Source organism: Pinus tabuliformis, chromosome Q (assembly GCF_031772625.1).
Source record: "Pinus tabuliformis cultivar Carrire ecotype Pingquan chromosome Q, CPIR1, whole genome shotgun sequence".
NCBI classification, from domain to species: Eukaryota; Viridiplantae; Streptophyta; class Pinopsida; order Pinales; family Pinaceae; genus Pinus; species Pinus tabuliformis.
Genome location: NC_142296.1, coordinates 1,376,617,892 through 1,376,689,980, shown reverse-complemented (window position 1 = coordinate 1,376,689,980; position 72,089 = coordinate 1,376,617,892). Strand labels below are relative to the sequence as shown.

The 72,089-nt window shown below is 37.7% G+C and overlaps 3 protein-coding genes, 1 long non-coding RNA gene and 1 pseudogene across 4 annotated transcripts; 3 read left to right on the top strand and 2 right to left on the bottom strand.

Moving 5' to 3' along the window:
- Nucleotides 1-22,357: 22,357 nt before the first annotated feature.
- Nucleotides 22,358-23,398, top strand: LOC149225056 (aldehyde oxidase GLOX-like). The gene has a single exon (XM_089388337.1). It carries the CDS (start codon nt 22,358-22,360, stop codon nt 23,396-23,398), a length of 1,041 nt encoding a protein of 346 aa, XP_089244463.1.
- A 5,996-nt stretch (nt 23,399-29,394) lies between these two features.
- LOC149225055 (aldehyde oxidase GLOX pseudogene) lies at nt 29,395-30,117 on the top strand (annotated as a pseudogene).
- Nucleotides 30,118-32,439: 2,322 nt separating this feature from the next.
- On the bottom strand, nt 32,440-33,082 carry LOC149225054 (uncharacterized). The gene is made up of 2 exons (XR_016249117.1): nt 32,925-33,082; nt 32,440-32,752 (listed from the first exon to the last, which is right to left on the bottom strand). It is a non-coding gene; the product is annotated as an uncharacterized LOC149225054 (long non-coding RNA).
- Nucleotides 33,083-33,925: 843 nt separating this feature from the next.
- LOC149225053 (malate dehydrogenase, mitochondrial-like) lies at nt 33,926-36,000 on the bottom strand. The gene is made up of 4 exons (XM_089383632.1): nt 35,642-36,000; nt 34,636-34,804; nt 34,213-34,274; nt 33,926-34,057 (listed from the first exon to the last, which is right to left on the bottom strand). Exons 1-4 carry the CDS (start codon nt 35,801-35,803, stop codon nt 33,926-33,928), a joined length of 525 nt encoding a protein of 174 aa, XP_089239758.1. The 5' UTR covers nt 35,804-36,000.
- A 1,228-nt stretch (nt 36,001-37,228) lies between these two features.
- LOC149225052 (uncharacterized) lies at nt 37,229-38,985 on the top strand. The gene is made up of 3 exons (XM_089388336.1): nt 37,229-38,183; nt 38,277-38,792; nt 38,974-38,985. Exons 1-3 carry the CDS (start codon nt 37,530-37,532, stop codon nt 38,983-38,985), a joined length of 1,182 nt encoding a protein of 393 aa, XP_089244462.1. The 5' UTR covers nt 37,229-37,529.
- The last annotated feature ends 33,104 nt before the right edge of the window (nt 38,986-72,089 follow it).

Below are 72,089 nucleotides of genomic sequence, written 5' to 3'. Positions count from 1 at the left end.
AGCATGGGGCGAGATTGGTAAGAATTTTTTTTTATTATTATTTTATGATATTTTGGATTTTTCAAATATAATGATGAATTTGAAAAATATTTTTTGATGAGATTCAAATGACTAATATGATGATCATGTTCCAGACATTGGGCCAGTATAACCAGATGGATTCCCGCGACATGGATGGCGTGGCCAAGGAGCCGAAGAGGCGGCTGCGGATACGGAACGGACCCTGAACAACGTCCAACGACACTTGGCGAGACTGGGCGGCCGAGTACCGATGGCCGAGATAGAGGACCTTCCTCCGGATATGCAGCGTCATGTGGTTGGCATGCCACGTGACTGGGTTCGCGTCTTTCGGCGCGTGGCCAACGCTATAGTGACATACTTAGATGCTCATCCTGAGCCGAGGCGTTAGATATGCCTGACATGATTATGGGCATTTGAGTCCCAATTTTGTATATTTTTGGACACACATATGTACACTCGAGGCGTTTTATGATATATATATATATATATATATATATATATATATATATATATATATATATATATATATACAGTTTGACTTTTTGATGTATGATTTTATGATGATGAATGATTGATATGCCAATCTAATGCTTGATTAGCGATAGAATCAGCTAACCAATTTTGGGATCTTGGAATGTGCAAATAATTAATGTAAATGAATGATCTTTGCAACAACCTCACCCTTAAAAATTGGCGATACAATAAAGGATCCCTAACCCGATAAATGTTATTTAATTGAGACACTATCAATTGAGAATCAAGATATACTACCAACGAGTCAATTCCATAAAAGATTGCCTCGGATAATAAATTGATAACAGCTGTATACTCGGCCATATTGTTTGAAGCAGGACCGATACACACGCCTCTCGATACCATCAATTGACCAGTTGGATAATAAAGTACCCAAGCTGCGGAAGCAAGATTCCGAGTGTGTCGACTAGCACCATCGACGAACCCAAAATAGACCAAATCATCCATCAGCACCTACCACAGCAAACCAAAAAGCACTGATATCAGAAAACGCTCGACAATATATGTATAAATATATACATAAAGTACAAAGAAGTCATTGCCCAGCCTGAACTAAGCAAAGTACTTCTTTAGGTAGAGCCCATTTCGGGGCTCCGCCAACTTACTCCTAGGGATGTTTATAGGTACGACGATCGAACCAATCAATATACTCTCTTCGGCAAATAAATGTGTTGGAGCCAAAGGAACCGTACAAACATCACTAGTCGAACTGGAGGACCGAGATTCTACTTCATGCACAGGGGAATGAAAGTGTAACCGACGATGTAAATCTTCCAAAGGTCGATCTACGGCTGTCATTGCTTCGAATACCGCTTCATCCAATGGAAAAAAAATATCCAAGCAATCCAATGCAGAGGAGGAATCAAGGGTCTGAAAATGAGCCACATCATCATCTATTTCTTTCCCAGAGGAAATAGTAGAATGGTTATCTACAGAGTTATCGATAGATTCACATCTAGGTTCTACTGTAGATATAAGAGATTCTATTCCACCCACCTTGTCGTCACCTGATGTGGTCGCAGATGAAGCTAAGGTTCCAGGATTCGAAGAATAAGGAGTTTGGACAAACTCTCTCCGTAAAGGATCCCTGGAGGATGAAATTGTATCTATACCAGCTGTAGGAGGGGGAAGATTAAATGTACCCATCAATGAAGAGTACATCCCAACTCCTAGACTCTCGGTAGGCGGACGGGAGTTACCCACTAAAGGAATAGTAGAGTCAGAGTTTGCTTGAGGATCAACTGGACAATAGTCCAATTGGTCAACCTTAACGATTTTCCCCTCATGAGGAAAGCAAATGACACGAAACAGAGTCGAAACCACGGCATCCATCTCGTATACCCAGTTCCTTCCTAATAGGAGATTATAGTCCAGGTTAGCGTATATGACCTCTACTTCAATATTAACGACCTTTCCTCCAACACATACAGGAAAAGCTGGGATAATCCCGTATGGCCTATGAGAATGACCATCAAATGCTGTCAATAGGGTGGGTGAAGGAACAACCGACGGTGATCCAATGGCCTTCCAGCATGACATAGACATGACACACGTGGAAGCTCCCTCATCTACAACCGTCCGAAAAATATTTGTTTTCTGGTAGGTAGACTTTATCTGGAAAGCCATGTGATGAGGAAGTCTCTTTTTGACATTACTCATATCAAAAGTGAGAGCTAAGGAGTTACTTGGATCCACTGCCCCCATTGCCGATAGCAAGGCACTTCGTTGAGCAGGACATGACTGGAGAACCTCTAACGTGGACATAGCACATGGACTCTGGGCCAGATCCTCAACAATGGAGTAATTCTAGGCTGCCCTAATATTAGGGTTGATAGTCACGCGTTTTGCGGAACCTTTCGGCACCCGAGGTATAGTCTCAACAGAAGGTCGCTCAATATGAAGTGGGTTGTTAGTTTCGGGAACTGATTTACCCTTAGAATTTTCACCTTCACCATAATCGCGTGACCGTGTGGCCACATTAGTGTGAGCACCCATCATGAAAACATTCGATGACTTGTCCCCTTCCTGGTTGCCCCCTGAGGAGGTCCCAGGGTTCGAACTCGCACCAGCAAGAAGTTGTTGCCCTTGGGGAAACGGGTTAGTTAACACAGCTTGCGAACTAGAAGTCCCTTGCTGTCCTAACAAGCGCTGAGCGTCTTCAATCCTAGGGCAGAGATGAGTTAGATGGTCTCCACTGCATAATTTGCAAGGAAACTTGACTTTCTTTCTCGACTCATTTCCACCACTACCAACGTTGTTACCGGATTTATTTGCATCGGGCTTCCCATCCGAGTTCTTCTTCTTACCACGTCCTTTCTTTTTCCCATTGGAATTTTGATTTCCTTTGGGGTTATCGGATTGGACGGCATTAATTGAAGAAGTTTGGGAAGCGGGAGGATTAGACAATGTGACTTGGTTGTTAGAAGCAGTTTGCAAAGACAACTGCTGCAATTGATTCAACAAGTTCACTGTAGATGTGTCTACTGACCCAACGATACCATCCGCGTGCGGACCTGGCTTCGGCTTAGCTAAATCAACCTTAGATCCAGGAGCATCTGGCAAGTACTTTTGTAGGATCCCAGACTGAGAGTAGATCAATTCTAATTGCTGGGCCCTAAAAATGGCTTGCTCCTCAGAATAGACCCCAGACATGGAGACATCCTTGGAGATCTCGGGTTGTAAAGACTTCAAAAACCACTCTAGACGGTACTTCGGAGGAATTTCGGCTTTAATGAGCCTCTTTCTCCGTCTCCATTCCTGAATGTGATCGGAAATGTGAGTAGCCTTATCCTGACGAAAGGTGGCCAGAAGTTCAGTTTCGGCATCATAGCGGACAGGCAACTGAAAGTGATTTAAGAAAATATTGGCTAAGTCGGTGAACGATGTAAAGCTGCCCCCTGGAAACTCTATATACCACTTGGCCGCATTACCAGTCAAGGTGCGCTGGAAAAGTCTCAACCTAATCGAATCCTCGATGAGGGAGTTGGATGAGCACCATAGATGGAATGTGGTTACGTGGTCGCCCGGGTCCTCACCACTCTTCCCTTCGAATTTTGGAATGTCCGAAGGGAGTTTGGTTGGGATCGGAGGCCAGGCCAGATTATACCTGATTGGGTCATTTGTTAACTTTGTGAGATCTGGCAAGTTTAACGTTGCCAGAAACGGAAGCCTAGGAGGACCTAGGGGATTCCACCCAGATTGGGCAGAACTCCCAAAGCTTTGAAAAGATTGTCCTGGAATTTGGGAGGCACCAGGCTGCTCGAAGTGACCAGTAGAACCGGCTGAACCAAAAGGCAAGCCTTGTGGTCTAGCAAAATTCGGAGTTTGACCAACTCCTGCCGTATAACCTCCATAACCCGCAAAGTTTCCTCCTAGAGAATGGTAAGGAGTTGATAACCCCTGATATGGATTCCAAGCCGAAGCAAGGGGAGGAATACTTTGAAACAAACTAACCGTGGTGTACGGCCTATTCCCTTGTTGGCCGATAAACGGATTCCCAGTTCCCACGCTACTAACCCCAGGGTTATTCCAACCTTGGAAAGGATTGCTGCTTTGTCCTATAGAAGAAAAAGGCATGGATCCTACCGTTGGGTTGGAATGTGGTATATGACCACTTCTGAAAGGAAAACCCTGGAATGAAGCCAATCCGCCCATCATGGACGTAGCGGCACTAAACGGAACCGATGGAATACCCTGTGATTGGGTGCCAAAAGAGAAGAGTCCAGTACCAAAAGCATTGGTTTGGGAATTTCCACTCGTGGACGGAATGGAGGTAGACCCAAGTAGAGATGTGCTCGCAAAAGATCCAAACAAGGAAGTCGAGGGGATGGAAATGGTTCCTCCCCCTTGCACCGATGTAGGGGTTTGCATAGTCGTAGCACTCGTAGAAGCCATGCTTCCAGTAGTGGTCATGAATGGTAAGCGCGTAGCGTAACCTGGACTTGATGGTCTATGTGACGGAGTCCCAACGTATTGCAATATGTCTGGATGACTAAATGGTAGGGGAGAATTTAGAGCCCTAACGACTCTGAGAATTCTTCTACCTCTACGTTATTCTCCGCTTGAAAAAGAACTCGAGAAAGGACTGGATTATCCCTCTCTTGTTAAGAAGTACTGGGCCTTGCTTGGGCAATAATGCCTCCGCTAGGAGGATCAATCTCCGATGCGTCAACCGGCGTAGGACGAACCCCACCGGTGGTACTCCCTCTGCGCCTTCTCGGAGAAGGCTCTAAACTTGGCGGCGAAAGACCACGAAGTCTTCGAGACCGTCTTGGAGATCGGTCAGCCACTTTGAATTTTTTGTTATGATCTAACTAAAGACTCAAAAAATTGAAAGCTAGGCCAACTAGGAGCATGAGCACACACTATAAAGTCCCTAAAGACATAGCCAATCAAACAACTTCCAAGTATTTCCGCTCCGGGTGATTAGGACCGAACACCAAAATACGAGAAAGTGAAATAAGGGGCCTTCCGAAGATAGTCTGGGATGATGAGGGCCCAGTCCTATCAGCAAAGGTATCAGAGGAAGTTACGCTAACTTCCTAACAACAGCCTGTGCCGGTGCAAGCCCCCAAGCTTCGCAAGGGTGCCCTCCAGTAGTACTGTCGAGAGTGATACAACGTCAACCTCAGGTGCCACGGGATTCCCCTCCGCAGCCACCTGTGTAGATCCCTAGGAGAGGCAACTATGGGTACCAACTCATCGCAGAAGCCAGGCAGAACAGTCGTGAGGTAAGTTCGGACAAGTAGGAGAGGGGGTATCTCTCTTCCCTGTCTTCACAGACCCTCGTGCTTAACTCCCAGATCCGGAGCTTTCCTGGTCTTCCTAACGCTATTGGATTTTCTCTCTTTATTCAGACTCTTATGTTTGACGTTTTATGTGGCCTTGGAGAGTTAACTCTCCACTCGCCTAATCCAAGGCCCTAAAATCCTAAACTTGTTGGTGTAACTGACTAAAACAAAAAGTTCTAGTGGATTTTAATTAGTGCTTGATTTTATTAGGTTGTTCTTTAAGTCACAAGGTAATGGAGATGAAACTTGTGGCGTTTTTATGGACGCAAAAGAAATTAATAAAACTTAGCTACATGCACATGCACTTTTTGTTTTCGATGAAGAGCAATTTCTATGAGGTTCAGAGGTACTTCTAATATAAACAAATTTTCCTTTTCTTTTCAGAATCCACACTCACAAAAACTAACAAAACTATATATGCCTAAAAAGAGATGCAATCTATCCTAATGCAAGAACTATATGTGGATGCAAGATTTAAAGACTACTCTAAAAACAAAGAAGGAAAGTTGCTGCCTTATCAAATTTGTCTTGCCACTAAAATGCTTAGATAGAAGATGATGTGTTACCAATCATTTCGTCCAAACAATAAAAACAAGTTCTAAGATAAACACAAAGCACTTTCACTTCGCAAAAAAGGAAATCAAATGAAAAGCAAGTTTAAGAAAGCGAAACTCAAAACTTTCAAAAGATTTTCTTTCAATGAAGCCAAGAAGTCTTTTTTCAAAGAATGCTCTCAAAAATACTGACACCAATGATTGATGAATGGGCAACCAAACACTTTTGTGAATTGACACCTTTCAAATGATGAAAACCCAACAAAAATAAATGCGTTTGAAGTCGCTCATGACAATCAAAAGCAGCAATGAAAGTCCAAAAGATCAAAAGACAAGTTTCAAGAAAATGGTAACAAACAACTTTCCCGAAACGAAGGAGCAAATGGTCACAAAAATGGTTTCGTTAAGCAAACAAAAGGTCACCAAAAAAAAATGAACACAAAGATTGAATCCAATCTTCCTACTCTGCCAAAACAGAGCAGTCAAGATTCTTAACCAGAAATCTTGTGTGTCAAAAAACAATGACGCTTGCAATCAACGAAAACAAGACTGATACTCCTTATAATTAGAAAGAGTTCAAAACAAGATGCCCCCTGTTAAACAGAGGACTATTACTGGAAAATGACTGCTTCCAACTGACCCAAACTACCAGACAGACATTCAGCAAAAAGAAAATTTATAAATCTTGAAAATTAGATAATATACGCGCCTGCAGTGATGTGCAGAGTGCATGTACACGCGACTGTAACTGAGGAAACCTGCGTATACGTGGGTTCACTTAGTACAACTTGCGTATATACGCTTCTGTAATCCAGAAAAACAGCGTATCTGAAGATTTTCAAGAAAAATAAAAAACACAGACTGAAAAACTGGAAAAGCTTAGAGTTCAAGAACAGATTAGACAGTCAGAACCAGCAAACAGAGGGGCTGAGCCTTGATTGGCTTGAAGACTACCCAAACTAGGAACAACAAGAGTGTTGTTCCCCAGCGGAGTCGCCAATTCTGGTTGAGGGGAAAGTACCCCTAGGGTCCTTTGGGTTAAGACTCTACCAGACTGAAAATTGCTTATTCAAAGAAACACACACACAGCCATTATCTTTACTGTAAGCAAATTCTAATGTTTAGGGTACGTACCTAAGGTCCTACGTTCGAGAAGGCCTTTAGGGTCCAAACCCTTCTTGGAGTTCCCTTCTTCTCCTTTGACCTGTAAAACAAACAAATCAAAGAACACAACAGTACATGGACAAATACTTATATGAAAACCATCTTCATGCTATAAAGTTAGTTATAAAAATCTTTAAGTAACTACTTGCATAAGAATTCAAGACAAGAATCTCATAAGCATAAAGAAAGATTGTTTCGAGAACCAAGACGTGTTTCTTTATATAAAGGCAAGTAAAGTACATATAACGGAAAGATTTCACCTGAAACACCTTCAGCAGGCTCCAAGCAAAGCTTCCTCCCGGATTCGTTCCAGCCTCAAGCCTCCAACAAGAGCTCCTTCCAAGTCTTACTCAATGGTGATATAAAGGATGAATGATCACCAATACACATGGAAACAAGGGTTTCCTATGCAAAATGGGGGAAGTGCAGAAGGCACCAAGGACTTCAGACCTGGTCTAAGGGGAAAATCTCAGCATGATAATCTTGCTCTTCTTTTCTCTCTCCCTTAGGCCTTCCCTTTGATGTCTTTTTATACCATCTCCAAAGTAGTTTTTTAGTTACGAGTTGGTTGGGAACAGTTGGGCCACGGGCACTAACAGGTGATCAGCAGGTAAAACCCGCGATCTCCGCCCGAAAATAAGGAATTATTTATTTTTTTAAGTGTTTTAATACATACACGCGGGTTGGTTATGCACAGACCCGCGTGTACACGCGTTTAACTCAGGGCAATGTCGCGTATAGGGGATAAAACATTGTTTTTTAAATTTTAGGACCAGGTCTGGAAGGAGGGGTTGCCCTAGGCCATGAGTGCAGCATCACAAACCATAAGAGTGAGATTTGGAGCTATAACAATCTTGGTCTTCTTGGTGTGCTAGGAGTTCCATCCGAACTTGAGGGTATTTCTGATCCCTGTGGTGTGCTTGGAGAAGCACTTCCTTGACTTCTTAAGGCTGTTCGAATTCAAGTTTGTGGTGTGGTTTGTTGTACTTGCTGTGGTGTAGGAGGAGCCACCAAGGAAGGATTATTTGCTTCTGTCCCTTCCTCTTCTTCTTCGTGAGACACAATTGTCTTCACATTCACTGTCTTCTCTAAGCTTCCATCCCAAGCTTCATCTTCAATGAACTGCACATCTCTGCTTACTATTACTTTCTTGGTGGTTGGATTATAGAGTTTGTATGCTTTTGACTCATCACAATAGCCAATAAAGACACACTTCTCCCCCTTACTATCAAGCTTCTTCCTTAGCTGATCCGGTACATGTGCATATGCCACACAACCGAATACTCTCATGTGAGTGACAGTTTGCTTTTGACCACTCCATGCCTCTTCTGGTATTCTGTTCATGACAGCTTTAGTTGGGCATCTATTCAAGATGTAAACTGCGCAAGTAACAGCTTCTTCCCAATACTCATGCGGCAAGTGTTTTGCCTTCAGCATACTTCTGACCATGTCAAGAATGGTCCTATTCTTTCTTTCAGCAACTCCGTTTTGCTGAGGTGTATACCTTGTAGTGAACTGCTTTTGTATGCCATTCTCTCTGCAAAAATGTAGAAAGTCTTGGGAGATGTACTCTCCTCCTCTATATGTTCTGAGCACTTTGATATAATGCCCACACTGCTTCTCAACAAGAGTTTTGAAGTGGCGGAATTTCTCAAACACTTCACACTTCTGTTTCAGCATATACACCCATGTATTTCTGGTGTAATCATCAATGAAAGTTAAAACATATTTATTTCTAGCAAATGATGGTGTTTGCATCGGTCCACACACATCAGAATGAACAATTTCCAATGGTGCTTTTTCCCTTATACTCTTTCCTGCTGGAAAGCTTTCTTTGTGTTGCTTGCCCAAGATGCAGCCTTCACAAAGACTATCCGGTTTCTCGATCAATGGTAATCCCTTTACCATTCCCTTTCTGTGCAACAGATTCAGGCCTCTGAAATTGAGATGTCCAAATCTCAAATGCCACAACCAATTCACATCTTTCAATTGTTCCTGAAAGACTTCTTGTGTTACAGCGACAATAGTTCTTCCTTCCTTCAAATCTGCCCTGCGTTTGAGAGGAAACATTCTATTGCTGGTCATCTGCACCTGTGCAATGATCTTCTTACTTGGAGGTATGTCTCTGATAGTACACAAATCATCTTTGAAGAACACGTTGTAACCTTTGTTTATGAGCTGTCCAATGCTCAAAAGATTACATTTCAGACCAGGTACATAGTATACATCTGGCACAATCATCTGTTCTCCATTTTTTGCTCGAATACTGACTCTGCCCTTACCCTTGATAGATATCGTATCATCAGTCCCTGTTGTTACCTCAGATTTCACATTTTCATCCAGATTGGCAAACATTTCAATGTTACCAGTCATGTGATTACTACAACCTGAGTCTAAGAACCAAAAATCTTCTTGTTTGTCTTGTGCTATGTTACATGTTAACAGCACATTCTTTGGGTTCTTATCTTCTTCATTTGCAAAATTTGCATTCTGCCTATTATTCATGTCACTTTGTTTTTTCCTACATTCATTTGCATAGTGCCCATATTTCTTACAATAATGACATTGGACTTGAGATTTGTCATACTTTTGTCCATGAGCTTGCTGTTTGCTTGAACCTTCATCTTGGTTCTGATTGCAGCTCCTTCCGCTTGAGCTTGCAGGATAATTTCTGCCTCTGTTTTGGCTTCTTCCAAGACCTCTGTTATTTGCTCTGCCTCGACCTCTTCTTTGGCCAAAAGACATCTGAGTCTTGAATGCTTGCTCAAATGAGGAATCTGTTCCTCTACTCAGTCTATGTTCATGAGACAAAAGAGAAGCACTCAGTTCATCTACCATGAACTATGAGAGATCCTTTGTTTCTTCTATTGCTACCACAATAGATTCAAACCTTGAGGGTAAACATCTCAAGATTTTCTCTACAATCCTTCTATCTTCAAGAATCTCACCATGAGATCTTATCTAGGTTATCAAGCCAATAACCTGAGTGAAGAATGAATCTATTGTATCAGATTCCTTCATGCTGAGATTTTCGAAGTCTTTCCTCAACATCTGCAACTTTGCAGTCTTCACCTTCTACATGCCTTGATAGGCAGTTTTGAGAATATCCCATGCCTCAGATTTTGTTGCTGCTGCAATCCGTGGAAAAGCACTTTCATGTACTGATTGGAAGAGGAAAAAGAGGGCTTTGGCATCCTTCTTCTTGTCACTCTTCAACTGGTCTCTTTCTGCTGCTATCAAAGCAGCCAACGCTGTTGCATCTGCTAGTTCAGCATAGCCAGTTTCAACCAGCTCCCATATTCCTTGAGAAGAAAACAATGCTTTCATTGTTATGGACCAATAACTATAATTTTTTCCATTAAACTGTGGCAGTTGGGGATTTGTCAAACCAGTTCCAGCATCTGCCATCTTAACTTGTGAAAAATAAAGAAGATATACAGACTGTAAAAATAACAAAAACTTTCTCTGTTGAAAAAAAAAATGCTCAATAAGCTTCTTACAGCTCCTACAGTGAAAAAACAAAACTCTGTTGTTTTTTTTTACTCACTGAGTGCCTAGATTTGCTTTGATACCATGTTGGGAATATCTGGAGATTTCAAACATAACAGAAATAACACAGAGAACAACGCTTTGGTTTTATCCAGGATCTTAATAATATAAAATAATAAAAAAAAACTGTTACCGAATTGTCTTCCTCGACTCACAGGGATTTACAACAGGAACTTCAGTTCCAGAATCTGATTCCACTATCTCAGAAAATTATATCTTCAGCACTGCTGTGCGTTGCAGAAAAAAAAAAGTCTATCTATCTATCTCTGCTCTCCTTTTTTATATTGAACAACACAAAAATATCTTTACAATACGTGTTGCTTTTCCCCATACTTGCGTGAAATAAAAAATAATAAAATTTAAAATTTCACCTACATTTACCAACCCTAGTAAATATCATTAATTACATGGCTCAAAATATCTTACTGGAATTTAATGCATGGCTTATCACACCATCGCATCGCAAGAAGAGAAAGGATGTTCCACCGCTCTTATAACCTTTAAATCATGCGATTTGCGATATGCGATCAGATCGCATCGCGAAATCGCAATTGCAGACAATCAAAGGATACGGTGAAGGTTGACAAGAAAGGAAGTGCGATATGCGATCTGCGATCGCATCGTAGAGAAAAAATCTGCAGTTTGAAATTATCATTCCAACAAGTTTTGGGTTTCTTTTCTCTCTGTGTGGAAGAAATTTGAAATTTGTTAATCAAAATTGTACATTTTTTTCACCAATGTAGTGAAAAAGCAATAAAAGTTTTGGGGATGAAATTTGAAAATTGTGATGAAAGGTCTCTTTTCAAAATTGTGCATTTCTTTCACCAATGTAGTGAAAAAGCAATAAAATTTTGGGTCCTTTTTTTTTTTCTTTTTTTCATGTAAAGAAATTTGAAATTTGTTACGAAGCGTTTCTTTTCAAAATTGTTATATAAAGTAAAGGATATTATTATATAAAGTGTCATGTTAGATTGTTATTATAGAAAGTGTGATGTTAAATGTAAAAGACGAGGATGTTTAAAATGTTAATTATATATTTATTCTTTTAAAATTAATCCACTCTCATTAATGCTAATAAAATATCCATCATATTCATGTGTATTATCAAGATATAATTATCATTATTTTAAGTTTGATTAAAAAATATTATAATTTAAACTTAAAAAAACACATGTTATAATTTTAAAACTCAACCTACTATTATGAATCACAAATTTATAAATTTAAAATAATTAATTTTTTTAACAATAAAATTTGAGATTAAAATCATATAATATAAAATTAATTAATTACAATACCTTATTTACCTTTATTATCCAAAAAATTGTATAATTAATTTGATTATATATTTTTTCAATTAAAACCAAATTGTCTATTTGACACAAGTAAATATAATATTAACAAAATTTAATAAACACATTAACCAGTGAGTTTTTAAGCATTTGTAAAATTATATAATATTATAAGATAAATTTATTTTTATTGTTTATAATGGTAAATTATAATATTAAATAAACAATTATTGTTAACGATCAACTAAACACTTAGATTACTCTAATAATAAAAATATCTAATAAAATATTATTATAATTAATGATGTAGTCTAATTGTTTCATGCTTTATTTTTCTTCACTAGAATCTAGATTGTCATTTTCCAATGTTTAAAATATTTATTTTTTTTCCAATATTGTATTCAACTTATTGAAAAGCTTAGAAAACTAGGATTAGGTGGACTACATAGATCGAGCCCTCAAGCTAGTGATTACAACACATTATTATAACAAAAAAAATTCTATGGATTGCCTAGCCAATCCATTATACCAAAATCCTTCCACCTTTATATGCACAGTTCAATCAATCAATCCCCAGTGGAGATCCATTGGCCAAAAATGGCCAAAGTGTAATGTACCTCAATTTACTCAACTATTTGTTTCTTTCTTTTTGCAATAAATTCAAAAATACTCATTATATGAATCTAAGGTTTTACCTCATCATACATCTCATTTCAAAACATTTTTTCTCTAACACAATTTACATTTTCCATAGCTAGTGAAAATAGAATTCTAGATGGTCCCTTGCTCACTAGTCTAGACACAACACCATACTCGTTCAACGCATAACTTCTTGGTCAACCCGATCATACTATAGGGATCCATCTCGATTTTATTGGTTAACATATAACACCCTTCCTAAATGCCACATGTGATACTTGTACCCTTTTGTTCCAATATAATTTAACATAAGGGACTTAGGCTTTATGAATAATAAATTAATTGTACTATAACTTATATACTTATGGTGTATCTAAGTCTGTCCTTTTTCTTTCCCATACTTTATATATTTTTCCCATGGCATTAAGCTTCTCCATGGTATCATACCCATTTATGTTACCTCCTTGCTTTGCATACTCGTAATTTTGTTTATGCACTAAAAATAAATTACTATTTTGTCCACCCTTAGCTCACTTATCATTCTTTCTCGAATTAGGTTAAAAACATTATCCTTGGCATATATTATTATTACTATTTCAAAATAATTATATGACATGCAATTATCATAGTAAACCACCCCTCAACCTCTAACTTCAATGCTAACTTGGTCAAATGTGATGTACCTTCCTCAACCCTTAGTTCTTGTTTTCATGGAATTCATGGATCAATAATTCAATTGGGGGACTGATGTGATTAGTTAAAAAGCTTGGTGTGTGTCATGTGACCATGCTACATGGTCTTGTAATACTGGTTCACACCACAACTAGCACGTGGACCCAATGTGGTTGATTATTTGGATGGTGAGGATTACTGTACAGGGGGATTGTCACAAGTCCACTTTTAGAAATATAAATACTTTTTTTTAAAGAAATAAATACTAATGTAGTTCAATAAGTTCAATAAGTTCATATTCATTAGGTTTCCCTACCACTATAACAGTGTCTAGTGTGTAGACTGGGTAGGGGGATGTGTCATAAAGTTATCCTTCTTCCTCATCCTCTAACCAGTAGGGCAAGTCATGCTCAATAGAAGGTTGAGCAGGAGGGCACATCACAAGTTTTTTTGATGGATGCCCATTCTTTATGGTCATGTTCCCAACCCTGCAACTAATGAGGCATCAAAAGTGGCCAACCAAGGTCTTCCTAAGATGATAGGATAACCATTAAATTTGGTTTTGGGATGCAGGACAAGGAAATCAGTGGGATACTCCCATGAGTCAATGGAGACCATTACATCATCAATAAATCCCTCGGGAGCTATTATGGATCTATCTGCAAGTTGAAGTATGTAATCGGCCTCCTCCCAAATCTACCCAAGTAACTGTCCAACCGTGGTAAACGTCTGACGAGAGAGGTAACTATAAGGGATTCAACCTCCTTGGTGACCTTAAAGAAATGGAATCGACGGAAAAAAATCAACCATACCTTCCACACCAACAGCAATACCCCCAGGGGACATCCCAGCCACTCAAGCATCCTGCCCCTAGGTCCCACTGACCTTTTAGACCTCTAAACATTTGGACGCTCTCATGCTATGGGCATGATAGCATCTAGGGACCTCTTGACACTTTCACGGGCCTACAAGCCACCATCCAAGGACTTTTCCCAGCGGACTTGTGCCAACATCCCTTGAAATCAAGGCACTTATCTGGCCCAGAATTTCAGCCACTCCCCAGAATTTGTGTAACTTTTAGAATCCACCGAAGACATGATGACAAAGATAAAAAAACTGAGAAATAAAACTCAGGACTAAGCCTAACGATCCCCAACTAGGATTGACATTCTGTCAAACACTTGGAATCAATGCAACCTACAGGTTTAGGATACAAGACAAAGCATGAATGACTAAAAGCACTTATGAACCATGGTAGGAAGGATCACCAACGTCTCCATTTAACTATTATAACATCAATTAGGTCTTGCATCCATCATTTTAACATTCAAAAGTAAATACATGAAATAACCATTAAATGAATCAACCAATTAACCATTCTTATAACGAGCATAAAACCATGTAAATATCAAAGATATGACGTCCTTTAAATCCACATATAAACAAGTGAAAAAGTAAGAGAACTTAGATTTCATTAATAATATAAAAATCTGAAAAGGTTCAGTACTTCCATGTACCACACGACTTTAGATATTGGTGAACCAAATATTTCTTTTAGCCAACCACCCCCATGCCATATTCCAAATGTGAATGTGGGATCTGATAGGAAAACCAATCCAAAAACAACCAAGGGAATCCAAAGGTTAAACCACCTCCACCCTCATCAAATTGTGATCACACCGAAACTGGTGCTCTAATCATAACTGAACCGAACTATGAATTCCATCTGGACTCCATCACTATCCTTGAGGAATTTTTGACTCCTTGCCTCTCAGGCTTTACCACAATCCAACCACGGATCACTTGGCCCTAAACTGAGACCAGTGTCTCAGGCTTTACCACAATCTAAACGGATCATTAGGTCATAAACTGTGATTCCTCCCTCAGAGTTTACCGTGTATCCTTCCAAAACAGATCAAGGGATTCCTAGGCCTTTGGGAATGAACCTTGAGACCAACTCCGCCCGAAATTCTGAAATTCACCCGAAAAACCAAAGATCCAAACCGAAAAAAAATATCCCAACACCATGGCATCAGGAAAAAGGCGAGGCTAGGCTGAAAACCACTGTCATAACCTGGAAAAACCATGCCACCGACAACAAGAGAACCATACACCAACATGCAAAGCCATGCATGTTCAAACCAACTAGGAAATCACACATGAAATATGCTCCTTGCAAGTATTCCTGATGAAGCTCCCTGATCCTGCTCTTCTTCCTTGATCCTTGCTTTCCTTCCTTTCCTTTCCTTGCTCTAAAACCTAAGCAAATACTTGAGCTAAGTGTTTACATTGACCAAGATGTTGCCAACTAATCCTCATAAGCCTTTTTACCAATGAGTACTCTATTTTCTTCAATTTCCATCATTTTCATTCAATTTCCTCGTCACATGCAACCTATGACCTTTTACCTCACTTTTCTCCTAATTTCATTTCTTTTCATAAACAAATGTGCCAAAATTCCTTTTTTCCTTTTAATGCCTTTGCCTTTGCCTTGGCCTTTGCCTTTTCCTTTGCCTTTTCCAATCTCCTTTGCCATAATAAAATGCAATCTCCTTTCCCATAGTAAACTGACTGAACACCCACACCAAGATGTCCTACCTAACATTAATCTTGGAATAAGTGTCCCTTGGTCATGGTCTTATTCTTTCCTTTATATACCTTATTACATGGAATTTTCATGAGGGTTGTTACACAATATCATAGTAGTCTTCCTCAAGCCCCCTTGGAGGTTGAGCTCGAGAATGGTTTCCCTAGTCATCACATTGATTGCAGCCCCAAGGTCAATCAAGGTATTAAGGACCATAATTCCATCAATGTGCACAAGCAATACTGGGCTACCATTATCCAAGTACTTTGGGGAGATTACCCTCCCAAGCATTAGGTCAAAAAATTGTCCAACAAAATGGATAGTGGGGTATCTATTCTTCTTCTCCCAGGTATTTTGAAACACTCTTCCTTGATAAGCTTGTTGTAAACGGGGACATCTTTGATGGCTTGGAGAAGGGGTATTTTTACACACAAGTTCTTCAATTCTCCCCGAAGTTAAGCCTCTTCTAGGGCGTGTTGTTTAGGGTGGACCAACCATTCATGGTAAGGAGGTTCATTGGCTTGAGAGGCAGTCTATTCATTCTCTTCAATCTCTCTATGTGGAAAATGTGGGTGATTATCTAGGATCACCTTCGGAGAAGGAAGGTTGATCTCTTGGATTTCCACAACATAAGCATGCTAGGATGTCTCCCCACTATAAACCTATTGTTCCTACTTATTGTTCAAGTTCAGATTGGGTTGAGAAAGCATATGAGGTTTCTTAAGTGGGGTATGGTGAGGGAGCTATGGTTGAGGTTGAGGTGGAGGTAGTAGAGAAGGAGTTTGGGTTGCTTGAGGCCTCCACCCTGGTGAGAGGTTTCTCCATTGGGAATATTGTGGTGGATATGGTTGGAAAGGAGGGTTAATAGGACAAGGAGGATGTTGAGGAGTATAAGGCCAAGGAGGAGGTGTGGGCCATGATGGATGAGTGGAAGGCAACCAAGGCTGGAAAGGTGCATTCTTATTTGGATTTTAATGAGGATAGTGCACACCTTACATTCCCTGCTAACATGGTGGAGGACCTTAAGGCCTCCTCTGGTTAATAAAGCAGAGTTTCTCTGAACCATGTTTTCCCCCTTGGTATATAGCCTTCAGACCTATCATAGAGAGACGTTCTTCTATTGCATGATTTTCTTTACAAACAAGGTAGACTTCTTTGACATTCAGTGAGCACTCATTCCTAGGGTGTCTCTCAGTGCATCTAGGGTAGAAGATACCTAGTGCCCTTTCTCCTTCCTCTTGGTTCCTTTTAATTTGCGTTGTATCCATCTGTATGGGAAACGTATGAAACATGCCACTCTTAAAATCCTCCAACATACTTCCTATCCAATGTTTGAGGGCTGATGTAAAGGGAGATGAACTAACCAAGCCTTGGCTAGACCCACCCTTTTTTCTAGCAGCCCTAGAGTGATTCGTATATATTGTTTTGATGACATCATAAAGAAATTAAGAGATGTCTGGACTCGAGACAACATGTTGAGTGTTTCCATTACATCCTCCCTGATCCCCCATAGAAGAACTAGCTTGAGTGATTCGAGATCAAGGGTACAATTAGCCCTCCTATAATTGAGTGGGAATCTTTCCTCATAGTCCTCTAAGGATTCATTTGTTCCTAGGGTCATCCTAAAGATTTCCTCCTTTGTTTCCTTGGAACTGCAGTAATCAGTGTACTTGTCATTGAAGGCTTGTTTCATTTGGGCCTAGGTAGTGATGTTGCCTTTAGGTAAATCATGAATGAGTGCAAGGGTACATCTTTGAGGGTAGATGGAAATAAATTTAGCTTATGTTCATCCAAGGCATAGTCATAGGTCCTACAAAAAACAAAAAATTCAAACACAAAGGTGTGAGGATCTCCAGAGGTTAGGCCATGGAAATGTGGAAGGGAAACATGGCTTATATTACTCATTCTGGCCTACCCATTAGTTTCCCTGATAAGGAAAATCTCATCTTATCTGTTTTTAGCCATGGTTTGTGTAGGTGAGATATGTTTTTCTTCCCCTATGGGTTCCTCAAAAATTCCAGGTTTCTCACCTAAAGGCTTTTCTATTTCCCCTATAGTGAGAGAGGAAAGTTCACAATCGCCAAAGAAGAATACAGGTTGACTGCTTGAAGGGGTGGGGGTTTTCGGTAAGAATTTCCCTTGATTTTCCCTACTCCTACGAGGCATGAAAGAACTAGCTATGTTTTTTGAATTCGTTTTCTCCTTTTTTTTTTCGTGAAGCTTTCAAACCAATAAGACTAATGCAAAGCAAAAAGCAAGTAACTCCTATATAGAAACAACACCTACTTGAACACCTCCCTGACAACAGTGCCAAAAGATGATGAGCTATGGTATTGCACCAAGGATGTTGCAACTCCCAATGCTTATCAACCTAAATTATCAACTTGGGGTTCATACAAACTTAGAGGTGATAGTGCTATATGCACAACATGTTACGTTCTACTCATGTCCTCCTCAGTCGTTAGATTAGATCAAGGTATTCAAATACCACTCCTTCGACTAACTACAAATATAATTTCTTATGAAAGCATATCGTGATTGCAAGGAGATGAACTTGATTCTAACGACAGAAATGAAAATGCCATTAATTAAATGTAAATGCTAATTTAAATGTCATGAAAGGGAAAGGCTAGTCTAGTTGCAAAAGTAAACCCCGCCACCCTATTTTCACACTGTTGCAGCGGCTACAACCACCCTCCAAAATTTTTCCTTAGATTCAATTTGGAGCCTCCTTACCAACCATCCTCAACAGCATGTATTGCACTGTCAAGTACATGAGATTTAGTGGTTTTCTAGCAGCTTCCGAGCCTCTGCATGATAGCTTGTTGCACTCTTGTCAGAGGCTGCTTCTGTAGAGTTGGTCTAGCTGCTGGCTGAACAACTCCCTCAAGAAATTGTGCAATACTAGAGGGGAACCAGTCTTCCCTCCAGAAATTGCGCAAATATGACTCGCAGCCAACTGGGCTCAGAAACTACGCAATTTCTATATGAAATACCTATATGTTATGTTGTTATCATTGTAAACTGCCCCTCAACCTCTTCTTTTAATGTTATATTGGTTAAATGTGATGTACCATCGTCAACCCTTAGTCCTTATCTTGATAGAATTCATTCATCAACCATTTAATTGGGTTACTCATACAATTTTTTAAACAGTGTGGTGTGCATGACATGAAAATGCTACATGGTCATGTAACATTGGTTCACACGAGTGCTAGGGCATGGCCCACATGTGGTTAATTATTCAAATGATCAAGATCACAAAGGGTGATCCAACGCTATAGAAATTTGGATAGATAACCTATCTTTATTTCCTTTCAATTTCTTCATTTTGTGTTTTTTGGCCACTTGACACGCTTCTTTGCAACTAAGAGAGTTGCGTTGACTTATGACCATAGACTTTCCCACTCAATTATTGGTGTGGCCATTTCATTCCCCATAAGAGATCTTAATATTCTCAAGAGAACAACTTGAATGCATTTTTGAGCTACTTAAGAGGTAAAGCTTTGACCCTGGGAATTTGATTTTTTCCTCTCACTAGATTTATGTCATAACATGTGGGTGTCGTACATTAATTTTCTAAAATTATATACTGTTAAACACAAACACGCACGCACACACAAATTTCATTTAATATGTTGATCTTTTTTGAATTTTTAAGGTAAATGAAGTTTTAGAATTTTAAAGCAAATTAATAACTAATAAAAATTTATTAAATTTTTTTTAAATAATGAAATAATATCAAGTTCATTTAAAATAATTAAAATAATTGTCAAGTGGGTGTAGCTTAGAGAGGAGGTGATATTATCCTCCCCACTGAGGATTCCAACCACATCTATATTGACATGCTCACTCCTTGGGAATCACTTCTACATAGATAATTTGTCTATTTTATTAGATATGAAACTAAATTAACATTGAAACTCAAAGAGAAATATAGTGATTATAACGTTCAAGATACCCCAAGTGCTAGAGCACAGAGATATCTTAAAGAGAGGGTATGGATTATTGGGATGAGATTGGCTGGACCTTCTTAGTTCATATTTTATTAGGGACTATAATTCAAGTGCATTTACTTGGATATTATAGGATGCATAAAATAGTATTTCTCAAGGGAGAGTATACCTAGTAGGCTATGTGCTATCCATGTTGTTGGATTCTTTAGCTCATTTTAATTTACAATTCTAATTAATAGCAAATCGTGTGAAAAGTTTAACATTATAATTTTTTCTAAACATTTTTAAAGTATTAAAATTAGAACTCTATTGAAATCTTGATTAATAATAAAGTAACAATATTTTCCAATTTAAGAATTTTAATATTTCCTAAGAGAAGAAAACCTTACACACACACACACACACATATTTTCCAAACTAATATTTTTAATATTTCCTCAGAGAAGAAAACCCCTCTCTCACACACAAACACATTACAATTGTAAAAGAATTGTATTTTAATATTTAATAAATTTCCACAATTTTTTATAATTTTATTAAAATACACAATCAATACACTAACCTTATAATTTATTAGTAAATAAAAAATCATTATAAATTTAGTTATAAACATAATATATAAATTATTCATTTAATTCAAATTTGAGTACTCTTTAAGTGTGACTTTTTATGGGACTCCCCAAAAATATGCTCAAAAATCCAAAAAATCGCACTTAAAGACTACTCCATCAAAATTACATCTCATTCTATACATTTTAAATAAGCATGTGTAAGAGAAATATTATAAAGAATTAGATCCCTTATTATATACCATTCTCATTTAAAGTTTGTTATATGGATATTGATGTTAGCATTTATGGTCATGGACATGAATAGTATGCATACAAGACTTCATTTTGAGTTGCTTATATTTGGTGAACCGAGTTGTTTGATATTTTAATGTAAAGACTAAAAAATTAACAATCCTTTAATAAGATTTTTAATGGTGTTTTAACTAGCATTAATGAATTTAATGATATTTAATTTAAAGATTCAATTTACTTTTTTTGGTGTTTTTTTGTTGTTGATACTATTCTTTATGATATTATAACTTTTTGTTATTTAATATTTATTTTCAAACTCAAATATAAATAATGATCACATTTTTAACATAGATGAAGCTATTTAATTTATATACCAAAATTTTCCAATTTATATTGGAATATTTAAATAAGAAATATATCCATATTTTAGCTATTTTAAGTTTTGGAGATTTAATAGGTATAATTTTCGGCCAATTTTAGTTGTATTAGGGAAGATATTTTTTAAAATTTTAAAGTTTGAGTTGCATAACTTGCACAATTTAGGCGATGGAGGAGTTTTCAAGGTGTTGAATCCATTTGTTTAGTCAAAAGCAAATTTTAAACAACTAAACATCACAATCTCGCTCACAGTTGTGTGCAATAATTAAACAAAACCACAATTTAACATATAACATATTCACAATTTACTTCACGATATATCTTGAGGTGAGTGATATTTAATGTTTTTGAAAATGGAATTTTGGAAATAATGTTTTAATTTGTATTAATGAATTTAATGATTACTCAATTTTACTTGTTTTATATAATTTGGTAATTTTTTGTTGTTGATGCAATTCTTTATGATGTTATAATTTTTTTGATATTCAATATGTATTTTTAAACTCATAAATATATCACATTTCTGTCCTGTTAAAAGAAGAACATAGAATAATTAGATGGAATTATTTCATTTACATGATGCAATTCCCTAGTTTTTGGTGGAATATTTAAATAAGAAATATAATCGTAGTCTCGCTGTTTTAAGTTTTGGAGATTTCATAGGCATAGTTTTTTGCAAATTTTCCATTATTAAGGCATATATTTGTTAAAATTTAGAAGTTTGAGTTGTATAATCTACAGAGGTAGGTGCCTAAGGAGTATTCAAGGGGTTGAATCCATTTATGTAGTTAAAAAACAAACTTTAAACAACTAATATCACAATTTCCCCCACAAGTTTGTTGTAATCTTAATGAGTTGTTTTTAGTGAGACTTTTTGGAATCTTTTCTGGTGGGATTTTCCCGTCTAATTTCTCTAAAATCCTGCAGGAATTTATCGAAATCACTTTTCAGGGTGGGTGCTGAATCTATATATACAGTCAAAAAGCCAGTTTAAATAACACAAATCAAGATTCCGCCTCAATTTTTTTCAGCCAAATTCTACAGTAGAAATTCCAAAAATTGTACTAAAAACAACTCCTCACCTTAATATATTATTGTCACCTTAAAATATAAATGTGAGAAGTTTATTGTGATTGCGAAAATAGAGTTTTGGAAATGTCATTTTGCTTATATTTTCCATTCCGAGTTGGTCTAGCCATGTTTATTGTGGTCTGTGATCCAGCCAGAAATGAAATAAGAGTGAGTTTTAATTGAGGTTGGCCACGTTGAAAGAGCAGATACATCCACGATGACTATGGTTGGAATGTGGAGACCACTTACAACTATGCATTTGACATCACCTCAATATAAAAACTCAGCTCATGAACTCGCCTTTGCAGAGCGTACCAACATCAATACCGATTTCTGGATATCATATCATGGAGTCCAAGTGTTGCATTTGGATTCAATTTGTGGTGTATATTCTGGTAATCAATATTTGCAGGGCGGATGGCCGTGATACGGTAAGCCCTGGCCCTGGGAGATGGGAAGTGGTGATTGAAAATGGAGGTGTGTCGGCGATGCATATGGCCACCACCATTATGGGTACAATGGTGATGTACGATTACATAGATTTTGGTGATTCTAATATAAGCCTTGCAAATGGAATTTTCATAGGTAAATCAGTCGTTTATCATGATTTCTTAGCACACTCCATAGAATACAACATTGCTACAAACAAGGTGAGACCGTTGATGCTGAGGACTGATACTTGGTGTTCATCGGGAGCCTTTGCTGCGGATGGTACTTTGGTTAGCACTGGTGGATGGGGCGATGGAAACATGAGCGTTCGTAAATTTGTACCTTGTGAAACTTCTACATGTGATTGGGTTGATCCAGTGGGTGAACCTGGATCTGGGCTTCTGAACGATCGATGGTATGCTTCAAACCAGATCCTTCCTGACGGTAGAAGTATTGCTGTGGGGGGAAACTACACTTTTACCTACGAATTCCTGCCACCAAGGAAGCCTGGTGAGAGAGTTTACAATCTGACGTTTCTAGAAGACACCTATGTGTTCCAAAACTTGCAGAGCCTGTACAATCTCTATCCTTTTCTTCATCTCTCATCCGATGGAAATCTCTTCATCTTCGCCAACTGTGATTCCATCTTGCTTGATTACCAAAGGAATGTTGTCGTCAGGCATTTTCCAAGAATCCCAGATGGCCCAAGAAATTACCCCACCACCGCCTCATCTGTGATGTTGCCACTGTCTGCATCTGATGCATTTCAGAGGACAGAAATTATGATCTGCAATGGTGCTCCTGTTGATGTTAGAATATTAATTCCAACTGCAGGCACCGTGGACGCAGCGTGGACAGCAACTGAGCCAGCACGTACAACCCCAAAACCACCGCAGCGAAACCACAAACCGCCTGACTCATTTCGGACCGCTTTTGCGGTGAAAGCAGTTTCCGTATAATCGAGCCCGATCCAATTATCCTCAGCCACGTGGTCCTCTGTATACGTCAGCAGAACTGACATTTCGGAGCCTAAAGTTCAGCATAAAAATGCCTCCCGAAATCCTCCACCGCCGTCCGATCCACTTCATCGTTCTCCGCCGTTGATTGTTTCAACCTGCATACGAGCCAACATTAAATACTTGTGTGGAGTAAATCAAACGTTTGAGTTTGACCACCGGTCCTATCTGCAAAGGGAATTAAATGGAATTTAAACCTGGTTCGTAAATGGTTGGTAGAACATTAAATTTTTTTTATACCGGAGGTATGTGCATAGTAAATATGCATTTTAGGAGTTATATTTGTATTGTATTGCATATACATTATAGATGTTATGCTTTTTGTTGTGCGTTGACCATTCTGAAATGAAGCCACTCAGCACACGCACGGGTGAATAAAAAAAAGAGAACGAAGATTGAAATGAAGTTTTTACTGCAGCAAAGAACCTGTGTTGATTTTTGTAAAGTGACTTGAGGTGTGCACAGCAGTGCAAGAGTGAAGGTGTTAATGAAAAGAATGAAGACCAGTGTATGATGCAAAGAGTGAAAGGAACGCACAGCAGTGCATAAAAGAAAAATAGGGGAGCGCATATGTTTGTGTGATTTTTTTTTTATCAGCGTGAATCAAGGTAAATATTGCACAGCAGTGCATAAGTGAAGAAGCACGGGAGTTTTGTTTGGTGAATGATTTTGTATTTTATAAAACTCACAGCAGTGAACAGAGGTTGAAATGTAATTTTTGTTGGTTGCCCAAATGAAGGGAAAGAAGCAAGAGCGTATGGTGTGAGTAAAGTTTTTTTTGTGAATGTAATGTAAAATTTTCCTGCATATGTAAATTTATTTTACAGCAGTATGTGTAAAAGATTTTTACACCAGTAAATGTAAAAGAGATTTTTAAACACCAGCAGTGTAAAATCTCAGGTGGAAAACAGAGTTTGTTTTTGTTGGCTGAATGTATTTTTTTGGGTAAATCCCTCTGAGTGAAAGAGGATGAATATGTATCAGGCATTTATGTTTAATGAATAGAAATCATTTTTCTGGGTATGTAATACTCTGTTCTCAGACAAATTTTTTGAAGCTTCCTTGTGCACAAAAGATCCTGTGGAGAGAAGAAAACAGAGCATTACCTCTGTGTGTTAATTTTTTTTATTTTTGGGATTTTACCAGAAAAATCCCCAACAGTGGTATAGGAGCAGGTTTAGGCTCTTTGAAGGTGTTAAAGAAGCTGAGGGAAAGAATCTTGTTGCACCAGCAAGTCTTCTCCAGGAGAGTGAAGTCTCAGGCAAAAGAACCCATGTATTCCTCAAAGTTTTTTTTCTGTGTTGCTGTTGAAGAAATAGTGAGTCATTTTAAAAACACAGTCAGGTATTTTAAACATAGTTAAGAATGGCAAGGTCAAGGAAGAAAGTGTCCAAACCCCCTAAGGTTGTGTCTCCCTCTTCTATTAAAATAGAAAACAATCTATTTGAAAGCATTCTATTTGAGGCTCCAAGGTTCGATGGGAACTTTGATATATGGGAAATAAAAATGAGGGCTTTCTTACAGTCTGAAGGGATTGAAATCTGGGAATCAGTGATTGATGATAGCAAGATGGATAGAGAATCCAAGGAGTGTAATGCACAAGCAGCAAAAATAATCTTGGATGGACTGCCTGATTCTGTAAAGAAGAATCTAGGAAAATATTCATCAGCAAAGGATATATGGGACAGACTTCATGACCTTCATGCAAAGGGAGCACTGACCATGACCATCAGTGAAGAAGAAAATTCTGAACCCATCATAGAAGCTGAATGTGAGAAGGTTGACCTCATTAAACTTCAAGTAAAATAAAGGGATGAGGAGCTCGTCAAGCTTAAGAAGGAACTCGATGAAAGCAAGAGGAAGCATCATGAAGAAGTCATCTCCATGACAAATCAGTTGAATAAAGTAAAAAAGCAGGAAGATGTCTTGACAAGTCAACTTGAACAAAGGCACAAGAGAGTGAATAAGCTTGTAGAAGAGATTGGATAGTACAAGGTAGAGGTCTCCTCCCTTAAGTCTGAATTACAAGAAGCCAGGAAGCAGGCACAAGGAGCTGAAAACAAAATGGAGAGCAGTCAAGCAAAGAATGAAGAAATCTCCAAAATGAAGTCAGATATTATCTCCCTTAAAATAGTAGCAGTTGAAGCTACTCGTAGCAAAGAAGAAACTGAGGAACAACTTGCAAAGAAAAATAATGAGCGTGAAAGATTGGAAGAAGAAATAGTCCTCCTCAGGAAAAAGGTTGAAGGGATGAACAAAATCATGAAGAGCTCTCAAGCCTTGGATGACATGCTCAGCTATCACAGATCTCCATCTGATAAATCAGGACTTGGGTATGTAGGTGAACCCTCAAACAAGAATGAAAATGCTTTAAGCAAAGGAGATGCAAAGAAGCCAGAAAGAAATTGTGATGCTCCTAGTTCCAGCAAAGGCAAGGAGAAAAATGAAGGCTACAATAGAAGAAATCCTACTCCAAGAAGAAAACCAGCTCCAAGAAGAAATGTAGCTGATGTCAAAGAGGCAAGATGCAATGGTTATCATCAAAGAATCTCAAGGCAGCAAGGCTTCAGAAGTACATCAAGGAAACCTCCATCTCCCAGGTACCAAAGTTCATTTTATGGTTATTGTTACTCTTGTTCAAACTTTGGTCATATGGCAAAAGACTGTAGAGCATTTCATAGAGATAGATGTTGTAGTCTCCGACAATCTCCAAGAAATAATTTTATAAGAAGAAATCATGAATTCTTATTCATGAACAATGTAGAATGTTTCAAGTGTCATAACATTGGGCATATGGCACGTGATTGTAACTTAACATGGGCTCTTACACAAGCTAGACCCATGCAAAAGAAGAAAGTTACACAAGTATGGAGAAAGAAGGAAATACAGCCTGAAAGTCCTTTGAGCTCTCAAGCTAATCTAAGTTTCTTTTGAGAAAACTTTGCTGAAAGAAGATGATGCATACAGTTAAGGGGAGCCTGTAATTTTTTTTTATCATAATTGTTGAACTGTTTTAACAGTCATTCTTTGATGAAGATCTTGTTATAGGGGAGAGATATGGAATTAAATCTGCCATAAAAGCAGAGAAAAAAAATCTGCAGGGCATGGAGGCTGCGTGGAGGATGTATTGCAGCGCAGCAGAGCGCAAATGAAATCTTTTTGTTAATCCCTCTGAAATGTAATACGCAGCGGTGTTGAAAAATGTAATGTTTTTGCTTTGTTTTTTATCACATATGCAATGCAATATGCACAGAAGTGCGGAGAAGAAAAATGGGCAACGTTGAAATGTGAAGTGCAGCAGCGCGATAAGAAAAATGAGAAGCAGTAGAACGCACAGCAGTGTGCGAGTGAAGATGAAGATGAATTCGATGTGAATCATATGCATTGTATATGCATTGTAATGCAAAGCAAGGAGACCCACACAGCAGTGCGAAGGCAGAACATAGAACAGGGGCAGCGTGGAAACTTTTGTGTGTGGAGCACATGGATTAGAATGCACAGCAGCATGAAATTTTTTTTGTGGAGCACATGCATTTTAATGCATAGCAATGGAACATAGTTTTTCCTTTTATGTAATGTGAGAGAATATAATCACAGCAGAGTGAGTGTAATACACAGCAGATGGAAATGTTTTGTATTGGCAATGAAAACGCAAAGCAGTGAGAGGAAAATGAAGGAGGAGCATGTAATGTAGAAAATGGAAGCACACATTAGTGCAACCATGAAATTTTTCACACAGCAGTGAAAAGAGTAATGTAAGTTTTGTGGTTGTCTGTTGAGAGAGAAGGTAGAAGCGCAGCAACGCATATGAATGCAGTTTTTGTTGTTTGCATCTGAAATGCAAGTGAGACACAACAGCAGTGCGATTGTAATCAATGAAGGGGAGCAGGCAGCAGCGTGAAGTTTTGGTTGTTGTTCATTGTGAAAACAACAGGAAGGGAATGCGCAGTAGCGCAAGTGAAATGTAATGCAAAGAAAACACAACAGCGTGAAATCTTTGCAGTTGTTCTGTTGAGAAAACAAAAGGCAATACGCTGCAGCACGTATGTGCTAAATGAATGTAAGAGACAGATTGAAGTGCCTCTGAAGAAGGCATGTTGGAGAATCCCTCTGTCAAGAGGAAGGTGCTTTTCAGCACAGTGTCATGGTGAATCCCTCTGTCAAGAGGAAGATTCTTTTCAGCATATATTGGTGAATCCCTCTGTTAAGAGGAAGGTGCTCTTCAGCACAGTCTCAGGTGAATCCCTCTGTCAAGAGGAAGGTGCTCTTCAGCACAGTCTCAGGTGAATCCCTCTGTTAAAGAGGAAGGTGCTCTTCAGCACAGTCTCAAGTGAATCCCTCTGTTAAGAGGAAGACTATTTTGTTGTTTGTGGAACTGCATCAGAAGCAGTGTTGGTGAATCCCTCTATGTGAGGAAGATGTCTTTGTAACAGCAGTTGGTGAATCCCTCTATGTGAGGAAGTGTTTGGGTATGACTGAATGCCCAGCAGTTGAAATTAAGGGGGAGTGTTGGAATATTAATTCCAACTGCAGGCACCGTGGACGCAGCGTGGACAGCAACTCAGCCAGAACGTACAACCCCGAAACCACTGCAGCGAAACCACAAACCGCCTGACTCATTTCGGACCGCTTTTGTAGTGAAAGCAGTTTGCGTATAATCGAGCCCGATCCAATTATCCTCAGCCACGTGGTCCTCTCTATACGTCAGCAGAACTGACATTTCGGAGCCTAAAGTTCAGCATAAAAATGCCTCCCGAAATCCTCCACCGCCGTCCGATCCGCTTCATCGTTCTTCGCCGTTGATTGTTTCAACCTGCATATGAGCCAACATTAAATACTTGCATGGAGTAAATCAAACGTTTGAGTTTGACCGCCGGTCCTGTCTGCAAAGGGAATTAAATGGAATTTAAACCTGGTTCGTAAATGGTTGGTAGAACATTAAAAATTTTTTATACCTGAGGTATGGGCATAGTAAATATGCATTTTACAAGTTATATTTGTATTGTATTGCATATGCATTATATATGTTATGCTTTTTGTTGTGCGTTGACCATTCTGAAATGAAGCCACTCAGCACATGCACAGGTGAATTAAAAAAAGAGAACGAAGATTGAAATGAAGTTTTTACTGCAGCAAAGAACCTGTGTTGATTTTTGTAAAGTGACTTGAGGTGTGCACAGCAGTGCAAGAGTGGAGGTGTTAATGAAAAGAATGAAGACCAGTGTATGATGCAAAGAGTGAAATGAACGCACAACAGTGCATAAAAGAAAAACAGGGGAGCACATATGTTTGTGTGATTTTTTTTTTATCAGCGTGAATCAAGGTAAATATTGCACAACAGTGCATAAGTGAAGAAGCACGGGAGTTTTGTTTGGTGAATGATTTTGTATTTTATAAAACTCACAGCAGTGAACAGAGGTTGAAATGTAATTTTTGTTGGTTGCCTAAATGAAGGGAAAGAAGCAAGAGCGTATGGTGTGAGTAAAGTTTTTTTTGTGAATGTAATGTAAAATTTTCCTGCATATGTAAATTTATTTTACAGCAGTATGTGTAAAATATTTTTACACCAATAAATGTAAAAGAGATTTTTACACACCAGCAGTGTAAAATCTCAGGAGGAAAACAAAGTTTTGTTTTTGTTGGCTGAATGTATTTTTTTTGGTAAATCCCTCTAAGTGAAAGAGGATGAATATGTATCAGGCATTTATGTTTAATGAATAGAAATCATTTTTCTGGGTATGTAATACTCTGTTCTCAGACAAATTTTTTGAAGCTTCCCCGTGCACAAAAGATCCTGTGGAGAGAAGAAAATAGAGCATTACCTCTGTGTGTTAAGTTTGTTTGTTTTTGGGATTTTACCAGAAAAATCCCCAACAGTTGACAGTTACAATTTGTCACTTGCAGGGATTTTCATTGACGCGCTCCAGAGCTGTGGAAGAATGGTTATCACAGATCCGAATGCCGATTGGGAAATGGAGAACATGCCTGCTCCCAGAGTTCTAGGAGATATGCTGCTTCTTCCCACCGGTGAAATTCTGATTATCAATGGAGCGGAGAAGGGATGTGCAGGTTATGGGAAAGCAACCAATCCAGCTCTTCCTCCTTATTTATACAGACCTAATGCATTGCCAGGGCAGTGCTTCTCAGTACTCGCAAGTTCCACTGTTCCAAGAATGTATCATTCCACTGCAATTGTATTTCCTGATCGTAGGATTTTTGTGGGAGGTTCCAACCCCAACAAAAATTATAATTTCACCGTTATGTTTCCCACAGAGCTTCGTCTGCAAGCATACAGTCCTTATTACTTAGACGAATCTTCCCTAAGGCCCACCATCATTTATGTGATGCCTGCTTCGGTCACTTATGGCGGTAGCTTCAAGGTTCAATTCGCTGCAAATAATCATCATAACATTTCCATTCAGTTCAACATTTATCCTCCGACCTTCACTACTCACTCTTTTTCCATGCATCAGAGATTGCTTCTGCTTGCATCTGCCACCCCACAATTAGAATTAGTAGGAGGAGCAGGGCAACATATTTATAGTGCCCTAGTAACGGCACCTCCCACGCCTGTTGCAGCACCGCCTGGGTACTACATGCTATTCGTGCTCAACAGTGGAATACCCAGCGCTGCCACTTGGATTCATTTGTCTTCTAATTAGACTCATCCTTCCAATTTGACATTCTCAATAATCTCCTCATATGTACTGTACTCTACCCTACTCTACTGTACTGAGTGAGCGCTGCAACGGTAAGCTCTCGTACATTTCAGAGTAATAAAAGTTTTGGGTTTCTTTTCTTTCTGTGTGGAAGAAATTTGAAATTTGTTAATCAAAATTGTACATTTTTTTCACCAATGTAGTGAAAAAGCAACAAAAGTTTTGGGGATGACATTTGAAAATTGTGATGAAGGGTCTCTTTTCAAAATTATGCATTTCTTTCACCAATGTAGTGAAAAAGCAACAAAATTTTGGGTCCTTTTTTTTTCTTTTTTCATGTAAAGAAATTTGAAATTTGTTACGAAGCGTTTCTTTTCAAAATTGTTATATAAAGTAAACGATATTATTATATAAAGTTTCATGTTATATTGTTATTATAGAAACACTACAACAAAACCAGCGATTTGCGCCAGATTTAGCGCCAGATTTTAGTGCATTTTTTTTGTAATTGTGATGAGCAACCTGGCGCTAAATCTGGCTCTATTGTACAATTTTTAAAGCGTCCTTTTTTGCACCTGATTTTGCATCCCTTTTCACGCTAGATTTTGCATCATTTTTTACACCAAACTATGCATCATTTTTTGTGTCAAATTTTGAACCAAGATTTGCATCTTATTTTATGACAGGTTTTGCTTCTAGTTTTGTGTCATTTTTTGCATCTATTTTTCATTCTCTTTTGCTTCCTATTTTGTGTCATTCTTTGCTTCCATTTTTGCACCATCATTTGCATCAAGTTTATACTGTATTTTGAATCCAATTTAACGTCTTTTTATGCATCCATTTTGTGTCAATTTTTGCATCTAGTCTTACGCTAGGTTTTGTATCTAGTCTTACACTAGTTTTTGCTTCTATTTTTGCACCAGCTTTGGTGCCTATCTTTGCACCATGTGTTGAATTTGATTTAGCACCAAATTTTGCATCCATTTTTGTGCCCATTTTTGCATCTTTTTTTGGACCATTTTTTACATCCACATTTACGTTTGATTTGTCTCCATTTTTCCCATCTCATTTTGCACCATATTTTGCGTCATTTGTTTCATCCAATTTTGCATCATTTTTAACACCATCTCTTGCATCTAATGTTACATCATTTTGAGCATCGTAATTTGCATTTATATTTGCATCTTATGTTGAGTCATGTGTTGTGTCCACCTTTGCATCTTATTTTGTGTCTAATGGTACATTCAATTTAGAGCCATTTTTTACGTCTACTTTTGTATTTGTTTTTGCACCAAGTTTTGCATCCAATTTTAAGCTATTTTATGCCCCTTTTTGCACCATTTTTTTGTGTCTACTTGTGTCCAATGTTGCACCATTATTTACACCGACTTTTTCATCCAATTTTGCATTTTTTTGGTGTCTAGTTTTACATCGTTTTCACCATCCAAATTTGCATCTTTTTTTGCCTCATTTTGTATCCACATTTGCATATAATTTTGTGTCTGAGTTCGAGCCTAAATTTGCATGTGATTAGGAATCATTTTTTACATCCAATATGGCATCCTTGGTTTCACCTTTTTTCAGCCCCATTTTGCATCTTGTTTTATGTCTTTTCTTACATCTTTTTTTTTTCCTTTTTTGCACCCAAGTTTGCATCCCAAATTTACACCATTATTTGCATCATCATTTGGCATATTAATTTGTAACGTTTTTTGTTTCTTTTTAACGCTCAACTTTGCATCTTATTTTACATCTAGTTGTTGTCTTTTTTTGCATCTAATTTGGTGCCCATTTATGTGTCCTTGTTTTTGCCCAATTTGATATCCTTTTGTATGCCATGTTTTGTTCCCTTCTTTGTGTCAACTATTGCACAATTTTTCACTTCTAATTTAAAACACTTTGTATGTCAATTGTTTGCATTTTGTATTAATTCCTAGTTTAACATCCAATTTTACTTTCAATTTTGCATCCATGGTTACATCCGCATTTGACTTCTTATATAGAGTATATTTTTCTTTACATATATGACCCCCTTTATAGATTCATAGAGAAATATATGATAGTTTCTAAATATCATTAAAGCAGATATCACAATTCAAAATCATTTGTAAAGAAATTTAAGAGAAATTGACAACATCCATCCAAAAAAATAACAATGTGTCATTAACAATTTTCAAAACATGTATAAAATAGCAACATAATACTAATAAAATCAGTATTATTTTTAATCAAAACAACTAAAATTCAAATATGATTAACAAATCAAAATATTTCATGAATATCGTTACGATAAATTAACAACATACATAAATCAAACTCATCGTATGATTACAAAATCAAAATGTCTCATTGATATAGGGTAAATTCACAACACCCATCTAAACATAACAATGTCATTCTACACAATAATTTCTTCATAAAAAACAATGCATGTGCATGCCTAGCTACCACCACCAAGATCATCCTCATGATCATCTTGACCATCCTCATTACTCTTATCCACATCATCACCAACACCGCAACTATCATCATCATCTCCTCCTTCACCACCATCATCCTCATCCTCATCCTCATCATCTCCTGATATATGTTGAACATAATTTGGATCATCGTCTTGGCAATCATTACCTATAGCATTCTGACAAAAAAAATCAATATTACATGTTAGTATTAATTACATAACACAACGCATGTTTTTGTTATACAATGTTAACCATAAAATGAGGTAAGATATAATATCTAATAGTACTAAAAAATAAAATGAAAATATGGTTTAAAAGTATATTGGAAATCCAACTAAGATTACATACCATAGAGTCCATCCAAACAACAAATTCAACCCATCTCTTTTGCTGCAGCACCTCCTTTTCCAAATGATTTGGAGGTCTTCAGGGTAAAAATATATATCCCATGGTTTATATTTGGCCTTAAAAAACAGTAGAAAAAAAAATTGAGAACACAGGAGCAAGATGAAAAAGGAATTGCATGTCTAAACATTTTGAAGTCTCAAAAAGCATTCATCAACATAGAGAAGACTACAACACTACTCTTCACTTCCAAGTTTTCAACTAATGGATTTAACTGACCAGCGATGTTTTTTGCATGAACCATGCTCAAATGCTCAAGATGAGGTAATGAATGGATGTTATGCGCCTATCTGTGAATTGCAACCACAGGCATACATGTAAGTGCAAATTTGTAAATCTCATACCTAGATTTACCCATCATCAAGCACACAACTTTTGTGGGATCCATTTGACATATATTATGTTTAAGAAGGAATAACATCCTTGAAGAGACTCATGGCTTTTCTTAGGGAAGGATCTTTGCATGCAGAATCTAGATTAACTCTGAACATTTCAATCAAACTAAGGTAAATGAAAGGCAACAATCCATCGGTCAAACCTCACAGGTTAAAAGCACCCGCTGAGTTTCACACAAATGAGAAAGCCTAAGGGAAAAGATTTGAGACATGCATGCTACATGATTTCATGTAGGATAAGTACCTAAGCTTAAGGCAAAAGATTTGAGACATGCAAATGTATGAAGTACAAGATTCAGATAAAGAGAAAGAAGTTCCTTCATGCCATATTCTCACTGACAGTGAATCTCAGATTAGGTACTTATCAAGCATGAAATCATGTTGCATGCCAAGCATGAAATCATGAAGCACACACCATGATAAGATTATCTGACTCCAACTACTGCATCAAGATGAAAAATTCAGCACTCTAGACAGTCACATAAGAATAAAAAAACATTCAAAAGATATGAATGCATATTAGCCACTATAGAGGACCAAAACATAAACTTACGCCATAGATAGTGTGGCTGAACCTTTCCCTGATTTTGCTTCAACAACTTCAGTTCCTCCATCCTGTGTGCACTTTGTCAAGGCTTTAATGTCCTCCTCAGACAATACAGAGTTTGGCTTTGGTGTTGCCTAAAAAAAATTATCAAAACAAAAAAGTGTATGTTCCCTTTTTAACTGTATTGAAGGGTAGGTAATTTGATCTCATTTTATCTTTGATAAATTAATCTTCTAATATCCAAGAGTAAAGAACAAACTCAAGATGAGGATCCAACAAAGTCATATACATGTGAAAAAAGTGGAAGAATTGTAACACCCGCATGTCCACCTACAACAGGAACATCAACTTCTGCAGACAGCATAGGATGACATCAACAACAAACATAAAACTGAGAATTGTATCTAATGTTAAAAAAAGCATGATGTTGGTAAGATCCTGCAGCATATCATGTATTGGGTCTAGCCCAGATGGTTGTGTGCAAAGACTGTTATCCTTCCCACCCGGGTTCAATTCCCTCAAGTGACATCTTGAGCTGACTATATTTCTGATGGCCTTGAGCCCTATGATACCATCCTTGAAATGAGGAGAAGTGCCTGGCATGTTTGCCCAGGATGCATATTTCATGATTAAATTATAAAAAATAAAAATATTTTACAGAATACTAAATATTTGAGAGTAGCTAAGCATAACAAGCCAGAATTTTAAATACCTTCAACAGGAACTCCTGCTTTTGAAGCATAGAACGTCTTTGCGCGGACAACATCAAGAGTAGTAACACCAAAGAGTTTCTTTTCATTATAGGTCCCTGCCTTCTTAAAAACCTCAGCAGCTATTGGTACAGTAGAATTTACAGGATTGCTGATCATATTTACAATTGCCTGCCATGGATATCAAGTCCTCAGCAATGCCATAAAAACCAATTCTAGATGATTTCTTGAATCCAAATATACCATTCCTGATAGAAGGAAAACATTATCCAGTACACTCTCCCCCCTCTCCATATCTCTATCTATATAATATGTAACAATATACTATACATACTGTACACACACACCAGTACATGAACAAAACAAATAATTGTGAAACATACTTCTTTATCTATTAACTTGCCACACTAATGGTAGTACATACTGATTGTATGTAATATATAATGTTATAGAGGATACCTCGTGATCAAGTGGATTTGTGCACAGTTAAATAGAAGACCAAGGATATTTTTCATATTGATATTCATATGCCAATTTTCTCAAAAGTCCAAAAGCTAAGTTACTAACTACAAGAGGAGAAACAAGAATAACAGGGCTTTAACAGTGGCTGCAAACTTGCATTGGACTACACAGCTAATTACTCTTAAGTTCATTTCAATTAGTATTTCCTTCTTATGGGAAAAAGTTAGCTGCAATTTGTCTAAATAAAGAGTCAATAATGAGTCAATCACCTATTCGTTTGACTCAAAGAAGTCTTCAAGCTTCGTTAACCTCTCCAGTAGAATTGATTATATACAAGAACAATATGTAAATCTAGATCAACAACTTGCTTAAAGATTCTTGCAAATATGTATTTGTATATATTGCCATCTCTATAGATCTCAAACATACAAAGCCTTCGACAAAGCAACTTACAATGAACATCATGCTTATTCCTATGAAATAGTCAATAAGAAAATCGCATGAAAACAAAAACTTCAAAGAAGATCATAAATCATGACAACTTACCTCTGGGCAGTATTTTGCAATTGCAGAGCAAAGAGATTTAACAATCCCTGCATTGATGTTGAAGAGATCATCACGGGTCATGCCAGGTTTTCGAGGCACACCACCAGGAATGATCACAACATCTGCATTCTCCAATGCCATGCCAAGTTGTTCCTCTCCCATATATCCTGCAACCTGCACCCAGGTCACACTGCTGTGAATTACTGACAAGGTCGTGACACAAGCATGATAAAATCAATATGGCAGTACCAAATTAAATGATAAATATGTAGACCAAAAAATAAGAAAAGAAATTATTATCGCAAAGTTCCAAAAGAAGTAAAACTTGTTATCCTTGTTCCATGACCCAAGCAATGGTATGTCCTCCTCATAGTGAACAAGAATAGGATTATTTGTAATTGTAAATATAAGAAGTATTTTTGAAATTTAAAAAAAAGAGAGATCATCCGTAATCTCTCCAATTGCCCTTCTAGAAAGATCATTTTGGACAGATCCTCGACATCAATAGTAGCATGTAATTCTCTGATAATCATTCTATTGGAAGAAAACAAACTCTTAGAATAGGCAAGGGTTCTCTACTCTGTCCATGTCCTTTGATCAGTATCCCAAAAACCATGCCACAGAAAAACACCCTTCTTGTTGAGTTCCCTTGGCTAAAATCTTGTGAGTTCTAATGCATTGTTATTGCATTCTCCAAAATCTAAATAGGATGGAAGGTGAGATCTGATCCCCTCCTATTGCCAATAAAGTCCCAGTAAATACACTTAGTCATGGGCTTCCAGGCTTCCCAAAGTTCAAACACTCTTGAGGACAAGAAATTCCTATATTCTGAAGTATTGAGGAGCACAAATGATTCCACATAGTGAAAAGTGACCCTAAATTTTGCTGATATGACTGCATTACATAGTCTCTGTGGATGAGTTAAGCTTTCCAAATGGGGCTCTCCAACAAGACTCCTTACTACCCACATTGTTGCCAGAATCTTCGATATCAATAAGCCCTTGTCAACCTTCTAGCTTTGGCATGATGCAGAGATGCGAAGAGAGACCCCATTATCTTCCATACTTAGCCTATAAGAATGCTCTTAAAATCTTCTCCAGCTTCAGAAATTGAGATTGGATTGGAAACCAGCAAGAAGCATAATACATGTGACCATCTTGCAGAATCTTGGAAGTGATGGTGAGCTTTCCAACAAAAGGAAGGTCCTTGTAATGCTAATGTAGAAGCTTAAGCTGCAACTTCCTCATGCACCATTCCCAAAATGAAAGCAGGAAAAGATGAATTCAATGGAAGAAATCAACTGGGCAATTGAAAAAATAATCAGAATGATGACCATAATGATAAAGCCCAGTTAATTTCAGACCCAGCAGAGGAGAATCCATTTCTGGTGCAAGAATTAGTTCCAGCTGTTGTCACATTGTCTACTTCCTAGTACCTGCATTCTTAGCGTCAATAGGTATTCAGACAGTTGCAACACCAGCTTTTCTCTAATTTTTCCACAAAACCCAGTTAGTATTATGGTTTGCTTGACATCCACAATTTCCATAATTTCCACATCTGTTGGAACTGTCTCATCAGCCATGACTACATCTGATCTCTCAGAGGACTAATTATTTTTAACTATTCACAATCATGGGCTTTTTTGTTCTGAAGACGATGAGTTGAGTTCAGCAGTAAGTGGTGATAGCGTGCTTGGACCCAGACTGCAGCCCCTTTGGTCAGGGAAGTTGATGTCTCGATAATGTGACAGCAAGGTGAACTCTTACCTATCTTTCTACCCTTACAGGCCAAAACAGAGGGCCTTTTATTTGAGGAACAGTATGTTTGATATTTTTATGTAATTTTTAGCTTTCTCTACAATCTGCTTAATAACCTCTTATTTTATTTCATGTCAGATCCTGTGGGCGGTTGCCTCTATGGAAAACAAAATGGTTGCACAGTAAATCAGAAAGTCACTGAGGTAGACAATAAACTAAGGAGTGGGGATCAATTTCCAAATATCTCTTTTGAGTCTCAGAGTAATCCAGACAAATATGCTGCGGAGAAAGAGCTATATCTTGGTTCCCTCTGTGAAGTAAGGGACTCATCAAATCCATGGCAGTTTTGGATGATCATGTTGAAGAATGGGAACTTTGATACTAAATCTGAATTGTGTCCAGAGAATGGTAGAAAAGTCAGTCCGATCATTACAAGTAGGACCTTTCCGTGTTTTGGGAAAGGCTGCATGAATCAGCCTCTTGTGTACCACAACTGGACAAAGTCTCAAGAAAATGCAATTTATTCCTGTGATTCACAATCACCCAGTTTAAGGGGAAGCTTCTATGGCACTTATGATCTGAATGCAAGTCTAGGAGCTGACATTGATAATATTTCTTATTTTTCTGTTGTTTGGGAGAAGCAAGCTAGCACAGGCAGATGGATATTTTCCCATAAATTGAAAACGTCCAAGAAATATCCTTGGTTGATGCTGTATTTGCGTGCTGATGCCACCGAAGGATTTTCTGGGGGATATCATTATGACACTCGTGGGATGATGTTGAAGGTCTTTCCTGAGTCCTTATTTGTCTTACTGTTTAGTATTTAGGAAAATGCATTCAGCATACTTCATATGCTCACTTCAATATTTTTCGTTTAGTTGCCAGAGTCACCAAATTTCAAGGTAAGATTGACACTCAATGTTATACGTGGAGGTGGTTCAAATAGCCAGTTTTATTTGATTGATATCGGTAGCTGCTGGAAGAATGATGGACAGCCATGTGATGGTGAGGTTGAAACAGATGTTACTAGATACAGTGAGATGATCATAAATCCTGAGGTGACGAGCTGGTGTAGACCTGATAACCTTGCTGTTTGTCCACCTTATCACATCAATTCCAATGGTAGCAAAGTCTACAGAAATGATACAGCTCATTTTCCATACTCTGCTTATCATTTGTACTGTGCACCGGGCAATGCAAAATATCTTGAGGCACCTTTTGATCTTTGTGATCCATATAGTAATCCTCAGGCACAAGAACTGGTGCAATTATTACCACATCCAGAATGGGCTATTCATGGTTATCCAGCTCATAAGGGAGAAGGGTGGATTGAAGATCCTAGAACATGGGAACTAGATGTTGGGGCGCTGTCAAGTCGTTTATACTTTTATCAAGTAAGTTTTGCATTTTATATATCAATCTATTGCATTTGCTTTAGTAATAGAATTCCATTACCTTTCATGATTGATTTAGGGCTCTTCCAACATACCAATATCTATCTGTCAGTTTAGTCACAAACTTACAAATTTGATTTCTGTATCTCTGATTTCTGTTGGGTTTTGAATTCCTTAGCAGTGTTATCAGTAACTTATGTATAAATAAGCCATCCTTCAAGTAACTCATAGGTCAATTCAATCTGCAGGACAAGTTGTTAATGAATTTTAGTTAGGAAACACTTACATAAATATTGTTGTAATGTATAGTGTGAATAAGGACCACTTTGTTGATTCTTTAGTGATTTCATTGGCACTAAATGGTTATGTAGTTTATCCTTTTTAGTAGTTTGTGGCATACTACTCACAAGAGCTTGCCTAAATGAATTCAGAGAAGGCCAAGGCATGATTTGGATAGGCAACATTTGAACCAATGATCCCACCTATTATGTGGTCCTTTGATTTATCATTTGGCCAAGGAAAGTAATACTGTTACAAGCACACAGCAGAAGTGAGGAATTTAGAGAGGTGACTCTCTTAAATTCATTGTGAGTGCATTAACATATTTTTATAGTAAAAAGTTAGTACAAAATTGTTCCAGAGACTGGAGACGAAGATGGAATTATTAACTATATCTTGGTATGAGTATGACCTAACATATCTGATAAACTAACATGTCAAAATTAGATTTTCTCGTGAGAAGCAATAAAAATAACTTAGTGCTAAAAATGGTGCTGAAAATAGACAAAATGTAATTTTATTGCTCATTATTTCCTTCCTGCTTAGAGAAATTTGTTCCCAATTACTTCAAAAAATAATAAAACTATTTCTCAAAGGACAAGCTCCCTTTCCAACCAAGTATCTAATGGTCTGCTTGCTTTTAGTTGTTGCTGTCTTGCTATAGACCAACACGTCTTTCAGGAGGTGAAAATTTGGTCTGCTTGAACTGGGGGTTTGAACTTTGTGTCATGCTCGTATGTCTTCTAATGATAAATCACTGGATGTCCTCCTGGCTTAAGCATAACACCTATTGCCAAAGACTGCTCTATGCCAAGAAGTTCAAGTACTGGTGTAGAACAAAGTGTGTCATGGATCCATTCAAAGGCTCGTGGAATGTTAGGCTCGTTGCTTTGTGTGTCATTCTTCTTGACAGTATAAATAGAAAAATATTCTACTTGGATGCATTTTTGTTGCATACTTCTGCATTGTTTGATGAAAATCTAAATTTGTGCACCTTATTCTTCTTGTGCAATTTAAATTTTGTGGTAGCTGTTGTATATAGCCTTGTGATCCGATTGGTATGTCATGCCAAGGATCAAGTCATGGTGGTATATGCATAACTCATTGCATTCTGCAGTTTAGTTTAGCACATTCTATTCTGCAGTGTTAATAACATTCTCAATATCAAAAGTAACCTAAGTCACTGGATTCGTCCTAAACCCCCTACGAATCCCGAATCCAGTGAATCCGACATGATTCGGTCTGGATTCGTGTCCAAATAATATGACACGTCGAATCCAAGGTCGTGTCACGATTTTCAAAAGCGTGTCGCGATTTTGGGACACGTGTCCTGTTTCCAGGACTCGCTAAGCTCAGTGCAGGAATGAAAAGGGCATGTTTGCTCATTAATATTTTCATTTGGCAAGTGATTTGTTCTGTTGCAGCAAGGAGTAGAGCATTTTGGCAGCTTCATGATCAAGTCTAGGACCTAGTATTGATATGCTATTCATGGTAATGTTAAATTCTTAAATTCATCATTTTACTTAAATTTTTAACATTACCATGAAATGACTCAGGATGTTTGAGAGTGGTTCCAGCCTCATTGGATTTCATATGGAGAAAGTAGAATTTTAGATTTCATTCAAAATCCAACAAACTTATCAGTTTTTCAGGATTTTAGGATTGGGGGATTGCAATGTTTCCATTGAATTTTGTCATGTATTAGGGTATGGAACTCGTATTTAATCAAGAGCACCAAACCAAGAGCTTCTGAATATGTCGCTCCCGCTCCCGCTCCCCGCTTTCGCTCTCGCTCCCTAGTAACACTGTTCCTGATGATATGGGTCTGGACACCACTGTTGAGTTGGCATTGGCCAACATGGATCTCAATGATCCAGTGCTAGAGCCTGTTAGATTTGATGACTTAGAGGGGTTAACCTCCATGCCAGCAGATGTAGAGGCGACTATGGATATAGGGGAGGAGGAGGATGCAGAGGAGAGCAGTGGGGACCATGATGATGGGCACAGTGACGCTGATTCTGATGCTGATTGATGCCTTGAGGCTTGTATACTTGTAGTTGTTTTATATTTTATATTTCTATTTGCCATTGGCATTGCACCAACACTACCTATGTAACACATTTTGATTTGATGACTTAATGAGAAAACTACAGTGGTCAGTGTGTTTATCTTACTATCTTGTAGTTGTAAGTTGTCTTTCAGTTATGAATTATGAATCATGATTTAAATTTTTAATAGATTTATCATTTATGTGACAAGCACCACTGACATTTATTTGAATTTTGTATGTACTATGCATGCTAATAGCTATAGATGAAGATCTATGTTTGAAATCAATAAATTTGTATCATTAATTAAAATTTGTGTAAGAAATATGATAATATTTTATTTTTAATATATATGTATATTTTTTAAATATATATATATATATATATATATATATATATATATATATATATATATATATATATATATATATATATTTTAATAAAATAATATATAACGTGTCCTAACGTGTCTTGTTCTGGGGGGTCAGCGTGTCCGAATCTGACACCACGAATCTCGAATCCTACGTGTCCCGAATCCCCGTGTCAGGTGACTTAGAAAGTAACATATCACTTACAATCAACAAAATAGGTTCACTGCTAGTGTTAAGCCTTGTATATGGCCCATGTAACCCTAAAACCACTTATGAAGCCCTAGATATTGAGTGATTGCATTTCTATTGCTATATTGTTATGTATGCTAGAACCTAGCATAGTCCCATTTTATTACAATTGTACCCTTTTTCTTGTATATATACATTAAGGAGACATAGTCTTAGGATCATCAAATCTTGTCTTGTACATCGTATTCATTATAAAAGGAGGTTTCCTTCTTGAACATGATTGTAATTATTGGTTTTTATAATTTTAAAGGCGCAAGGTTCATAACATTTAGTAGTAGAGCTTATGATCCTAGGGTTATCCTACTTCAAATGGGTCATCTTGGCACTTTTGCTATAATTTTTTTTGGAAGGTTTCAGATGGTTAATAATGAAGAATATTGAGGAGAAATCTTGGGTAATATTTGGTTCAAATTTCAGATCTTAGTTCACTATATTTTCGGAGATATACTCTAAGGAAATCAGTTTCAAACTGACATAGCGTGCTCCATCTATGCCTATTCCATACTTACCACTGCCCATCTTAAATTATGAGCCCCTATTCCACCTCCCTTCTTCGGGTAAACTGACCATTGGTTCATTCACATTGGGATTTGGCCACCACATTTCCTCATGCCTTGGGTAGGGCCTGGAATGCACATTTGGAGGTTGATGTAGCTAAAAGAAAAGAAAAGATAATATGATGGCCACAAGAAAAACAAAGGAAAAATCAAAATGCAAAAGATGGCTGGGACTTACAAGTTATCACGCAGGCAAAACATTGAACCTCAGGCCGACTCCTTTGATCTTCTAAAAATAGATCCCAATACTTGAGTGCTGGCTATAAATGCTCTTTCTCATGCCTATTTATAGTGCATTTGGGGTCTAGGGTAGGGCCGATTTGTCCACTAGTTGGGCCAACTTGTGCAACTAGTGGAATGAATTTTCAAAAACTCCTTTCTCTTCAATTGTGAGGAGTTAGAAGGCATGCCATATATCGTTGGAAAGGTATCAGAACAAGTTTTCCAATCATATATTCTATGCTCCCATTTGAGCCAGGTAATTGGAGTGAAAATGCCTTCAGAGAGAGTGTATCCAAATGGGGCCTGCTTGGACAGCCTTTGACATCAATAACAACCATTTTCAACATGATCTTGATGCACACCTGAGAGTTGCCAGGCAGTTCATAACTGAGCCTTACCAGATATCTTTTACTGTTCACAATTAGTGTTTGAACTTAAAAGAAACTTTAGAACATTGTTATTCTAGTTTTTTTGGCATTTTTTTTCATTTTTCTATTTAAAATTGTGATTTTGTTCCATACAAATCATAAATCAGTATGCAATGTTCATCTATCTTATATGGTGGTATGCAATATGAAATAATAAAATTTGAAATCATATATGGAATTTAATCTTGTTTTTATGTATTATTCTGATTTATTGTGTCATTTTATAGTTAAAATGCAAGTCTTTTTCCAATTTCTGGAAACAGTTTCCTAGTGTTTATTCTGATTGTTTAATTTTATAGTTAAAATTTAAATCTTTTTCCAATATCCGGAAACAGTTTCCAAGTCTTTTCTGAGTTTCTCGCCATTCCCTGTTGCGCTACCCCTGTTGTTTCCTATGTTAAGTTTCTCAGAGTTCCTCTTCTGAAAAGTCTTTTCCTGCTGTTTCCTGTTTCTGTTTTCAAAAACTTGTGTAACATGGTTAAAATAGAAAATGTATTTAAGAGCTCATCAGTGGATTTAGCAGCCTTAGCTATTTTCTGGGAAACTAAGAAAACAATAATCAATTTGATTTATAGTCAATTTACAGCTGATTGCTGTCTTTGGGTTTTGAACTTTGACCAGTTTGTGACTGTAAGGGAAACATTAAAATTACAAATTTGAAAGCTACTTCATCTGAAATGGATTATATGGCTTCTGATACATCTCCTGTTTGGAGATCTTGTGATGATGTTTTGTTGGTTGGACAACCTCAATGGTTTTGTTGTTTAGAATATTCCAAGTTTCAGACAAACAATGTTGCCTGGATATAATTTGTGAAGGCTAAAATTTATACAATTGCTATGAAGCTACCCTACCAAAAGCAACTCATATATTTCTCATTTAATGTGTTTGAGCTCATTATAGATGTTATTGAAAAATGAAGCTCTGGCAGAGGAAAAATTACCATGATTTCATTATTTGCTACTGTTAACTGAGAGCTAGACTTTCAATATTAATTTGTTCACTTCCATTGCATCCAAGAGAAGTAAGTTGCATTGTGCAATATGGATGAAATATCTTACCCTTCATATTGTGATTAAGGTAAATTTATGATTGCCATCACATGATAGGGTTCTTAGGTTGACATATGGAGATGCCAATGGACTTGAGTTATACACCTTCAAATTTGATTGGAGATGATGCATTTTGGTCGAGCACATTATGAGTGCTCATGCCTCATCATGGTGTTGAATGGATATTATACATTGGTTTATACATGATGGTTCTAGTCCCCAAGGGTTGGAAAGGTATGTGAAGTAGCTGTTGTGGTGAATTGTCTTGGTACTTGGTTCTCTCTTCATTGTTGTATTTAATACTTCAGTGGATAGTTCTGATATGCTTTTTGATACTATAATGTTTTACTTAGCCCTTTATCGTGTTATAACTTTGACTTATAACAGAGTTTACTAGAAAATACCATTTCCAATAGTCATGATGCAAACCCTTATACCGACCATGGGTACAAATGTGGTGGGAAGACTATTTTAAGGAGACCATCCACCTTTTGTACTTTCATCATAGTGAAGGCATATATATATATATATATATATATATATATATATATATATATATATAGATATATATATATATATATATATATATCTATATATATATATATATATATATATATATATATATATATATATATCTATATATATATATATATCTATATATATATATATATATATATGAAAAAAGCACACTTAAAATCATATTAATAAAGTGGCCACCCCCTCATTACCTAGCCCAACCACTAAGTTAAGTTACGCTATGGCCCAAAAGTGGAAATGATGTCATTATTAGTTTTCTAAATTATTTTGGAGGGGCTATTGTCCGCTATTGTCATAACCACGGTGTATCAATTGTGCCCCTTTTGACTTGGGAGACATGCATTAGAGTTTGTTTTATATGCCTTAGTTTTAATTTTGTATTCTATAGTAAAATCCACCTTTTGGCTTTTACCGAGGAGATAGAGCACCAAAAGCAATGATTATGCTCGTAGGAGATTCAAGACCTATACCAACCCACGTTTCAATCAGGGTATAATCTTGTCCAATCCAGGTATACGACATTTCAATCAGGGTATAGTCTTATCCAATCCAGGTATAAAAGTGATGCTGTGATAAATAATTAGCATCTCACAAGCCACTTTAGGGAGTTTATTCAACCTTAGTTTAATTTACGCTGCGAAGACTATTTTGATTTAATCTACTCATGGATAAAGAGGCAAATCTAAACGACCCCAAAAAGGTTGGATATAGAGGCAAATCCAATATGCAGAGGGTCATCAATTCAATCCTCACAAAATAACAAATTGACAATGCAATGAGACTATTCTAACTTCTAAGTAGTCATTAGGCCAAGTATGACTTAGATCCATCAGATCAAAAAGTCCTATTAAGCAGAGGCATATGATCCAGCCGTGGATTCTGCTAAAAATATAGATGCACTTTTCATCAAAAAAATATGAACTACCTCGTCCATTGGGCTGTGGTTTAGTGGCAAGTTGTAGGGTGCTTGTCATGAGGATGACCCAGGTTCAAAACCCAGGAGGCATATTCCCATGATAATGCGGCTGCCCATGTCCTTCCAAAATATGAAGTCTGGTTAACGTGATAAACACCAGTTCAATGATAATGCAGAGGTGTTGTTAATGATGACCCCTGTGCTATTGAGGTTTGCACAGATGAGCCCATCTGCAAGTCATGTGTGACTTTGATGAATAGATGCAATTAAGGTGTTTCACCCACGCCAGTCAAAAGGCCTTGACCAAACAAAAACAATAATAGTGAGCCCAACCTCAATTTCAACCTTCTCCTATCAATAGAAAATACTACTACTGCTAATAATAATAATAAGCACAGCCCAAATTTCAATCTAGCCATAAATGTCAGGCAGATTGTAGTCAAGTAGTTAAATCATAGCACTTTCAGTGCCCTCTTAGAAGTATGTTGCGGCATTATCTCACAATCGGAGTTAACTACCATATTGAGATTCAACAGACAAGATCAGGAGCAAATCCTGCATGAAAGTGGTGGAATAGAGATTCTATGTTTGTAGCATCTACAATGAGGGCAAAACCCACTATGTTAACAGAAACACATTTGCCAACAAGAAAACAATCAAAAATAATAATAATGTAGCCCTCAATATCTGCCTCTTTTGAAATGGCCCAAAGAATGTCAGGTATAGTCAAATCCAATATTCACGGTGTACATTACAATCGTTTTAGAATGACAATGCGATGGGCGTTGCTTCAATGGATTGTTGGGCCAAATGTCACCTAGATCCATAAAATTAAAAACCCTAATCGAGTAGGTGCACATGATGCAGCCATGGATTTCCACGAAATAAATATCTAGGTGCTTTTTTTCATCAATCAAAATATGCACAAACACATTTACAAACTGACCATGAAAGTGAATTGAGTTGACCATTAACGTGAATTGGGTTGTGTTTAAGAAATTAAATCATTGCGCTTTTAGGGCTCAAACCCACGTTCAAAAGCCCCGGAAGGCATATTTCCTGCAAAAATGTGGCCAAAAGAATAAATTCCACATTCGAAGAATCCCAGAGACCTTGACAGGTTATAGCAGTGGAGTCTAAGCCTGGTATAAGGCCTGGTTCCTTTAAAAAAATAGGCGCTTACCAAAATAAATAAATTATCTGACCATGGACAATATTAGAAACGTAAAATCAAAGAACTAATAACAGGTAAAACACTAACGAAAAGTAGATCCTACCAAGTGGGTCATCGTACGATCGATCCCAATGGAGATCCCTTGAAACTAAAATCAAAACATCTCTATCGTTCGCAGAGAGAACAAATCCAGCACACAGAGAACGAAAAAAACACGGTAGGAAAAGAGGAACCCACCTCAACACGGCTGTTGATGTGGCCGACATCTGCAGCCACACCTGGAGTGCCAGCGATATCATAGAGCGCCAACTTTGACACCAGAGGATTGAGTTTCATCAGAAGAGCCAATGGCTGCCCGATACCCCCAGCAGCTCCCAACACAACAACCTTGCGTGGTGGACTTCCACCACTCGAATAAAACCTTCTCGGCATAACATTAGTTTTGAAAGAAGAAGATGATGCATTCTTCAGTGCAGATCCCACCAATCGTCGCATTGCAGAACTCATTTTTGCCACTGGTAACACTGAAAGAATGCAAGCTGAAGGCAGATGAAGAAGAAGGGGGAGATTCTAGAGCTTAAAGGCCGAATCAATGGAGATGTGTGGATACGAATTTGTTAAAAGGGATTTTAAAGCCTCACGGTACTATGCAGGGCTTTGGTTTAATCTATTTTATTGCGAAATTCTTAGTTATTGACAATCAGACAGCTCGTGATAGAAATCCCTCTTTTGGGGGGACGAGGTTCGGGAATGGAACATCATGTGATCGAAATTTTCAGTTGGTCAAATGTTAATTAAGTTATTATAAAATAGAGATATTTTTTATTTTATTTTTTTAAATAAATTTAATAATATTAGGAGATTTTTATCAAACTCTGGTTAGGGGTCAGACTAGTTTACAATGTATTTAAACATTGCAAATCTCGGTGTGTTTAAAAGGAAAGTGTTTTTTTTTTCAGGGGTGTTAGTTATTTATGGAATATGTCATATTGTGGATATTTTGATTGATATTGGACCATTTTAGTTGTTTGTTATGTATGTCGAATAGTCCAGTCCCAAGGAATCCTCGAAAGTGGTGAACCTTTGCAGAGAATCTTTAAAAGTGGTGAATATGATGTTAGGGTGTTTTTTAAAAGGGATTGATAATTGAGATAGCTATATATTTTAAAAGAATATGTTTTTAGGGGTTATAAGAGTGCGAAGGACTATTTTCCATTCTAGGGAAAGGGAAAGGTTTATATTTAGGGATTAGGATAGTTTTTAAATCTTTATTTCAAGGTAATAAGATCATTGAGGAAAGATATTATAAAAATATAATTGTTGATGGAGATTTATAATGATAATTAAATCTTTTTATAAAGGTATAAGGTAGGGTTAAAGAATGTTGTTATAAATAGTTTATAGGATAAATAAAGAGATAGAATTGTTTGAAAGAATGGAGTTATTTCATGCGCTTAGCGCAGTAAATAACAAGGTAGTTGGGTTAATGTAGCAAGTTAGATAAACGAGTATTTTAAAATAAAATCCGGTAAGTAAGGGTATTAATCCCATAAGAGTTCAGCCTTGAGCTAATAATGACATATTTTTGTAAGATTAGAGGATTTAGATTATATTACTGCGAGAAAAAATGTGATTATAACATAGATGGATTGGTTTGGTCTATCGTTAGGGAGGTCAAAGCAATAGCACATAAACAAAATTTTCATATTGCTCGCATTCTTTCTGAACTGAGAGTCTGGGAATTTAAACCAAAAACAAGGATATACATAGACAAAATTACATAAACTAAGAGACCAAAATACATTCTGAAACAAGTAGAAGAATAGAGACGGTATAGAGAGAGTTATCATTTTTCCTAGAGTTGCACTTGAGTTGTCATTCTACAGGGTGTTAAGTATGAGCTTGAGGGTGAGAGTCATCTCCTGTGGTTGATGGAGGCTGGGTAGTAGATAGAATTTGGTTGAGGTTGTCATCCATGTCATTCATCAAGTTCTCCATGTTGTTCATTCTGTCCAGGAGTTCTAACATCAAATAAGGAGCTCTTGTTAGGTGTCAACCCTGTCAGTAAGTACCCGGCCCATGAGTGTCTCAGTATGCCATTACAGGTTAATATTCTTAAGCAGAGGCCCTCGCCCTGGTGGAGTTTCTGTTATCATGAATATAATCTTGTGTTTCTCGCTCCACGTGATGATTTGGCACGTATCTTCTAGCCTAGCGAACTTGCCCTTTGATGTAAGCAATAGCTCACTACATGACCTCAAGAACGAGACGTTGATAATGGTCCACGATGGCTCCGGTGGAATCCTGAGCATGGGAGGCATGCAGGGAGGGAGGAGTAGGAGAGGGGAGTTGACTCGATCTGCCCCTATGTTCTGCCTCTGTGGATATGGTGGTGCAACATCGAACCATGACTGAGTGAGAGGTAGGGGCGGCAGAAAGTCGATTGAAAGGAGGAACAAGTCGATGGTGGGTAAAAATAAACTAGATAGAGGTTAACCTTTCTAACTGAAAGTGGGGGGGGGGAGGTTAAAATTGTGAGGAGGCTCAGGTGAGGAAACCTGCAACAAAAATAAAGCCAAGCATGGGGACAGAGAGACAAGATCCGAAATTCCAAATCGGAGCAAGAAGAGAGGTTGTGGAAAAGAACCAATCTTGAAGTGAGTTGCAAGGGGAGTAAAGGAGAAGACCAAACTTGATTGATAGAGATCCTTGTAAAGGAGAGGCATGGATGATAACCGAAAGTGGAGATCCTAAGGGGTTGATTGCAAGTGCAAACGTCGGGGATTACATGGCGCTTGCAAGCTAGAGTCATTGATAGAGTGTTGCAGGACCCCATGACCATATGCCCTATTTTAAAGGCTTCGAGAATTGGCTGTATTTTTCTCTTAATGATCCAACATGATATGCTTTGCTTCTTTAAATGACAGTGGTGTACTCACCTACACAAAACCATGAATGTGTGCTCGATTCGAAGAGTGTGAGATCTACGAAATGATAGTAGCCCACCTCCTTTCGTACAAATGCCTCTAATACCATAAATATCATCCTCTACTGAGAATTGTGATGGTGGTGGCAGATATGCCATGCAGGTCGCTAGGTGTGGGCATCTTGCCTCCCTCTCATATGATTACTACAGATCATGGTCAATCAGGAAAATTAATGTTGTGCACCCACCTTAGGGAACTTTGTCTTGTTCAACAATGTCCTGACATTCATGCTTCCATTGAGCAACAAAAATTTGTTCCCATAGAGATTCCATGACCTCTAAAGTGAAGTTGAGCCCTTCATTGGCAAGCATGTTTACCAACTTGTTGCCCTTTCTTAGTATGTGTTGGAAAGCAAGTGAATTGAAGTTTAGGAGTTGTTTTGTGATATTCTCTAGACTAGCCAAAAGTCTCCAACTCCTTTAGCTCGAGTAGCCCCGCCTACCACCATCTATTTGATCTCTGCAAAGAAATGTAGTAAGATCATTTCACAGACTAGAAAATTTGTTTTCCTTATGATTCACCCTCAGGACAAGAAGAAGATTGTGGCCACAAATTCCAAACATGGCTCCTCCACACAGTAGTAGCAGATGGACAAGGTCATGGAGGAGTACAAGGACATTTTCACCTCACCTACGGGGGTACCTCTCCATTGTCAGGTCAAGCACTCCATCGATCTGACCCCAAGCACGTCATTCCCAATGGATCAATATATCGACGTTGTGTTCTGGAGAAGAATGAGATCAAGAGGCAAATTCAGGAGTTGTTGCAGAAAGGGCACATTAGGAAAAGCTCATCACCCTGTGGGAGTCTGATTGTATTGGTACATAAGAAGGATGGGACCTGGAAACTCTATATTGACTATCGGGTGCCAAACAAAATCATTGTCTATAATAGGTACCCAATCCCATGGATTGATGACCTTCTGGACCAGCTCAAGGGGGCCAAATATTTCAGCAATATTAACTTGAAGTTTGGTTAATTCTGATGTGTGGAAGACTGCCTTCAAATCCAAGGAGGGACTTTTCGAATGGTTGGTCATGCCTTTCAAGTTGACAAATGTTACTGCAACCTTCATGAAGTTGATGGATGACATCTTGTGACCCTTCACCAATGCATTTGTGGTGGTGTATTTAGATGACATCTTAATCTTCAACCAAAGTTGGGAATGAATAAGAGGTTAGTCATGATGATAATACATGGAATGAATACTTTGATATAATTGTTATACTTTGTGGGTGTTATAAATAAGTTCAGTTATAAATTAATGGACGATATAAGTACATCATATAGTTTAATCTCTAACCTTGGAAAAAATAATGCATGTATCAATTATTTTAGGTTGGCAATGGAATCAGAACAAATGAGGAGTTTAATCATTTTGATAGACCAATACAAATACCTGCATATGGACGTGGCCTACGCCGTACAATTAAATCACGCAAAAAGAAATTGGTGGAAGAGGATATGACAATGGAGTTTGTAAATGAAATAGAAAATCAACACAATGAACAAGAGGTTGGTCATGATGATACTACATGCATAGATGAATAATTTGAGACAATTGTTGTTTTTGGATGTTCCTAAGGTAGAAAATCTAAGAATATGAAATTAATGTGGCTTGTTTTTAAAATAATGTGTTCAAAAATAATATTTTTAATTTATTGTATACATGTATAATGTTGTTTTGTTGAGTAATTTATTGCGTATATCTTTGAAATGGATCCATGTTCTATACAGTAATTGCTATCTAACATTAAATAATGGTTGCATTTAATTATAGGTAAACGATGTTGATGATACACCTATTAATGATCAAGATTCCAACTAGACCATTAAGAATTCAACGAGATGATCCAATTCATCCTTTAAACCATACTAGGAGAAGAAGAGAAGCATTGAAGAGAGCACTACCACGTGAAAAATTTGAGGAATTGATGAAATTAGCATACATTGATGACATGCCATCCACTACTCAGAGTAGAGATGTCGATGGAAATGTAATGCATGAAGAATGATAGTAATACGTATCCAGAAGATGGTATTGAAACTAGTAATTGTTCACGAATCCATAAGATTGTAAGGTCATTCTCATTATCATAATCATTGTCATCATCATCACCATCATCCTTCTAATTGTTATTGCCATCATTACATTATCATCATAATCACCATTCATGCCATCATCATCATCATTATGGGCATTGTTTGCAATTGTTCATAATTGTAGATGTTGTAAGAAATATCATCAACCCAAAAAATGTGATCAGTGCTAGAAAAGGGTTGTTTAGGACACATTGATATACGTAAGAGAAATAACAACTCTATTTTTGACAGATGATCGATGATGATCATCATCACCACCATTATCATCGTCATTGTCATTTTTATCATCCCCATCATCATCATTAATGTAATTTCTATCGACATTGTTGTAATCATGCATCATCATCATTCATGCCATTATTGTTTTTGATGATGACCTAGATGAAAATGATGATCATGACACCAAAGATAATGCTTATGATTATGACAATGACAACATCTAAAATTGGGAAGATTCGCCAACGTCATTAGCATCGTCATCATCATAATCATTGCCATCATCATCATTGTCATTGTAACCACTATCGTCTTTATCATCATAATCACAATTCATGTCATCGCCATCATCTTCATTTTCATCATTGTCAATATTATTGACATTGTCATCAATTGTTCATAATTGTCAATGCCATAAGGAATATCATCAATGCAGAAAATATGATGAGTGTTGGAAAAGGGATGCAAAAGCGAACATAGAAATGGGGGCAACAATAGAAGTAAAATTGGATGAAAAGTGGATACAACATAAGTAGATGCACAACAACATGAAAAACCTGACACAAAAGTGGATGCAAAAGTAGATGCAGTTGTCAATGCAAACTTGGATGCAACCATGAAGGCAAAAGTGGAATTAAACATGGGTCCAATGGTAGGTGTAAAACTTGGCAGAAATTGTGGTGAAACAAATGTGGATGCAACAACGGAAACAAAAGTATATGCAAAAATGGATGAAACAAAAGTGGATGAAAACGTGGAAGCAAATGTGGTTGCAATGGTAGGCGTAAGATATGGTGCAACAAAAGTGGATGTAACAATAGACAAAAAATATGCAAAATAAGATGCAAAAATGGATGTAAAAGTGGAAGCAAACATTGATGCAACAGGCAAAACAAAATTGGATGCAAAAAATGGATATAATGTAAGTAGATACGAAACGAGATGCAAAACCCAATGCATAAACCTGACATAAAAGTGGATGCAAAAATAGATGCAATATTTGAGGCAAAAGAGGATGTGAACATGGATGCAAAATTGGAAGCAAACGTGGATACAACAGTGAGTGCAAAACATGGTGCAAATTGTGGCATAACAAAAGTGGATGTAATGATAGATGCAAAAAAAGAATCAAAGTATGATGCAAATGAAGATGTAAAAAGGGATGCAAAAAGTGAAATTTAAAATGGGTGCAACAGTGGATGCAAAATTGTGTGCAAAAGTGGATGCAATAGAAGTCGATGCAAAAGTAGATGCAAAACGAGACACAAAACCCGATGCAAATCCCGGTCCAAAATTGGATACAAAAAGGGATGCAAAAATAGATGTAGTAGTTGATGAAAACCTAGACGCAAATGAGGATGCAAACGTGGATGCAAAATTATAATCAAAAGTGGGTGCAAAAGGAGGTGCCAAACTAGGCGCTAATTGTGGCACAAAAATTTTAGATGCAATAGTGGGTACAATAATAGATGCAAAAGAGGATGTAAATATGGATGCCAAACAAGAGGGAAAAGTGGATGCAACAAAAGTAGATGCAAAATTTTATGCAAAACTAGACACAAAACGCGATGTAAAACTTGGCGCAAAAGGGATGCACAAATGGATGAAAAAATGGATGCAAAAAATGATTTAAAAAAGGATGCAAAAAAGGATGCAAAAGTCGATGCAAAAGTTGATGCAAGTGTAGGTGCAAAAAGTGGATGCAAATGAGGATGCAAAAGTATGTCAAACAAAATTAGGTGCCAAACTTGATGCAAAACCTGGAACAAAACCTGGTGTAAAGGATGACACAAAACTTGGCATAAAATTTGGTGCAAAACGTGGTGCAAAACCTATTACAATACCTGGTGCTAAACTTGGTGTAAGATTTGGTGCAAAACTTGATGCAAATTTTGTGTCAAGTTTTGCACCATATTTGATAAATGGATGCAAATAGCACCAAAAATGGGCTCTAGATGCAAAAAAAGAAGTAAAAAGGGACGCTAATCACTGGTTTTGTTGTAGTGAAAGTGTGATGTTAAATGTAAAAAGACGAGGATGTTTAAAATGTTAATTATATATTTATTCTTTTAAAATTAATCCACTCTCATTAATGCTAATAAAATATCCATCATATTCATGTGTATTAAGTATCAAGATATAATTATCATTATTTTAAATTTGATTAAAAAATATTATAATTTAAACTTAAAAAAACACATGTTATAATTTTAAAACTCAACCTACTATTATGAATCACAAATTTATAAATTTAAAATAATTAATTTTTTTAACAATAAGATTTGAGATTAAAATCATATAATATAAAATTAATTAATTACAATACCTTATTTACATTTATTATCCAAAAAATTGTATAATTAATTTGATTATATATTTTTTCATTTAAAACCAAATTGTCTATTTGACAGAAGTAAATATAATATTAACAAAATTTAATAAACACATTTACAAGTGAGTTTTTAAGCATTTGTAAAATTATATAATATTATAAGATAAATTTATTTTTATTGTTTATAATGGTAAATTATAATATTAAATAAACAATTATTGTTAACGATCAACTAAACACTTAGATTACTCTAATAATAAAAATATCTAATAAAATATTAATATAATTAATGATGTAGTCTAATTGTTTCATGCTTTATTTTTCTTCACTAGAATCTAGATTGTCATTTTCCAATGTTTAAGATATTTATTTTTTTTCCAATATTGTATTCAACTCATTGAAAAGCTTAGAAAACTAGGATTAGGTGGACTACATAGATCGAGCCCTCAAGCTAGTGATTACAACACATTATTATAACAAAAAAAAATCTATGGATTGCCTAGCCAATCCATTATACCAAAATCCTTCCACCTTTATATGCACAGTTCAATCAATCAATCCCCAGTGGAGATCCATTGGCCAAAAATGGCCAAAGTGTAATGTACCTCAATTTACTCAACTATTTTTTTCTTTCTTTTTGCAATAAATTCAAAAATACTCATTATATGAATCTAAGGTTTTACCTCATCGTACATCTCATTTCAAAACATTTTTTCTCTAACACAATTTACATTTTCCATAGCTAGTGAAAAGAGAATTCTAGATGGTCCCTTGCTCACTAGTCTAGACACAACACCATACTCGTTCAAGGCATAACTTCTTGGTCAACCCGATCATACTATAGGGATCCATCTCGATTTTATTGGTTAACATATAACACCCTTCCTAAATGCCACATGTGATACTTGTACCCTTTTGTTCCAATATAATTTAACATAAGGGACTTAGGCTTTATGAATAATAAATTAATTGTACTATATCTTATATACTTATGGTGTATCTAAGTCTCTCCTTTTTCTTTCCCATACTTTATATATTTTTCCCATGGCATTAAGCTTCTCCATGGTATCATACCCATTTATGTTACCTCCTTGCTTTGCATACTCATAATTTTGTTTATGCACTAAAAATAAATTACTATTTTGTCCACCCTTAGCTCACTTATCTTTCTTTCTCGAATTAGGTTACAAACATTATCCTTGGCATATATTATTATTACTATTTCGAAATAATTATATGACATGCAATTATCATAGTAAACCACCCCTCAACCTCTAACTTCAATGCTAACTTGGTCAAATGTGATGTACCTTCCTCAACCCTTAGTTCTTGTTTTCATGGAATTCATGGATCAATAATTCAATTGGGGGACTGATGTGATTAGATAAAAAGCTTGGTGTGTGTCATGTGACCATGCTACATGGTCTTGTAATACTGGTTCACACCACGACTAGCACGTGGACCCAATGTGGTTGATTATTTGGATGGTGAGGATTATTGTACAGGGGGATTGTCACAAGTCGACTTTATAGAAATATAAATACTTTTTTTTTAAAGAAATAAATACTAATGTAGTTCAATAAGTTCATATTCATTAGGTTTCCCTACCCCTATAACAGTGTCTAGTGTGTAGACTGGGTAGGGGGATGTGTCATAAAGTTATCCTTCTTCCTCATCCTCTAACCATTAGGGCAAGTCATGCTCAATAGAAGGTTGAGCAGGAGGGCATATCACAAGTTTTTTTGACGAATGCCCATTCTTTATGGTCATGTTCCCAACCCTGAAACTAATGAGGCATCAAAAGTGGCCAACCAAGGTCTTCCTAAGATGATAGGATAACCATTAAATTTGGTTTTGGGATGCAGGACAAGGAAATCAGTGGGATACTGCCAGGAGTCAATGGAGACCATTACATCGTCAATAAATCCCTCGGGAGCTATTATGGATCTATCTGCAAGTTGAAGTATGTAATCGGCCTCCTCCAAAATCTACCCAAGTAACTGTCCAACCGTGGTAAACGTGTGACGAGAGAGGTAACTATAAGGGATTCAACCTCCTTGGTGACCTTAAAGAAATGGAATCGACAGAAACAAATCAACCATACCTTCCACACCAGCAACAATACCCCCAGGGGACATCCCAGCCACTCAAGCATCCTGCCCCTAGGTCCCACTGACCTTTTAGACCTCTAAAAATTTGGACGCTCTCATGCTATGGGCATGATAGCATCTAGGGACCTCTTGACACTTTCACAGGCCTACAAGCCACCATCCAAGGACTTTTCCCAGCGGACCTGTGCCAACATCCCTTGAAATCAAGCACTTTTCTGGCCCAGAATTTCGGCCACTCCCCAGAATTTGTTTAACTTTTAGAATCCACCGAAGACATGATGACAAAGATAAAAAAACTGAGAAATAAAACTCAGGACTAAGCCTAACCATCCCCAACTGGCATTGACATTCTGTCAAACACTTGGAATCAATGCAACCTACAGGTTTAGGATACAAGACAAAGCATGAATGACTAAAAGCACTTATGAACCATGGCGGGAAGGATCACCAATGTCTCCATTGAACTATTATAACATCAATTAGGTCTTGCATCCATCATTTTAACATTCAAAAGTAAATACATGAAATAACCATTAAATGAATCAACCAATTAACCATGCTTATAATGAGCATAAAACCATGTAAATATCAAAGATATGACATCCTTTAAATCCATATATAAGCAAGTGAAAAAGTGAGAGAACTTAGCTTTCATTAATAATATAAAAAACTGAAAAGGTTCAGTACTTCCATGTACCACCGATTGTAGATATGGGTGAACCAAATATTTCTTTTAGCCAATCACCCCCATGCCATATTCCAAATGTGAATGTGGGATCTCATAGGAAAACCAATCCAAAAACAACCAAGGGAATCCAAAGGTTAAACCACCTCCACCCTCATCAAATCGTGATCACACCGAAACTGGTGCTCCGATCATAACTGAACCGAACTACGAATTCCATCTGCACTCCACCACTATCCTTGAGGAATTTTTGACTCCTTGCCTCTCAGGCTTTACCACAATCCAACAACGAATCACTTGGCCCTAAACCGAGACCAGTGTCTCAGGCTTTACTGCAATCTAAACTGGATCGTTAGGTCATAAACTGAGATTCCTCCCTCAGAGTTTACCATGTATCCTTCCAAAACAGATCAAGGGATTCCTACACCTTTGGGAATGAACCTTGAGACCACCGCCACCCGAAATTCTGAAATTCATCCGAAAAACTAAAGATCCAAACCGAAAAAAAAATATCCCAACACCATGGCATCAGGAAAAAGGCGAGGCTAGGCTGAAAACCACTGTCATAACCTGGAAAAACCATGCCACCGACAACAAGAGAACCATACACCAACATGCAAAGCCATGCATGTTCAAACCAACTAGGAAATCACACATGAAATATGCTCCTTGCAAGTATTCCTGATGAAGCTCCCTGATCCTGCTCTTCTTCCTTGATCCTTGCTTTCCTTCCTTTCCTTTCCTTCCTCTAAAACCTAAGCAAATACTTGAGCTAAGTGTTTACATTGACCAAGATGTTGCCAACTAATCCTCATAAGCCTTTCTATCAATGAGTACTCTATTTTCTTCAATTTCCATCATTTTAATTCAATTTCCTCGTCACATGCAACCTATGACCTTTTACCTCACTTTTCTCCTAATTTCATTTCTTTTCAGAAAAAAATGTGCCAAAATTCCTTTTTTCCTTTTAATGCCTTTGCCTTTACCTTTTCCAATCTCCTTTGCCATAATAAAATGCAATCTCCTTTCCCATAGTAAACTGACTGAACACCCACACCAAGATGTCCTACCTAACATTAATCTTGGAATAAGTGTCCCTTGCCCATGGTCTTATTCTTTCCTTTATATACCTTATTACATGGAATTTTCATGATGGTTGTTACACAATATCATAGTAGTCTTCCTCAAGCCCCCTTGGAGGTTGAGCTCGAGAATGGTTTCCCTAGTCATCACATTGATTGCAGCCCCAAGGTCAATCAAGGTATTAGGGACAATAATGCCATCAATGTTCACAAGCAATACTGGGCTACCATTATCCAAGTACTTTGGGGAGATTACCCTCCCAAGCATTAGGTCAAAAAATTGTCCAACAAAATGGATAGTGGGGTATCTATTCTTCTTCTCCCAGGTATTTTGAGACACTCTTCCTTGATAAGCTTGTTGTAAACGGGGACATCTTTGATCGCTTGGAGAAGGGGTATTTTTACACACAAGTTCTTCAATTCTCCCCGAAGTTAAGCCTCTTCTAGGGCGTGTTGTTTAGGGTGGACCAACCATTCATGGTAAGGAGGTGCATTGGCTTGAGGGGCAGTCTATTCATTCTCTTCAATCTCTCTATGTGGAAAATGTGGGTGATTATCTAGGATCACCTTCCGAGAAGGAAGGTTGATCTCTTGGATTTCCACAACATAAGCATGCTAGGATGTCTCCCCACTATAAACCTATTGTTCCTACTTATTGTTCAGATTCAGATTGGGTTGAGAAAGCATTTGAGGTTTCTTAAGTGGGGTATGGTGAGGGAGCTATGGTTGAGGTTGAGGTGGAGGTAGTAGAGCAGGAGTTTGGGTTGTTTGAGGCCTCCACCCTGGTGAGAGGTTTCTCCATTGGGAATATTGTGGTGGATATGGTTGGAAAGGAGGGTTAATAGGACAAGGAGGATGTTGAGGAGTATAAGGCCAAGGAGGAGGTGTGGGCCATGATGGATGAGTGGAAGGAAACCAAGGCTGGAAAGGTGCATTCTTATTTGGATTTTAATGAGGATAGTGCACACCTTGCATTCCCTGCTAATATGGTGGAGGACCTTAAGGCCTCCTCTGGTTAATAAAGCAGAGTTTCTCTGAACCACCTTTTTCCCCTTGGTATATAGCCTTCAGACCTATCATAGAGAGACGTTCTTCTATTGCATGATTTTCTTTACAAACAAGGTAGACTTCTTTGACATTCAGTGGGCACTCATTCCTAGGGTGTCTCTCAGTGCATCTAGGGTAGAAGATACCTAGTGCCCTTTCTCCTTCCTCTTGGTTCCTTTTAATTTGCGTTGTATCCATCTGTAGGGGAAACGTACGCAACATGCCACTCTTAAAATCCTCCAACATACTTCCTATCCCATGCTTGAGGGCTGATGTAAAGGGAGATGAACTAACCAAGCCTTGGCTAGACCCACCCTTTTTTCTAGCAACCCTAGAGTGATTCGTATATATTGTTTTGATGACATCATAAAGAAATTAAGAGATGTCTGGACTCGAGACAACATGTTGAGGGTTTCCATTACATCCTCCCTGATCCCCCATAGAAGAACTAGCTTGAGTGATTCGAGATCAAGGGTACAATTAGCCCTCCTATAATTGAGTGGGAATCTTTCCTCATACTCCTCTAAGGATTCGTTTGTTCCTAGGGTCATCCTAAATATTTCCTCCTTTGTTTCCTTGGAACTGCAGTAATCAGTGTACTTGTCATTGAAGGCTTGTTTCATTTGGGCCTAGGTAGTGATGTTGCCTTTAGGTAAATCATGAATGAGTGCAAGGGTACATCTTTGAGGGTAGATGGAAATAAATTTAGTTTATGTTCATCCAAGGCATAGTCATAGGTCCTACAAAAAACAAAAAATTTGAACACGAAGGTGTGAGGATCTCCAGAGGTTAGGCCATGGAAATGTGGAAGGGAAGCATGGCTTATATTACTCATTCTGGCCTACCCAATAGTTTCCTTGATAGGGAAAATCTCATCTTATCTGTTTTTAGCCATGGTTTGTGTAGGTGAGATATGTTTTTCTTCCCCTATGGGTTCCTCAAAAATTCCAGGTTTCTCACCTAGAGGCTTTTCTAATTCCCCTATAGTGAGAGAGGAAAGTTCACAATCACCAAAGAAGAATACAGGTTGACTGCTTAAAGGGGTGGGGGTTTTTGGTAAGAATTTCCCTTGATTTTCCCTACTCCTACGAGGCACGAAAGAACTAGCTATGTTTTTTGAATTCTTTTTCTACTTTTTTTTTTCGTGAAGCTTTCAAACCAATAAGACTAATGCAAAGCAAAAAGCAAGTAACTCCTATGTAGAAACAACACCTACTTGAACACCTCCCTGACAACAGTGCCAAAAAATGATGAGCTATGGTATTGCACCAAGGATGTTGCAACTCCCAATGCTTATCAACCTAAATTATCAACTTGGGGTTCATACAAACTTAGAGGTGATAGTGTTATATGCACAACATGTTACGTTCTACTCATGTACTCCTCAGTTGTTAGATTAGATCAAGGTATTCAAATACCACTCCTGCGACTAACTACAAATATAATTTCTTATGAAAGCATATCGTGATTGCAAGGAGATGAACTTGATTCTAACGACAGAAATGAAAATGCCATTAATTAAATGTCAATGCTAATTTAAATGTCATGAAAGGGAAAGGCTAGTCTAGTTGCAAAAGTAAACCCTGCCACCCTATTTTCACACTGTTGTAGCGGCTACAACCCTCCAAAATTTTTCCTTAGATTCGTTTTGGAGCCTCCTTACCAACCATCCTCAACAGCATGTATTGCACTATCAAGTACATGAGATTTAGTGGTTTTCTAGCAGCTTCCGAGCCTCTGCATGATAGCTTGTTGCACTCCTGTCAGAGGTTGCTTCTGTAGAGTTGGTCTAGCTACTGGCTGAGCAACTCCCTCAAGAAATTGCGCAAATATTACTCGCAGCCAACTGGGCTAAGAAACTACGCAATTTCTATATGAAATACCTATATGTTATGTTGTTATCATTGTAAACTGCCCCTCAACCTCTTCTTTTAATGTTATATTGGTTAAATGTGATGTACCATCGTCAACCCTTAGTCCTTGTCTTGATAGAATTCATTCATCAACCATTTAATTGGGTTACTCATACAATTTTTTAAACAGTGTGGTGTGCATCACATGAAAATGCTACATGGTCATGTAACATTGGTTCACACCAGTGCTAGGGCATGGCCCACATGTGGTTAATTATTCAAATGGTCAAGATCACAAAGGGTGATCCAACGCTATAGAAATTTGGATAGATAATCTATCTTTATTTCCTTTCAATTTCTTCATTTTGTATTTTTTGTCCACTTGACACGCTTCTTTGCAACTAAGAGAGTTGCGTTGACTTATGACCATAGAATTTCCCACTCAATTATTGGTGTGGCCATTTCATTCCCCATAAGAGATCTTAATATTCTCAAGAGAACAACTTGAATGCATTTTTGAGCTACTTAAGAGGTAAATCTTTGACCCTGGGAATTCGATTTTTTCCTCTCACTAGATTTATGTCATAACATGTGGGTGTCGTACATTAATTTTCTAAAATTATATACTCTTAAACACAAACATGCACACACACACAAATTTCATTTAATATGTTGATATTTTTTGAATTTTTAAGGTAAATGAAGTTTTAGAATTTTAAAGCAAATTAATAACTAATAAAAATTTATTAAAATTTTTTTAAATAATGAAATAATATCAAGTTCATTTAAAATAATTAAAATAATTGTCAAGTGGGTGTAGCTTAGAGAGGAGGTGATATTATCCTCCCCACTGAGGATTCCAACCCCATCTATATTGACATGCTCACTCCTTGGGAATCACTTCTACATAGATAATTTGTCTATTTTATTACATATGAAACTAAATTAACATTGAAACTCAAAGAGAAATATAGTGATTATAACGTTCAAGATACCCCAAGTGCTAGAGCACAGAGATATCTTAAAGAGAGGGAATGGATTATTGGGATGAGATTGGATGGACCTTCTTAGTTCATATTTTATTAGGGACTAAAATTCAAGTGCATTTACTTGGATATTATAGGATGCATAAAATAGTATTTCTCAAGGGAGAGTATACCTAGTAGGCTGTGTGCTATCCATGTTGTTGGATTCTTTAGCTCATTTTAATTTAAAATTCTAATTAATACCAAATCGTGTGAAAAGTTTAACATTATAATTTTTTCTAAACATTTTTAAAGTATTAAAATTAGAACTCTATTGAAATCTTGATTAATAATAAAGTAACAATATTTTCCAATTTAAGAATTTTAATATTTCCTAAGAGAAGAAAACCTTACACACACACACACACACACATATTTTCCAAACTAAAATTTTTAATATTTCCTCGGAGAAGAAAACCCCTCTCTCACACACACACACATTACAATTGTAAAAAAATTGTTTTTTAATATTTAATAAATTTCCACAATTTTTTATAATTTTATTAAAATACACAATCAATACACTAACCTTATAATTTATTAGTAAATAAAAAATCATTATAAATTTAGTTATAAACATAATATATAAATTATTCATTTAATTCAAATTTGAGTACTCTTTAAGTGTGACTTTTTATGCCCCGAATGCGGGTGCCATGGGAGAGGAAATGGGACCGCCACCTGGTCACCATGGGTGGTACCAGGATTAAGGTGAGCATTCACTGCGAGCAGCCGTCGGGGACTGCAAGCGTGGGTGCTGAGGAGGGAAGGGACGGCAAATTAATGCCTGGTCCGGATCATAGTCTTGGTTGCTGTGTGCAGTTATGGAGGGCGAGGGCCGAGACGTTGCAGAGAAGCATAAATACAATGCAGATAAGGAATGTTTTGCTGTGGATCATTTACAGTGGGGGGAATTGGGATTTCGGTTGTCAATTTCCGGAGGTCTGGCTCAAGGCGCCCCTGTTGCAATTGGATTTGGGAGCAAGCCTGCTAGCGTGGGCGACGGGTGTGTGTCTGTTCACCCTGCTCCATTTCGCTATCTGGTATCCAAGACCACCATGGTCAAGCTCAGGCAACGCCTCATCAGCCGTAGAGGCTCAGGTAGAGGCGGAACTTCGCGCCCATCTGTGGATAATGTCTCTTCTCGCTGCTGCCGCTGTTTATGTCACCGAGTTGAGGAAGCCAACCCCTTGCAATCGCGCCAATTCATGGATGCTGGCAATTCTGAAGCGGGTTCCAATCCTCTCCCAGCGTTTGGAACTGCGGTTTTTTCCTTCAACAGCCCCCAGGCCAATTCGCGCATCAATGCCCATGTATCTGTTCTTTTTCTGGAAGAACCGGTGGAGGAGGTCGGGGAGCAGCCCCGCCCACAGCCGCATCAGGCCGAAAGCTCCAGAGCTGCTGAAGGATTGCCGGAGGACTGCCCGAGACCAGACACTGACCCTCCAGCGACTCAGCCAGCGCCCTCGTCAAAGAAAGCTAAGGCAGATTGGGCCCCCCCCCGGAAGGATTGTGCTGGATATATGAGGAGGAGCCGGACGATTAGTCGACCGCTCGCTCACTCTCTTCCTTGTCTTCGATGCTCTGATTTTGTCTACGGCAGCTGGTATGTTCTGAATGTCTCTGTTTTGTATGTGAATTCTACTGCTCAGTGTGTCTCCACGCCCCTGCGAGGGAGTTTGATGAAGATTTTCTTTTTCTTGTCCACGCCCCTGAACGGAATGACTACTTCTGCCCTCACTAATGTTCTAAGGTCTAAAGCCCCTGCGTGGGCATTCAATGTCTGTGGTAGCGCCCCTGCGTGGGCTCTCAATTTCTGTGGTAGCGCCCCTGTGTGGGTGTTGGGTCTCAAGGTTGCTGCCCCTGTGTGGGTGATAAGTTTTCACGTCAAGGCCCCTGCGTGGGTAGTCAATCGAGTGGTATGGACCCTATACGGGTGGTTTTTTTAGCGCTGTAAGTCCAGAGTGCCATCCACGGCCTCTGGCACATGACTTCATGGCTGTAACCGTTTTTCTGTTTTAATGTAAATAATAGCATAGCATAGTATTAACGAGAAAAAAAAAAAAAGTGTGACTTTTTATGGGACTCCCAAAAATATGCTCAAAAATCCAAAAAATCGCACTTAAAGACTACTCCATCAAAATTACATCTCATTCTATACATTTTAAATAAGCATGTGTAAGAGAAATATTATAAAGACTTAGATCCCTTATTATATACCATTCTCATTTAAAGTTTGTTATATGGATATTGATGTTAGCATTTATGGTCATGGACATGAATAGTATGCATACAAGACTTCATTTTGAGTTGCTTTTATTTGGTGAACCGAGTTGTTTGATATTTTAATGTAAAGACTAAAAAATTAACAATCCTTTAATAAGATTTTTAATGGTGTTTTAACTAGCATTAATGAATTTAATGATATTTAATTTAAAGATTCAATTTACTTGTTTTGGTGTTTTTTTTTGTTGATACTATTCTTTATGATATTATAACTTTTTGTTATTTAATATTTATTTTCAAACTCAAATATAAATAATGATCACATTTTTAACATAGATGAAGCTATTTAATTTATATACCAAAATTTTCCAATTTATATTGGAATATTTAAATAAGAAATATATCCATATTTTAGCTATTTTAAGTTTTGGAGATTTAATAGGTATAATTTTCGGCCAATTTTAGTTGTATTAGGGAAGATATTTTTTAAAATTTTGAAGTTTGAGTTGCATAACTTGCACAATTTAGGCGATGGAGGAGTTTTCAAGGTGTTGAATCCATTTGTTTAGTCAAAAGCACATTTTAAACAACTAAACATCACAATCTCGCTCACAGTTGTGTGCAATAATTAAACAAAACCACAATTTAACATATAACATATTCACAATTTACTTCACGATATATCTTGAGGTGAGTGATATTTAATGTTTTTGAAAATGGGATTTTGGCAATAATGTTTTAATGTGTATTAATGAATTTAATGATATTACTCAATTTTACTTGTTTTATATAATTTGGTTATTTTTTTGTTGTTGATGCAATTCTTTATGATGTTATAATTTTTTTGTTATTCAATATGTATTTTTAAACTCATAAATATATCACATTTATGTCTTGTTAAAAGAAGAACATAGAATAATTAGATGGAATTATTTCATTTACATGACGCAATTCTCTAGTTTTTGGTGGAATATTTAAATAAGAAATATAATCGTAGTCTCGCTGTTTTAAGTTTTGGAGATTTCATAGGCATATTTTTTTGTCAAATTTTCCATTATTAAGGCATATATTTGTTAAAATTTAGAAGTTTGAGTTGTATAATCTACAGAGGTAGGTGCCTAAGGAGTATTCAAGGGGTTGAATCCATTTATGTAGTTAAAAAAACGCACTTTAAACAACTAATATCACAATTTCCCCCACAAGTTTGTTGTAATCTTAATGAGTTGTTTTTAGTGAGACTTTTTGGAATCTTTTCTGGTGGGATTTTCCTGTCTAATTTCTCTAAAATCCGGCAGGAATTTATTAAAATCACTTTTCAGGGTGGGCACTGATCTATATATACAGTGAAAAAGCCAGTTTAAATAACACAAATCAAGATTCCGCCTCAATTTTTTTCCAGCCAAATTCTACAGTAGAAATTTCAAAAAAATGTACTAAAAACAACTCCTCCCTCCTCACCTTAATATATTATTGTCACCTTAAAATATAAATGTGAGAAGTTTATTGTGATTGCGAAAATAGAGTTTTGGAAATGCTATTTTGCTTATATTTTCCATTCCGAGTTGGTCTAGCCATGTTTATTGTGGTCTGTGATCCAGCCAGAAATGAAATAAGAGTGAGTTTTAATTGAGGTTGGCCACGTTGAAAGAGCAGATACATCCACGATGACTATGGCTGGAATGTGGAGACCACTTACAACTATGCATTTGACATCACCTCTCTATAAAAACTCAGCTCATGAACTCGCCTTTGCAGAGCGTACCAACAGCAATACCAATTTCTGGATATCATATCATGGAGTCCAAGTGTTGCATTTGGATTCAATTTGTGGTGTATATTCTGGTAATCAATATTTGTAGGGCGGATGGCCGTGATACTGTAAGCGCTGGCCCTGGGAGATGGGAAGTGGTGATTGAAAATGGAGGTGTGTCGGCGATGCATATGGCCACCACCATTATGGGTACAGTGGTGATGTACGATTACACAGATTTTGGTGATTCTAATATAAGCCTCGCAAATGGAATTTGCATAGGTAAATCAGCCGGTTATTGTTAAATTCTAATTTTGAACAGCGCGGCGGATTCTGGAAAACCACCCGGTCTCCCCGCACCGCCCTTCACCAAAGGCAGTATCCGTAGCTGAGGCTCCGACACAATCACACTCCACCACGCGTCCTTAGTACGACGCCGAAAACCGCTCTCCCCGGACGTTAAAGTCTGTTTGTTTTGCCCGAGGTTGGCTCCCGAACCTCGTTGGATCAGCCAAGTGATCTGGGCGCGCGATCTAAGCCGTTGATTTCCCGAAGATGCATACCGCCCGTGTCAAATCGATTTTTGCGTGGATTGAAAGTATCTTTTGTCGTTTTGTGTTGACCGCCGTAGGTGATGAACTTATGGTTTTTAATGTGTCTACGTAGAATTGGGTGGCGGCTTTTAATATGGTTATGGGCATGTGTTTAATATAGTTATGGGCATATATTTTTTTATATGTTTGTTTTATATATGTCGTAAAAAAAAGTCTACATTATACAATTTTTTTTGGTGTGTTGTGAGTGGTGGCTACGCACGATAGTGCGATTTTCTTTTGTAAATGCACAGCAGTGCGATATAGAAATGGGTATGTAATGCCTTGATTTAGCCATTGAAGAATAGAGAGCTGTTTTTGTAATATCCACAGCAGTGGAAAATCTATGAGAGTAACAGAGTTTGTTTTGTGAATCCCTCTCTGCACAGAGGATGAAATATGTATCAGTCTTTTTGTTTTAAATCAATAGAAATGTGTTGTGACTGTGAAATGGACTGTGTTTTGAGTTAATTTGTTTTTTAAAGAGGTTCTCTGCAAAAGATCCTGGACAGAAGAAACAGAGCATTGTCTCTGTGGTGAATATTTTGTTGGTTTTGGTATTTTCCCCATTAAAAACTCCCAACAGTGGTATCAGAGCAGGCTCAGGCTCTTTAAAGAAGTTAAAGAAGCTGAAGGGAGAAGGTTGTTGCTGCAGCAAAACTTCTCAGGCAGACAAAAGACTCAGACAACGAAGGATTCAGGTATTCTTCATAGCTATCTTATTTGTTATTGAAGAGACAGTCATTTTTTTTTAAATACACAGTCAAGGAATGGCTAGCACAAGCACTGGTATGGGTATGTTTAATACCCAGCTCCCACAGTTTAATGGGAAGAACTATGACTACTGGTCAATAACTATGAAAGCCTTGTTTGCTTCCCAAGACTTATGGGAAATAGTTGAGGAAGGTTTTGAAGAACCAGCAGATGAAACTGAGTTCAATGCATTAACTCAGGGAGAGAAGGATCAACTGAAGAGCAATAGGAAGAAGGATTCAAAAGCCCGTGTGTTGTTGTATCTAGCAGTAGACTAGAGTGTGTTTCCAAGGTTAGCAGTAGCTAAGACATCCAATGAAGCATGGGAAACCCTTAAGATAGCCTATCAAGGCATGGAGAGAGTGAAGACAACAAAACTACAATTGCTGAGGAAGGATTTTGAGAATCTGTGCATGAAGGAGTTAGATAACATTGACTCATTCTTCACTCATGTGATTGGTGTAATCACACAAATGAGAACTCATGGAGAAACCATTGAAGACAGAAGGATTGTGGAGAAAATATTGAGGGTCTTACCCTCAAAATTTGATGCCATAGTCACCACCATTGAAGAGACAAAGGATCTCTCAAACTATTCATTTGATGAGCTACATGCATCACTGATAACACATGAGCAGAGGTTGAGTAGGAATGAAAACTCATCTCTTGAGCAAGCCTTCAAGACCCAGATGTCCTTTGGAAGAGGAAGAGGTCAAGGAAGAGGAAACCGAAGAGGAAGAGGCAGAAGCCAGAATAGAGGTGGAAGGAACAACCCATCAAATGCACAAGGAAGAGGCAGCAATCCAAATCAGAACCAAGGTCAAGGCAGCAGCCAACAAAGAGATCAGTATCAGGCTCAAGGACAAAGGTATGATAAATCTAATGTTCAATGCTATTATTGCAAAAAGTATGGACATTATGCTAGTGATTGTAGAAAGAAACAGCATGATATGAACAGCAGACAAAATGCAAATGTTACAAGAGAAAACAGCAGTCAAGAAAATGTCCTGTTAGCTTGTAACATGGCTGAAACACATAGTGAGGACATATGGTTTTTAGACTCAGGTTGCAGCAACCATATGACAGGGAATATAGCCCTCTTTTCAGCCTTAAATCAGAATTTGAAATCAGAGGTCACACTAGGAACTGATAGTAAAGTGTCTGTTATGGGAAAAGGGGAGGTAAAAATATTTACAAAGCAAGGAGAAAGGAAAACCATAGTAGATGTATACTATGTCCCCGGAATGAGATGTAACCTCTTGAGTATTGGACAGCTTGTCCATAAGGGTTACAAGGTTTACTTTGTAAATGATGTGTGCACCATCATGGACATACCACCCAGCAAAAGATGCATTACTGAAGTGAAGATGACAATGAACAGGATGTTCCCTCTCCGGATCAGGGCAGACATGAAGAACAAAAGGGAAATGGCAGCAGTCACCCAAGAGGCCTTCCAAAGCGTGCCAAAGGATGAGGACTGGTTATGGCACTTGAGATTCGGGCATCTAAATTTTGGAGGTCTAAACTTATTGAGTAGAAAAGGAATGGTAAAGGGATTACCATTGATAGAGAAGCCGGACAGCCTTTGTGAAGGTTGTATATTGGGCAAACAACATAGAGAAAGTTTTCCATCAGGGAAAAGCATAAGGGCAAAGGCACCCTTAGAGATTATCCACTCAGATTTGTGTGGACCAATGCAAGCTCCATCATTAGCAGGCAACCTATATTTCTTAACATTCATTGATGACTTTACAAGAAAAACTTAGGCATATTTCCTTAAAAACAAAAGTGAAGTGTTTGAGAAATTCCAAAATTTCAAAGCACTTGTGGAGAACCAGAGCGGGCTGCATATAAAAGTTTTGAGAACTGATAGAGGAGGTGAGTATATCTCCAATGAATTCCTAAAGTTTTGTAGAGAAAATGGAATTCATAAACAGTTCACAACTCGGTACACCCCACAGCAAAATGGAGTTGCTGAAAGGAAGAACAGAACCATCATGGAGATGGCAAGGAGCATGTTGAAGGCAAAGCATTTGCCAAATGAGTATTGGGCTGAAGCTGTACATTGTGCAGTTTATATTTTGAACAGGTGTCCTACAAAAGCAGTCATGAACAAAGTGCCAGAAGAGGCATGGAGTGGGAGAAAGCAAGGAGTCACCCACATGAGAGTTTTTGGGTGTGTGGCCTATGCACACATTCCAGATAAGCTAAGGAAGAAGTTGGACAGCAAAGGGGAGAAATGTATCCTTGTTGGATACAGTGATGAATCCAAAGCCTACAGGCTGTATATCCCATCTACCAAGAAATTTTTTGTCAGCAGGGATGTTCAATTCATTGAAGAGAAAGCTTGGGATGGAAGCATAGAGAAAACAGTGAACATTAAAAACTGTTTGTCTCATGATGAGGATGAAGAGGAGGTGGCTGAAATGAATCCCCAAATAGCAGCACCAACACAAGAACAGCAAGGTACACCATTGAGGATCAATGTGAGTGCTTCTCCAAGCACACCACAAGGAGGAAATTCAAGTGCATCTTCAAGCACTTGCACACCAAGTGAACAAGGTAAGAAGTTTAGAAATCTAAGTGAAATTTATGAAGAAGGAATGAATTCCTTATTTGCCTTGTTTTGTCATGTTGATGATCCTATTCATTTCGAAGATGCTATTAAAAATAAGAAATGGATAGAAGCTATGGATGAGGATATGAATGCCATAGAGAGAAACAAAACATGGGATTTGGTTGAGCTACCGAAAGGCAAAGAAGTCATTGGTGTGAAATGGGTCTACAAGACCAAGAGCAATGCTGAAGGCAAGATTGAAAGGCATAAAGCAAGGCTGGTTGTCAAAGGCTACAAGCAGTAGTATGGGAGAGATTATGAGGAGACTTTCGCCCCGGTTGCAAGAATGGAAACCGTGAGAGCAGTGTTGTCCACAGCAGCACAAAACAAATGGAAAGTCTACCAAATGGACGTGAAGTCAGCATTCCTAAATGGAGTGTTAATGGAAGAGGTTTATGTGGAACAGCCTCTCGGATATAAGAAGAAAGGTTAAGAGAACAAAGTGTGCAAATTGAAGAAAGATCTTTATGGGCTGAAGCAAGCGCCAAGAGCATGGTACAGCAGGATAGATTCATATCTATTGGATAATCAATTTGACAAATGTGAAGGAGAACCCACAGTCTACATCAAGGAAAAGGATGGTAAAATTTTAATTGTTGTCTTGTATGTAGATGATGTTATTTTCACTGGAAATGATATTTATCTTATTGAGAATTTTAAATCAGTCATGAAAGATGAATTTGAAATGACTGACATGGGTTTGTTGAGATACTTCTTACGCATAGCAGTAGATCAAAATGAAAAAGCAATTTTTATATCTCAAGCAAGATATGTAAATCAAGTTTTGGGCAGATTTAACATGCAAGAATGCAAGGCAGCAATTACTCCCACAGTGATGGGATTAAAGCTCAGCAGAGAGGACAGCAGCAAGGATTTTGATCCTAGCTTGTATAAAAGCATTGTGGGCAGCCTTATGTACTTAACAACAACTAGGCCTGATTTAATGTATGCTGTTAGTTTAATTTCCAGGTTCATGGAGAGGCCGAAGGAGGCACATTGGCAGGCAGCAAAGAGAATTTTGAGGTATGTCAAAGGTACCAAAATGTTTGGAATTCTATATCATGCCTCAGAACATTCAGATTTGGTTGGGTACACAGATAGCGATTGGGCTGGAAGTGTAGATGATCGGAAGAGCACTTCCGGTTATGTTTTTAATATGGGTTCAAGAGCCATTTCATGGGCTTCTAACAAGCAATCCATTGTAGCATTATCTACAGCAGAGGCAGAATATGTGGCAGCGACAGTAGCAGCATGTCAGGCAGTATGGATGAGAAGGATGTTGAGAAGCTTAGGCCAAGAGCAGGCAAAAGCAACAGTGGTCTTTTGTGACAATAGCTCAGCTATTGCTTTGTCAAAGAATTCAGTGTTTCATAAGAGAACGAAACACATTGATACAAGGTTTCACTACATCAGAGAATTGGTGAACAATGGCGAAATCGTCCTAGAACATTGCAGGACTCAGGAACAGGTTGCAGACATCTTGACAAAGCCACTGGTTCAGAAGAGTTTTGAATTTTTGAGAAAGTGTTTGGGAATGACCGAACGTGCGGCTGTTAAAATTAAAGGGGAGTGTTAAATTCTAATTTTGAACAGCGCGGCGGATTCTGGAAAACCACCCGGTCTCCCCGCACCGCCCTTCACCAAAGGCGGTATCCGTAGCTGAGGCTCCGACACAATCACACTCCGCCACACGTCCTTAGTACGACGCCGAAAACCGCTCTCCCCGGACGCTAAAGTCCGTTTGTTTTGCCCGAGGTTGGCTCCCGAACCTCGTTGGATCAGCCAAGTGATCTGGGCGCGCGATCTAAGCCGTTGATTTCCCGAAGATGCATACCGCCCGTGTCAAATCGATTTTTGCGTGGATTGAAAGTCTCTTTTGTCGTTTTGTGTTGACCGCCGTAGGTGATGAACTTATGGTTTTTAATGTGTCTACGTAGAATTGGGTGGCGGCTTTTAATATGGTTATGGGCATGTGTTTAATATAGTTATGGGCATATGTTTTTTTATATGTTTGTTTTATATATGTCGTAAAAAAAAAGTCTACATTATACAGTTTTTTTTGGTGTGTTGTGAGTGGTGGCTAC

Excerpts from the sequence above, each read along its gene's own strand:
- LOC149225056 (XM_089388337.1), top strand. The coding sequence starts at position 22,358 with ATGGAGTCCAAGTGTTGCATTTGGATTCAATTTGTGGTGTATATTCTG.
- LOC149225053 (XM_089383632.1), bottom strand. The coding sequence starts at position 35,803 with ATGGGAGAGGAACAACTTGGCATGGCATTGGAGAATGCAGATGTTGTG. Across the intron at positions 34,275-34,635 it reads AGCAGGAGTTCCTGTTGAAG|AAGTTGATGTTCCTGTTGTA; the intron begins GTATTTAAAATT and ends TGCTGTCTGCAG. Across the intron at positions 34,058-34,212 it reads TTCTTCCACTTTTTTCACAT|GCAACACCAAAGCCAAACTC; the intron begins GTATATGACTTT and ends AATTTTTTTTAG.
- LOC149225052 (XM_089388336.1), top strand. The coding sequence starts at position 37,530 with ATGTCAGATCCTGTGGGCGGTTGCCTCTATGGAAAACAAAATGGTTGC. Across the intron at positions 38,184-38,276 it reads CTCGTGGGATGATGTTGAAG|TTGCCAGAGTCACCAAATTT; the intron begins GTCTTTCCTGAG and ends TTTTTCGTTTAG.